Here is a 72,089-nt window from a genome sequence, read left to right on the forward strand (position 1 = left end):
CATATATTATATGCTATATTATGAAAAATATAACATAGTTCTGAGATGAAAATATTTAGGTAAAATGCATGTTATTTTTCTTCAGATAATCAATTTAGTACTCAGTAATAAAAGCAAGTGTTCTACTCTGTTAGAGCATCATTATGTTATTGGGTTAATTTTAGTTTGGGAATCTTGAACACATAAGAGGGAAAAAAGATGCTAAATAGAACTGCAGTGCAATATGCCATGATTTCATAATTAGAATATACAATTGAAATGCTATTTTACCCAAATCAAAATTAATGCCGTAAAACATAATCTCTCTTTGGCAGGTTTTTAATTACTTCCTTGTACGAGAATCCTATTAAATATTACTTTGTAAGAAAAATGGGGTTATTTTTACATCTACAATGAGGCTGCACTACACAAATTTAGTGTTCTGCTATTTTTATTTAAAACTGTGAAATACAAAAGAGATTTCAAAGCTTTTTGGAAGTAATAGTAAGATTTCATTATGTGCAAATTACACATTTATTCTCAATAGAACACCACCAGATAGATACAGAATTACTTATTTAAATAGTTACTTACTCATACATATTTAGTTTGTTTGGAATTTCTGCTTTTAAGGAAAATGCTGTAATAAAATTCATTGCACATGTATAGTTGCATTTATATATGTATACATATACATATATATTTATAAGAAGTATATGGGGAAATTAAGACTGGAACAAACAATAGATGCATTTTTCTTGGTGATTTTGATAGATACTACCAAAAGTAACTTCAGTTGCACCAATTTATTCTGCCATGTACCCAGGCTAAGATTGTCTGTTTCCCCAAAACCTCACCAGTATTCACTGTAGCCTAGCAGCTTAGCCTTGTCATTTAGGTGGAAAATGATATCTATTTGCTTTGATTTGCATTTCTTAATCATGGAACAGGTTGAGCATCTTTTTCAGAACCACAATGATTTGTCATTGTCCAGTGAAGCCCTTCAGTAAAGGGATGGCTGAGATCTAAAATCCAGCTACGTACAGCTTCCCAAGCCATGCACTGTGATGGGTCTGTGTCTTTCTGGTGGAAGGGGAACTTTTTTCATATTCACAACAAATAATAATAGCAAATAGGGGCATGATTTGCTTAAGTAATCTTAGCTATTAGGCTGTTATCGTAGGATTTTATTATACAGAATTGTTCAAATCTATCTTATTGATGTGAAGTTTTTAATTTTTTTGTTAGGCATATTTATCTTTTGTCAGTTTGAACTGCAAGTTTTATAATTTCTTGCTCCCTTACTTGTTCTGCTTTTCTTATTGTACATTTTTAACCATATAAAATTTTTTTAAAAGTTTATGTCAACAAGCATATTAATTTTTTTCACTTTTGGCCATTAAACTTGTAAATATGTTTCCTTCTCTAATATTAGAAAATATTTACAGGTAATTTTCTTTTGTGTGTTTACAGTTATATTTTGTGGTAAAAATTTGACCTTTCAGGAATTCATTTTGGTGTGGTGAATGAGCTACAAAACAGCCTTATTTTTTCTCTAAATATCTAATCATCTTCTCTCCACCCACATTGAGAAGTCACTTTTGTAATTAAGTCCTACACATGCTGAAATATATTTCTGGATTTATTTGTTCAAATACACTAAATTGTTTTATTATTGTAGCTTCATGATATGACTTAAAATACGAAGAATAAATTCTGCCTCATTCTTCTTTTCCAGAATATTTTGTCTGATTTAAATGTTTATATTTTCTGGAGTCTGTATTATCAGGTTTCCAAAATACATTTAGCCGTCATTTAACTGTTATATAATTTGGAGATTTAAAAAAAAAATGTACAAATAGAAATAGTCCAAAAATAAAAGGGAAAGGAGATTCTCATGTGAAAAAACATATATATCCAAGAAATGTGAAATATAGACTCAGAAGTGTTTGGGCAAACTGTGACAGTTATTAAGGAGCCCTGCTACACATCAGTGATATATTGCAGAAGTCTTATTCTTTCTCCAGTTTTGATTCTGTTTAATATTCAGTTTCTGTTAGCTTTTATGCAACTATCCTCAAAGGTCCTGAAAGATCTCACAGTGCTTTACAATAAATATAGTATTCTGATGACATTTGGCTGGGCTGTCGAGATCAGCCTCCTCTTTATTCCCTTGGATTGATCTATTTATAGTAGAATTATTTCACAAATCCATACCCTATAGACTTGCTTCTAAGTATATATGTCATGAGCCTACACTGGTATTTAGACTCCCAGATTTTCCTTATCCTGAAGATACCCTTAGGTCCCAGATTCCATAGTTCCCTATCCATTCCAACTCTCTGCTGCTTGACTGAGCCCCACAATTTATACATTTAAAAATATTTTGAGTCAGACTAAGTCAGATTATGTCCCTTTTTTTGCTCAAAAGTGCTCAATGGCTTGACCAGTCTGTCAGCGTAAAAGCCAAAGTCTTTCCAGTGGCTTAAAAAGTACACGATGGCTGTTGTCCTCACCCTTAGCCCACTCCTTTCCTCATCTCTCATTATGCCTTACCTCATTTGCAAGTATGTAGTCACACTCACCTCCTTTCTCTTCCTGGACTACGCTGGGCGTTCTCTTACCTCAGGATCTTTACCCTTGTTCCGATTTTCTGGAACGTTCTTTCCACAGAATCCCCATGGATCATTCTTCCCTTCTTCAGGTGTTTACCCAACTGCTAAATTAAGTCTTTCCTGACCATTTTAAAATTGAAAAGTGCATCTTCCTTCCCCAGCAATCATTTTCCTCTCCTGTCTTTTATTCTGTTATTCTTATCATTTATTGCCATCTCACCTGTATAGGGTTTACTTAATATCTTGTCCATTTTCTATTTCTGCAATGTAAACTTCAGATATTTTGTCTGTTTTGTTTATTGTAATATCCCAGCCTCTCGAAGTTCTCTAGGTACTCTATGGTAGCGGTTCGATAATATTTCATATAGAAATAAATATCAATTTATCTATTATGGAATTGAATTTCAAAGATAGGTATGTCTTAAATTTTAATGATTTTGGAATAATCTCAGTGTGAAATTGTTAGAATTTTTATTAAAATAAAATTAATATAGTGAAAGTAAGAGTAAATTATGCTTAATGAAAGTGAACTTCCTTTATGTTGTCTGGATCCCATTAGAGCAAAGATTCCATCTCCTCCATAGCAAAATTTTTCTTAAGTTCAATAATGACACCTACTATTTCTGATGTAATGCAATAATTCATAGAACAAAATCATCAGGTGTTGTAGCTGCTGAAGAAACCGTACTGAGCAATATAGATATGGTGAAGCCTGCAGAGAGCTGCAGTCTGGTGAGAGTTGCAATGGAGAATGGAATCTATTTCAAGGTGTCTGCAGTTTCCCACATACAAAATATTTTCCCAAGACCATGGAAATGGAAACACATGCAAGGGGAATTGAGCAAAATTGAGATTTGCATTTGGTTTAGGTTTGGCCGCACAGACTGATCTAAACTTCCATTATTAGCTAATGAAGCCAGGACATAGGAAACTGGGAAAACTTTCCAATTTATGAGAATTTTATGTGAATGCATATGAATGGAGTGGTGAAAGAATATCCTATGGAAAAAGACAAGTAAATGACGCACCATAAAGTTTACCTCCTATCATTCTTATTTTAAAGAAAGTCATGATTTTAATTTCTGCATTTTACAAACTCGATGATTAGCCAAAAAGCTAATTTAATCATTTGGATCTGAATGTCCCCATGGTGACAGCTATTTCAATATTGATGCACGTTTAGTTCTGTGCTCATAATTAATCTTATGCAGACCATGTTTACATAATGTCAATCTACTTCTTGCTTCTAGTAATTGCATATTTAATTTAGTGTGAAAAGAAGTAGTCAATATTGCATCTGCTAAAGTAACTAAAAAGCTAAACATCATCCACCAATGATTTTTATTACTTTGCTTTACTTAGCTTTCGGAAATTTGCAAAATATAATCACTAATAGATTTACATTTACAGTTTTACAAAGAACTTTGAATTATACCTTTAGTTCGGACAAGAAATAATGTCTTGGCATGAATGAATGAATACTCTATTTTAAACATCACAAGTTTCTTATTGATATTTACATAACAAACAAATGAATAGCCAGCACTGATAGAAAAAAATGTATGTACTTAAGTCAGGCTGATTGTTTTTCCCTAGCTGAAGCCTAAAGGAAAAATATGGAGCAGAAAGAAATATATTGAACAGCAGTGTAGTTACAAAATATGTTTGAAGAGATGCTTACTTCATTTTAGTTGTGTTCACCTTTATTTCTAAACCCTCTGCTCCATGCAAACTTAATTATCTTGAGAATAATGCTGACTTCTATTTGAAGATTAAAAAAAAAATGCCAAAAATAAAAGCTTTTAAAAAGACAATTACTGTTAATAAATATCCCTTTCTTTCTGTACTGAATTTCTGGATTTCTGCAGGCTTCCCTGCCAGGCTGCAAAATTAACCACTTGGGGAGGTATGTTCCTATCTGGAGGCAGTGCTAAGGGTTCTCAGCCAGACATCTTCATTAAAGAGAAACAAAATATGGGGGAGGGAATCTTTGTCCCCTCCCCAAACTAAATGATTAGGCCCTTGGTGGCAAAGGCACTCATAACTGATGGGTAGACAATGTAATACCCCGTTTATATTATGAGGGGAGGGGATGGCCAGCCAAATACTATCCCAAAGGATGATCTCTCAATTAGGGACACATGGGAATTTGTGCGACACCTCAAGCTGGTCCTGGGCAAGGGACTGGAAGGCTTTGTAGGCAGCCTGATTGAGGGTGTCAGCACCAAATCCTAACACAGAAACCTATAGTACAACTGTGAAAACTTATCTTGAACAGGTAGAGTTTAAAGAACTGGAACGACCAGGAAAAGAAAAGCAGTCCGGCACTGAGATTCTCCACAAGGAAGTCGGGTCACACCTCCTAAGGGCATATTAAGAAACAGGGTGTCTCTGTTAGCTCTGAAAGCAACTGTTCTCCAAGTGTCTGCATCTGAGGTTTCTCCGAATGTTTCCCCTTATAAAAGAACTCTGTAAACCAATCAAACCAATCTACTTTAAATGGGTGGAGTCACATCTCCATTTAACCAAAAGGCCACACCCACAAATGCTGGTGTCACATCTCCATGGAAACAATCTCATCAGTTTAATCATAAACAATAGGTTCAGCCTCACAGTATTTGATCAGGATTAAAACATGGCTTTTCTGAGGTACGTAATAGTTTCAAAGTAGCACACTGACTTTCAGAGCTGCAGAGCTCCAACTATGAATCTCAGGTGTCGCTCAGATACTCAATGTTCCAGGGAACTACCAGGTCACCTACCAAGAACACAGCATCTCAAAATTTAGAAATAACAATTAAAACTCAGAAACAGATGTTATTGCTGCAAGAACCCACAATCCAGGAACCCTTACAATAAGCCCTACTTGAACATTCTGCACTCCTTAATCACTGACCTCCCAATCTCTACCCACTCTTCATCTCATGACAATGCATGGAGTCAAATTCAATTCTCAGCGTTTGCTCATTATCTCTCAACCATTTTGAGATGATTTTTTTTTTGTATGCAGTTTGAGGTACAGGTCCATCTTCATTCTTCAGTACATGGAGATCGAGCTTTCCAGCATCATTTGTTGAAGACACTATTCTTTCCCAATAGACTGGCCCTTGCCCCTTGTCAAATATCTGTTGGCCATAAATATGAGGATTTATTCCTCAACACTCAATTCAGTTCTGTTGGTCTATATGTCTCTCCTTGTGCCAGTACCATGCTGTTTTGATTATTGTGGCTTTGTAATATATTCTAAGATTGACAAGTATAAATTCTCCAATTTCATTCTTCTTTATCAAGCTAACTTTGCCTATTTGGGGCCCTTTACCCTTACATATAAATATGATGTTTGGTTTTTCCATTTCTACAAAGAAAGTCGGAATTTTAATTGGGATTGTGTTGAATCTGTAAATCACTTTTGGTAGAATTGACATCTTAACAATATTTAATCTTGCAATCCGTGAATGCAGAGTGCCCTTCTATTGATTTAGATGTTCTTTGATTTCTTTTAGTTAGGTTTTGTATTTTTATTTGGTGTGTGTGTGTGCACAAGTCTTTTACAATTTTGGTTAGATTTATTCTAAGACATTTAATTATTTTAGTTGCCAGTGTAAATGGATTTTTTTCTTGATTTTTTCTTCAGAGTGTTTGTTAAATGTATATAGAAATACTACTAATTTGGGGGTACATCCAACCACTTTGCTAAATTCATTCATTAGCACCTAGGAGAGTTTTCGTGGATTTTAAAGGATTTTCTGTATATAGGATCATGTCATCTGAAATAGGGAAAGTTTTACTTATTCCTGTGCAATTTGCATATCCTTTATTTCTTTTTCTTGCTTCATTGCTCTCGCTAGAAATTCTAGTACAGTTTTGAAGAAAAGAGTTAACAGTGGGCATTCTTGTCTTATTCCTCATCTCAGAGGAAATACTTTCAGTCTTTCACCATAAAGTAATATGCGAGCTATGGATTTTTCATATATGCCCTTTATTCTGTTGAGAAAGTTTCTTTCTATTCCTAGTTTTTAATTGTTTTTATCAAGATGCTGTGCTGGCTGTATCAAATGCCTTTCCTGTGAAATTGAGGTGATCATGTTTTTTTCTTTTCCCCTTCATTCTGCTATGTGGTGCATTACTTTAATTGATTGTCTTATGCTAAACCACCTTCGCATACCAGGAAAAAATCCCACTTGATTATGGTGTATAACTTTTACATTGTGCTGTTGGATTTTGTTGATAGTAATTTGATAAGGATTTTTGTGTCCATATTTGCAAGAAATATTGATTTGTATTGTTCTTTCCTTGTGGTATCTTTCAGTGATTTAGTATATAATAATTCTTTCTAATAAGTATAAATCTTGATAATCATTATTGATGGCAATTTTAGGACAAAATCACAATCGTTTTTCCACATATTTTGAGAAATGGGAAGCCATATTTTGTTTTGCTTTTCTCTATATGATCAAGAACATGAGTAGGATTTTTTTTTATTTTTATTTTTCCCCTCTTTGCAACATCTCCCTCCCACTTTATTTCCTGTATTGATTTTTTATTTGGTTACATGATATCCAGTTTTTCCTGTCACTCTGAGATTTTGTCAAAGGTGTTATATTTAATAAGAGATAGCAACTTCCCACACAGAAGATAATTTTCTTTGTTTAAAATTATTTTATAACTGTAATTCATTGCTGGAACGGAGAGTCAATTTCTTAAGTTCTTTGTGTAGCATCAGTGATTCAGATATTAAGTTCCATCAGAGAAGATTTCTGTTCTCTGAAGGTTGATGAATTATGGTTTCCTCATCCCATTGCAATAATTGGCTTTCACTTGTGTAAGGCTATGTCTCCCCATTTTTAAGTCATAGCTATCTATGAATTCTAGACAATGAGCAAGGAATTTCTTTGATCTTTGTACTTACCAGATTTCATATGATGTTCCATGGGTTATCCGGGACTCAGTAAAGATTTTCTATGTATTAAAATTCACAAATATTGCTTACATTTGAGTTTCTGACTCTTTCTACCTTTGCAAATTCTTCTATAACTTTTCTTGACTTTTGTTATTGAGGACAGGTTCCAGGAAAATGTAAACGTCATAGAAAGTGTGAAGTTCTGAATGAATTCCAGGTTGAGATGGGACGTGAAAACTGCCTGTCATTTACTTGATTTTTCAAGCATAAAGTCAAGCCAGTAGATGTCTTTGTTTCTAATTCCTAGTTTCACATGAGAAGATTAGCAGGAGTAGAGGTTAAAATACTGCACCAAATTCATTTTATGTATATATATGAAATGTTTACAAGTAAAATAAAAGGGAACATATTTAATAAATCAATTTAAAAGTATTTGTTTTACTGTTTGAATGTTTTTATTTTGATATTTCATTTCTGTGTATGAAATGAAGCCTGAGTATTTCTTACAAGTTTACACTTATGACTTTGCTAATATAAATTTGGGATTTATCCATGAATTTTATAGATAAATTTCTGAGGTAGAAATCAAAATAATCACTCTGCAGATTAATTATATTCAACTGGCTCATGAATCATTCTTTCAAGTATATTCTATTGATTTTTTTTTCTGTCTCTCTTTTTTTTCATGGACACAGACCGGATATCGAACCCAGGTCTTCAGCATGGCAGGCGAGGACTCTACCTGCTGATCTATTGCTTTTTTATAAACAGGAAATATTATCCTATAACCCAATTATACAAGACTGAAAAATCATGTTTTAGAGTTTTACAATATATTTGTTCTACTGTAGCACTGAATACCCTTGGAAAATATAAATGCAGCATATAAAAGTAAAAATTAATAAATATAAATTAAATAATATAAATATTATGCAAAAAAGTTACCAATTTATACTTTTAAGAAAACTATTTTATTTTTCATATTTTTATTTACAAACTTCCAGTATGCCTACGTGTTCTATGAATTGTAATCCTATTAAAATTCAATCAATTTAAACTTCTTTAAATATGTTTGAATTAATTTTATTCATTTAGATGCCCAAAAAAGCATATGTTCTATTGAACAGAACCTTATGATAGTTTATATTAGAAAATATGTCCGATTTATATATCCATCTTAAATTATAATTATAAAATACCTATCCATTAAAAAATCCCCCAACTATCAAAACAAATAGATATCTCCATTTTTCCAATTTTTTGGTACATAGATTTTATATTTTCAGAATTTGATATGTTTTATCCCTGTTCCTAGAGATATAAGTCTGTTTTTTTTTGTGTGTGTGTGTGTGTGAAATCTTCTATAGGGTCTCTCACACTTAAAGTTCACATGTATTCATGTCTATACTCAGAAAACTGTTGCACACAACTTTACTGATCAAAGTCATAGTGATGTTTCTAACAACCTTTGCTTAACTATTTTTCGATTCAAAGTCCTCCTGATTTATTACAATAATCCGCACCTTCATAAGAGACCATACAATAAATTATTAAGCACTTGGATACCATTCTAACTTTATATTTCTCAGTGCATTTTTGTAATACTTTCACATAATTTTATTAGATCATAACATTCTAAAGTAAATAAATGTATTTAAATTTCTCCATAGAATTGAAAACAGGGTCATAATTAATTTGTTGATATTAATATAAGAACATTAGCCAGGATTTAGATTTTATTCTAAAACTTTTCAAATTGTGGTTCTTATCTGTTGGCATTATAAATAGACTGTAAACAGTTTTTTCCTTTTCTTCATCGAATTTTTTATTATGTGCTGATATATCTTATAACTACCATTTCAGTAAATGTGTATAGATCTTTATAGTACCTTTATTTTCTTTATTAAATTCATTTGATTAATTTCAATGACAATTGCTCCATTATTAATGTTCAGTTTCATTATTTTTTTCTCTTATTTTAGCCATATATTTGACAATTTACCTATCCAATTTTACTAGGCTGGCAATGGATTCTTAAGATTCCTTTCATAGTAGATCATAAATTATTTCATCTTTGCTAAGGGTAAATTTGTGAAAGATTTTTTTGTCACCTACCATACAATTTTTTCTATTCATAAAATTGCAAAAGTATGTTTCTCTGGTATATACCCTATTTTCAGAAACTGGACTAGATCTTAAAATTGTCCTTGAAATTCAAATGTGTCATAATACAACATTAGCCTTATACTTTACTCCAAGATAGTGGCTGGGATGGCTGTGTGCTTAGTAGTAAGTATTTGTAAGTAAATGCTCATACTCCTATTAGTTGCTCTTGGCTCCTCCTTTATTCACCTTCCTTCCACATTTAAATGTCTAGTTTTCTGCTTCTGCACCAACAGAGGCCTCTGCAATTGCCATTTCGTTGAATTCCAATTCTCCTGAAACCTCATAGTGATAACATTAATTTCAAATTCGTTTAGCAGATTTCCTTTTACAATGGCCAACTCCAATCTGTGACACATATTATTCTACCTGTCAACATAGAATGCTCAGTGATAAATCACTGTACATTGCTAGTCTATATACTGTCATATCATATTCCAGTTGGTTGGCTTCAAACCCGCAGAATATTGTATTATTTCACTTCTTAGGTTTATATTATAAGCTTTCTGGGCAGTTCTGCCCTCATCATTCACTGGCTGTTGTCTACTATAACAGTGTGAACTACTGTTTTAATAGTTTGATTGTCACATTAATTTTGTGAGTTGATAACAATTGAGTCCTAGTGGTGACTCCATTTCCTAACCATGAGTTAGATCCTTGGTTAAAGCATTGCTCTCTTTGTTTGTTTCTAGCAATAAATAACTTCAGAACAAGCTGACAACATATTCGCTGGGGACCAGAGTCAGCTGTAGTTACCAGTTCTGTTGGAACATATATGCGTTTACTAAAAAAATGAGTTAAAATTTTACTTTACAGGTTTATTTTTCAGTGTTACTATTATTTGAGCGATAATAAATATAAATTACAGCCTCTACTCAAAATATGACACATACACTATATCTTATTTCCCTTTAGATACCATCCTTGATTTCCTAATGTCATCAGAATGAATACTTTTGTTGTTGTTGTTGTTGTTGTGGGGTGGTGGCAGGCTATCATGTTGTTAATTTTAGAAATTAGTTGTTTACTTAAATTTTTCAAATGAATTCTAATTTGCAACAAAGAAAACCATTATAGATGCATGAGATGATGTGAAGGAATACTTCAAGGGATACTGCATTTACTGTCTGTCAAGATTCACACTGATGCTAACTATTCTCTATTCGGTGTTTGTAATGTTCACACCAGTATTGGTTTATTCATAGTACATAGGGCATGTCATGAAAATTAGTCTTCTGCTTCGCACAGAATGCAGTGCAGTTGTTACTGGCGTCAGTGCTATTAATTCAGTGAAATAATAACTGGAGTTTTTTCTAAACATTTTTAATAAAGATATGCAAAACTATTTAAATACATACATATAATATATATATATATATATATATTCTGAAAGATAGCAGGTGAAAGTTGCTTTTTTTAACTTGTTTTACTATTTCTCTGTCATCAACATTAAAATCAGCAGACACAACTTTCTTTATTGACATATTTTTTTCAAGACAGTCTGCAGGTAGAAAATAAATAAATAGTAGGTCTTTAAGTCTGTTTAGAATTGTTTAAAAGTTAAATATTTGGCAGTTTTCATAAACTATATATATATATATATATATATATAGTACAACTCAATTTTTTTTTCCTAAAAAGGATTCAAATCAATGAAATATCTGATTATCTGACATTGGTGTTTAAAAGTCAGTACTTCCCCATGTTTTTTGCTTTTTTTTTTTTTGGCATTAAGCCAGCTTCAGAATTCGAACCCAGGTCTCCAGCTCAGCAGGTGAGAATTCTTGCCACTGAACCACCATTACACCGCCCTTCCCCATTCTTTTGAACCAGTAAATGGCCTTCCTTAATTGGTGACAGGGTTAATTGTTAAATTCACGATGAAATTGAGAATTGGTTTGTTTCTATTTCTAGCAGCAATACTTGTTCTGAAAGATAGTGGGTAAAAGTTGCTTTCTTAAACTTGTTTTACTATTTCTCTGTCATCAACATTAAAATAAGCAGAAACAACTTTCTTCATTGACTTTTTTTTTCAAGAGAGTCTGCAAGTAGAAAATAAACAGTAGGCTTTTCAGTCTGTTTAGAATTGATTAAAAGTTAAATATTTGGCAGTTTTCATAAATGGTTAATTTAGACAATGAATGGTGCAATTAAATTATTTTCATTTGCAAGATAACTGTGCATATAAAATGAAAAAATATATAAATCAATAAAAGGTAACCAATAGGATATATACAATTTTTTTTAAAAAAGGAATAGGATGACTAAATGTTAACTACCTGCTACGTGCCATGATCTGTACCAAGCACTTCATTTAATCTTACATAGTCACATAAAATCTCATAATTTCTGAAGAAATTGTTTCAGATTTATTACCATTTGTCTTATGGGCAAAATGATTTGTATTAATGACATTTCTGACTTTTAGTGAATTTAACTTTTATTTTTTATTGTGTATAAATCTGTGCTCAGCAAGGATAAAATTAGCAATTAAATAATTCTGTTTTACTTTATCAAATATAGCTGTTTAAAGATTGAAAAGGCATTACTAATAAAGCAATATTTCTCAGGATAGTTCAAATGTAGGTATTTACCTATCAGAATGTTTACAAGAATTAAATTTCAATACAAAGATTACTAAAGCAAATACTTAAAGAATATGTTTGTCTTATAAAAGGCAAAAGTCAAATTGTGCAGAGTAATCAGATGATTATTAAATAATTTGTTTCTCAAATTTCATAAATACCATCATATTCAGACTATTACATGCAACATTACTAAATGTTTTTAGCCTTCTCACAGTTTGAAAATACAATTCGATTCTTTTGCTCATTCTGAAAATACTGTTTGAGAGGGTATTATATGCCAGATGCAATGTTTATTACTGAAAGTAGTTTATGTGGCTAGTGCAAATAAATTCATAAATAAAAAATTAAATGTTCTGGTAATTGTTATGAAGCAAAAGAAAAGAAGGCTGTCTCAGACAATAAACACACATACTTACCTAAAGATTATGTCCATTCTAAAGATTAAGACAGAGCTGCTAGCAATATCTCAAGGTTTATTTGAGGCTCCCTCTTTCAGTAAATTTTGGATTTAGTTTCTGAACTGAGCAATCTGACTGCCAGGACTCAAGTAATTTAGAGTACTGTGGTCTCATAATCCTGGTGGAAGCAGTGAAAGGAATTGAGGTTGAAGTGGATTAAAAAATAATACAAAGATCCAAATAATGTCAGGGCCAAAAGGAAAACGGTGTGTTCACAGTGTTTGAGTCGGGAGAATAGAACTCAGAACTTGTATGTCAATGATAGGTTATTAATGCAAAAATCAGTCAAACCCATGCTGGCAGGTGGAACACTCAAGGCTGTCATTCAGTAGTTGTATTCTCAGCAAAGTCGTGGCACAGAGTGAAACTCTGAATCTATCAGCTAGGAGGAGAAAGGAGAGCAGGCAAAGGGAACTATATGGCCAGAGGAAAAATCATGGAGTGAAGCAGAGCTAGAATGTGTGTCTTCTATGAAATATTGGTTTTAAATGATCAGAATCACAGGTGTTCCTGTTGTCTTCACCAGCACTGATGATGAAATAGCAATTGCATGCGATCCACTTATCTCAGGTGCCTCTGTTCCTTTTAATGAACAGATAAACTGCCCCCGTTGTCATGGTCACCTAATTGAGACTAGTGAAGCTCTCAGCTCCTTGCTAAACAGAAAGATGAACCCTTCAATGGAAAGTTAACAGAAAGTTCTGAAATGCTTCTGCTTTTTGTTTCATATATGAATTAATTCTCAAAATATCTTTTAAGCACTTCAAAATCAAATAGACAAACACAAAAACTTATTTTTCAAAAGTTGATTTTGCTGGTTAGTATGAATTATAGATCTCTTTTGCTTAACTGAAACCATTAATAAATTAAGTTCAAGAATAAAGGAATCAAACCCCAGATTCTTAGAAAGAAAGCACTGGGACGAGAGACTGTGTATACTTTTCCCCCATCATATCCCAAATTTGCAGCATGGCAACAAAGACTGGACATTTTAAAGTATTTATGAAAAAACGCTTACATGGAAAATACCAATAACATAGTACTCAGATCATTTGTTCATATTTAGCAAACATTTTAAAAATAAGATTTCGTTGGGGTGAACATGGTGCTCTCAAAGCAGTGCCATATTGTGGAAGCAATTTCCAAGGGGGATGTTTCAGAATATCTGCTAAACATGACATGTATTGGGTCCCCAATTATCACATTTGCCCATGTTAGAAATGGCTATGATTAATGAGTGAAAAGGATCCAACATCTATATAGGAGGTTTGGGCATAGATGGCTGATCTGTTGGCTACAAACTTAGATGAACTTAAATTCAATCACATGCTCAGAGGAGACATCCCTAAGCAAAACAGCTTCAAGGATCTTGAAGTATTTCCAAAGTTAGTAAGCTATGCCTTTGTTTCTAAATCACCTTATGTATCTTTTATATTGAGGGTTGTTCATGAGAAAGGGGGAAAAAAGCATTTGGGAGTAAGTGGCCTAAAAGGAAAATATTGGCCATTATGTTTAATTCCCTGGAGAAGTATATTATAAAAGTATCTTTGAAAACACTGCTCTGATTGGATTCTGAGCCCAATTGCGTATGAGTGGGCCTTCAAGGAAGAGGAAGTGTAACACACAAGGCAATTGAGGCTAACTTTCTCTTCATGAATTAAAGAAAATGAGGAGGCCATCAAAATTATGAGATTTCAGTTAAGAAAAAGGAAACGAAAAGGAAAAAACAAACAAACAAACAATCCTTCAGAGTTATACACCAAAGATGATAATGATATGAATGAGAATGCTTCCTAATTCCAGAAGCTTGTCATTTTCCCATGATGCTTTCTAATTGATGTTACAAAGTAATGGCCTCTTTTAGTTTCCACAATGTGTTTACAGAAAAGGGTACATATGCTTCTTATGGGAGGAAGCAAATCTGTAGCGTCATAGCACTGTACACAGTTTTCTTTGTCAATGGGTATAGCTTTGAATGACTGGTAAGCCATGCCACAGCTTATAAATGTGTGTGATAAAATAAAAACAGGAGCGCTAGGTGGAAAACTTTCAAGTGACATACATTACCATCTGAATTGGCAGAATCAAGCATGGGAGCCTCAGAGTGAACAGAATATTAATCATGTTTACTGAATTTTTAAAATGTAATAATGCAAGCAAACTGTTAATGGATTGGAAGGGCTATTCACAGGAATGATAGTATTGCCTACAAATTAGAATCAGCAATGTTTTTGATGTTATTTATATGCCAAATATGAAAGTGCTAAGTACTGTGGGACTTGCCAAGAGTTTCAAAATAAAAAGAGGGGGAAAAGGAGAAATGAATGATTTAAATTTGGTATAGAGTAAAAATTTATATACAAGGTTATGAGAGGTTTTGAAATCTGACAAAAAAATAATCATTCACATCCCCAAATCATTAATTGAGATGAATTGTTGAAAACCTGCTTTGCATTTAGGAAACTGAAGGAACCATTTGTTTAACTGAATTGGCTCCCCAGTTTAAAATAGGGAGGTGAATACATAAGTGTAATAATGGAGGAGGCCATGCTAATGAGTTCCTTTAGGCATGGACTCCATTTTATTTGCCTTCATGTGTCTAAAACTGATGAATCAGTGGCTAAGATAAAATATAAGTAAAATTTTAAATAATGAAATTGAACCAAGACCTGATGAGCGTAATCACTGGAGTCAAGCAGTCCTTGTTTAATTCTTAGTGCCTCATTTAACTGCTGGGTTGTCTTGGAAAAAAATTATTTAATCTACCAGTCTTATTTTTCCATTCTTTAAAATAAGAACAGTTGTCTGCATTTTGGAAGTTTGTAAACATTAAATGACGCTACGTATATATTGAACAAATATGACACACAGGGATGCATGGTCAGTACACAGTTAATGACAGTTTTTGTTAGAAATCTCCCCTGGTTCTTACAGCATTCCTGTCACCCAGGACTTCTTTCTAAGCTTCAGCAAAAATGCCACCTGCCCCGGGAGGCCTACTTTTTCTGTTCCCAGCTAGACTGTACCTCTTCTCCAGCCAAGTTCAGTGTGCTCATTTTGCCTCTGTGAATACCTATTACTGCATTTTTGAAATATATCTGCTTTTCATTAGTCTGCTCCAGTGATATATGAGTTTTTTGAGGACAAGAAACATGTCATATGTCTCTGTATCTCCAGGGACCCAAACAGTTCTATTATGTAGTAGATACACCAATTTGATTAATTATTTTATTCACTCACAAAATAGTTTTTTCTTATATTTCTCCTTTAGCTTTTATGTGAAAATCCAAGTTTGAGAAAAAATTGATTTGTGGGCACTGTTGCAGTAACACCATTGAAAAGAAAAATAATATTAATATGATATATTTTTGGCAACCAACTTTGAGTATGGAAACAAAGTTAATTTCTTAAGGATTTCTTGACAGAACTTGGAAAGTCTCAGAGAAGAGCTTCCAAAATAAGAGCCCAGAGTTAGGAAGACTTATTTGATTATATCTATGTATGAGATTTTAATTTTGTTGACCTAAAGTTAGAGAAATTCAATGCCATGTGATCAAAGAATAGGCAAGAATGACCTATGTCCTGATTGCATGAGGTATTAATCAATCTTTCATAAAGACATCTTAGCTCACCTTATTATGACATATTAGAATTAAGGAAGAACATGAAGATTTGGAAAATATCTCTTTAGAGGGAAAAGGAAGAAATATTAATTAACTTTACAAATCGTAAACATCATTACGAGTTAATTATAAAAATAAATTCGAGAAGGAAGTGAAAAACACTATAATAATAATCATACAGTGATTATTTGGCAGGGAATATATTCTCCACCTTTAGCGGTTCTCATAATGGAAAGCCATTTTTAAACTGAGCACAAAAACTTCTGAGGATCACTTTCAAAGAATTTTAGACAATTTCATCTAGAATGGTACTTCCTATATCATGACAATGCAGAAAATTGTGATGCTCCCTATTCTGCTGTGCATTTTAGGGGGAGGGAACTCACATAACTCAAATCTCTGGAATATATGTAGTAGACTTGATAGATTCCTATATGATCAAATTTTCCAAAATATAGGATCTTAGGAAAAAATAAACAAGTTAGAGAGGGTGAGTGAGTAAGTGAGAGAGAGAGAGGGGCAGGAAGGAGAAAGAGAAAGAAAAGATAAGTGTCTGGGAACAACATTGTTAAAGTTTTTTGTATAGATGAGCTATGAAAATTGACACTATATTAAGAATCTTTAGGTAGATTTCAGGGAAATTTCCAGCCAGTGGGGTTGGAAAATCTCAAAGGAATTATGGTTCAACTTTAAGATGTAGGGAATGTTAACGTTGAGGGAAATATTAGAACAGCCTGAAAGATTTGAGCCCTAATTTTTCTTGCCTAACTTGCTCTCCAGCTACATAGGCTCTATAAAAGCATGTTTGCCCGATTGTTGGAAGCCTGATTCTCACACAAATAGACAATGAGAATGTTGAAGTTTTATTTAATTCATAAGTGAGAGTCTCACAGAATGACAACAGCTGGTCAAACCACAAATTTGAAAAACAAATTACACATTAACTAGAGAAAAGTACCAAAATATGATTACTAAGTTAAATACGTAGTGCCTAATATCCTGCAGCGTATTGTACTGCAATTGGTCAGGTTATTTCTCTACAGGAAGTTTTTAAAAATCATCACTTCTCGCAGTGTTTTGCAAAGTTAATTTCTAAGTATATGGGGTTGTAAAACTGAAATATTGCAACCAATTGTGAAATTATTCCAACAAAGTTGCATTACATAAGAGAAAGAGATGTCCATTATAGAGGCTTATTAGGACAGGCTCTAACATGACATTAGAAAGTCTCATAGGGCAGGACATGTGGCTCAGTGGCAGAGTTCTCACCTGCCATGCTAGAGACTGGGGTTCAAGTCCCGGTGCCTGCCCATGCGAAAAAAAAAAAAGTCTCACAAAAATAATTTACTTCATTTCCAAGTTTTAAATAATTTTTGTTCATACCATTGAAATGGCTTAAGAGACAGTTCTAAATTATTTGTTAAAGTCAGATAAGGAGGGAAAAGTAGTTTAAAAAGAACTCTATCCCAATTATTTGGAAGAGAGTGAAATCACATATTGATGCTGATGAGTGGAAAAACAAAGACTTATGGAAGAAAGATATGTCTAAATTATCACCTTTACTTTAAGGTTTATGATAGCGGCAAAGTTAAATTTTAAACGTATTCCTTAAATATGTACATTAAGGAAAGGTAGCAGTTTCCATTTCCCAATGGCAAATTGCAGGGCTTCTCAGGTAATAGCTCATGAAGAATTCCACTGACCTCTCCTAGGTAGGAAACAGAGTGATAATTTACAATTTTTTTTTCCTTAAAATCAGATACAGACCCGGTCAGACAAATCTGGAGGTGTGATGGTGTTTCAGAATATGTAGCAGACTGACAAACAGCCTTGATTTATCCATGGCGTCCTGAGACAAATCACCGAGGGATTTTGCAGAGGCTAAAATTCAACTTCACACCAACTCTGGATTCTGACAAGTTGTTTAGTATCATTAGTGCTTCTTCTGTGTATTTCTTAACACTAAAATTCCCCTTGCATTTTTAAAGCAACAAGAAAGCTGAAATTTCCTCTATTAGTTTACTGTTAATGCATATATGAATATGCATCCTCTTCCTTGTCCCGCAACTTCTATTTCTTAGAAAATTACTTCCTCTTCAGTGAAAACTTTGTGTTTCTTCACCTAAAGTGAATATTGCATTTTACCTGCTACTGCTGAATTCTTTGTACCCCATCAGGGTACACTCTTCCTTACCCCACGTATTTCAGGAACATGTGGTAAGTTTGGCATCCTCTGTTTATCCTTTTGCTATCCCACTCCCATGTTACTTTCCACCATCCTCTTCTCACTCGTTACTTTAATTACATATCTACTTCTACTGTATTCCTAAAGAACTTTGGTACTTCTCTGACAATTTTTTGTTGATAGGGTTTCTGACTTTATCACAAATAATTTATTTAGTAACATTGGGCTACCAAATTGTCAATATGGAATCTTAAAGAGATGAGCTACCATAGGAAAGGTAATCTGTAAATTAATCTCCAATAAAATCATCCAATAGAAATTTAAAGAATCACAGATCTGGAAAATAAAGTGGCACTTGCTAAGAATGATAAGCTAGACATCCTAATTCATCTGATCTGGAGTAGGATAAATAGACTGGGAACTATATGAGAACAAGAATTATGCTATCTTGCTCATCACTGAGACTTCGTACTTAGCAAAATTTCTGTTGAATGAATAAATAAATGAGTCAATCAAAGAGCAATTAGTGAGTGAGTCAAAGTAAATTTTTAAGAATGATTCGCATGGATATATGGCTGACATTTAAACTGTTTCCTAATAAAGTTTTGGGCAACCTAAATGCTGTGAACCAGCTGAAAAATAACTTGCTCATCTGGAGGGACAAATTTAGAAATGCCACCCAAATTGCATGTGTTTTATCATTTTGAATTATTTAACTTGGTTAAAATTTGAGCTAGCTGGATACTAAGATGTTCAGCCAATTTAAGATTCTGATTTTTTCTGAAACTTTGAAACAAATTTTTGATATTAAAATGCTAATTGATAATAGAAACATTTATAAATATGTGGTCATGCAATTTCTTTAACATAAAGAAAAAAAGAGGGCAATTCTTCCTTTAAAGATTCATTGGCAGTAGTGAGGATACCTTATATTTCTTATTTTCTATTAAAAGTACATATAATGTTCATGGGTAAAATATGGTCTGGCAAATTGCTTTTGTTTCGAATCTGCATTTAAAAGCATAAAAGTAGGTATATATAAGTATCTTCAGCATAGTATAAATTCAATATTCTGTTATATAAGATAGGCCATACCTGTGAAAGCAGATTCAGTTGTCTATTTCGGCACAATGTGTTTAAATACTGACAATACCACTTTCCAGCTTTGTGAGCTTGGGTAATTTAAATAAGCTCTCTGTGCATCAAGTTCCTCATTTAAATATGCATATTTATTAAATATATATTAATATAATATATATTAATATAATATATTAATTTATTAAATATATATTTATTTAAATATATATAAATATATATATATATTCCTATGTTGTTACTAGTTTTACCAACCTTATAAGGTTAGGACCAGATTAAATATAATGTTTATAAAACCCTCAGCAGAGGCCCTGGCGTAGAGTGAGTACTCAATATTTTTGATTTGTGGTATATTGTTAGCTATATATATCAATTACAGTACAGACTATATACAATACATATAGTATTTCTTTAAATTAAACTATACTCCCTTTTTAATGAAAACATTCATTTACTTACTTAATCAGGTATTTATTAAATGCTTACTGATTACCTGGAACTCTTCCAGTTGCTAGATACACAGAAATAATTAGAACATAATTCTTTCAGGAGACCTGGGGTATCAGGGAATATAAAGATGAAAACAAATAAAAAGAAAGCATGATAAATGCTAAAATATAGTTATATACAAGGTAGCAAAGGAGTAAAGAGAGCAGTATACTTTATTCTCTTTCTAAAGGGAAGGGCCACCAGAAATCTGTACTGGGTGTTAAAGGATGCCTAAGACAGAGGGAGAAGGGAAAAATTGGCATTTCAGGCACTCATTTCTCAGGAGGAGCATATATAAAAGCAGGGAGAAGTACAACACAGGCACATAAAACAATTTAATTCATGGCTGTGACAGAAGCTCATGTGGCAAAATGGTAAGGATGAGCCAGAACATATCTCTACACTCAGATTGCATTCATCCTCATACAGCTCTCAAATCTCGGATCAAATCTCTATGCCGAATGGTTTTCCAATTGTGTTTCACAGAATCTAATTATTCCACAGAATTATCTTAGGACCTCTGGATTGGGTGAGAAAAAGGATAAACAAGAGCAGTTCACTCCTCAATTTAACCAATTGCTGTATTTATTCCCATTAAAATGTACACACACAACTAGTTATTTGTGAATGATTGCTTTTTTTTTTAGGTGATGTAGGCAAATTCTCTTTTATTCTTTTGTGCGATGCATCTGTAATAGCCTTCTAGGGTAGAAGTGAAATAATAAGATCAGGTCCACAGAATATTTTTTTTTATCAAGATATATTCACACATCATACAATCCATCCAAAGAATATAATAGATGGCTCACAGTATCTTCATATAGTTTATTAACACATTCAACTTTTTATCATCACATAGTTGTGTATGCATCACCATAACTGTTTTTAGAACATTTCTATCGCTTCAGAAAAAGAAATAAAAAGAAATAAAAAAAATACATCCCACAACCCTTACCCCTCCTTCTCACTGGCCACTAGTATTGAAATCTACCCAACTTTTTTTTTTATCCTTTATCCACCCCCTATAGTTAATTATTTTTGTCTTTACTCATCTGTCCATACCCTGGATAAAGCGCTCATCAACCACAAGATTTTCATAATCACACACTCACATTTTAAAAGCTATATGGTTATACAATTGTCTTCAAGAATCAAGCTACTGGAATATAGTTCAACAGTTTTGGGTACTTCCCTGTAGCCACTCCAATACACTATAAACTAAAAAGTGACGCAACATAATGCATAAATCTCCCAGCCACTGAAACTTTGTTTAATTTCTCTGTTCCCCCTTTTGGTCAAGAAGATTTACTCAATCCCATGATGCCAGGTCTCTGCTCATCTGGGGAGTTCTGTCCCTCATTGCCAGGGAGATTTACACCCTGGGAGTCACGTCCCATGTAGTGGGGGAGGGCAGTGAGTTCACCTGCTGAGTTGGCTTAGAGAGAGAGAGAGAGAGCACATCTCAGCAATAAAAGAGGTTCTCTAGGGGTGACTATTAGTCATAATTATAAGTAGGGATAGCTTCTCCCTTTGCAAGAGTCGGTTTCATAGGCTTGAGGTCCAAGATTGAGGACTCAGCCTATTGAATTGGCTGTTCCCAATGCTTATGAGAATATCAAGAATTCCCAAGGTGGGGAAGTTGAATATTTCCTCTTTTCTCCCCCCGTCCACTAAGGAGATGTTGCAAATATTTTTTTTTTATACTTTGCCCAAATTAGTCTGGGATGTATTGTGGCATCATACTAACCTTGTACAAACCAACACGATTTTGCTCCCTTTTCACGATACTATGCAATTATGATGTTCAAATAAACTGACCATACAAGTGAAATTAGATATTGTGCTACCAAAAGTATAAATTTTGCACTAAACAAACATCTCTTCCTTTGGTCTCACACAAAAATTGAGGTTTTAAAATACAGATCATATCACCTTTTACCCTGTATTCTGATTTACCTTAGACCTATCCAGATCAACTTCATTCAGGTCTCTAACTGAAGTCTGATCACTTTTCCAATTTTTTCAATAGTTGCTATAGTGTGTAACGCTGACTTTCATAGCTTCTGATTCTCAGTTGTCACACAAATAACTAAAATCCAGGGAGTGACCAGGTAATACACAAAGAGTTCAGCATGTTCGAATTTAGAAATAATAGTTACAACTCAGGAATAGATGTGACTGCTGTTAGAGCTTTATGTGATGGCCTATGTGCCCAACTTCAATTTTCTGAGCTTGTATGTATTAGTTAGTCCATATGTGCTGGTTTGAAAGGATGCATGTCCCCTAGAAAAACCATGTTTTAATCCTAATCCCATTTTGTAAAGGCAGCCATTTCTTCTAATCCCTGTTCAGCGTTGTATGTTTGAAACTGTAATTAGATCATCTCCCTGGAGACATGATTTAATCAAGAGTGGTTCTTAAACTGGATTAGCTGGAGGTGTGTCTACACCCATTTGGGTGGGTCTTGATTAGTTTCTGAAGTCCTATGAAAGAGGAAGCATTTTGGAGAAAGAGCGATTCAAAGAGAGCCAAGCAGAATGACAGAGCCACGAGAAGCAGAATCCATCAACCAGTGACCTTTGGAGATGAAGAAGGAAAATGCCTCCCGGGGTGCTTTGTGAAAGGAAGCCAGGAGAGAAAGCTCACAGATGATGCTATGTTTGCCACATGCCTTTCCAGATGCGAGAGAAACCCTGATTGTGCTCACCATGTGCCTTTTCAGATGAGAGAGAAACTGTGACTGTGTTGGCCATGTGCCCTTCCACTTGAGAGATAAACCCTGAAGTTCATCAGCCTTCTTGAACCAAGCCATTCTGTTTCCGGTATACTGCATTCCAACAGCTAGCAAACTAGAACGTCGCATGAGTGAGGCATGATACTATTTGTCTTTTTGTTTCTGACATTTTGTCCTCAAGGTTCATTCACCTAATTGCATGTCTGAGAATGTTGTCAAATAAGTAAAAGACTGATCATCAAATGACATGATTCTGTTTTCATATTTTCCATGCAATAGTCTACTTTGGCAAGATTATAAAAGATGTTGATATAACAATCGTGAGAAATGAGATAATGGGGACTGTAATTTAAAGCTCTGAAAATGGAAAAGAGAGGAATGTGGTGGTTACTTTAGCTTGTCAGGGCCACTCTAACGAAGTATCACAGACTATTTGGCTTAATCAACAAAAAATTATTGTCTCATTTCTGGCGACAGAGCATGCCTACTCTCGAAGGGGAGATTCCTTTCCACGCCTCTCTAGGCTTCTGGTGGGTGGCTGGCAATTCACAGGATTCCTTCGTTTGTGGCAGCATAAGTCAATCCCTGTCTCCATTAGATGGGTGTTTCTGTGTCTGTTTGTGTCCAATTTCCTCTACTTGTAAGACACTAGTCATATCTGATTAAGGCCCACTTTGGTTCAGTTTGATTTCATCTTAACTAATAACACCTTCAAAGATCCCATTTTCAAATAGGAACACATTCATAGGTCTGAAGGTTAGGACGTGAACATATCTGTTTGGGGAACATAATTCAATCCATAACAGTGATCGTGAAGTGTAGAAGACAGAGTGAACAGTTTTGAGGAATTATTGCAGAAATTTTCAAAATCTTTGCCCTCGTGCCTCCTAACAATATATTTTTTAAAAATCTGCCTGCATACATCATTATGTTGATTTCCAGTGTTTTTAGAGTTTTATCCTTACAAGGATGGACTATTTGGTATATTTTTAAAAACTGACATGTTAGAAGAAAACCACGATTGTTCTTAAATGTGTCTAGGAAAAACTAAATTCCACACCAAATTGGTACAACCTATTATTCATTTTAAAAATGTGCAACACTTCTTTTTTATTAGTTGTAAATTTTGCATCACTATTTTTACTCACTTAATAATATTCTAATGGAAAATATTACATATTTGAAGGTATTTTATTGGTCACTATATCAAGCTTCTAATACTGAAATTTTTTTAAATCTTCAAATTTTGAAATTATATTTATATTTTTGTGGCTTTAAGGCTCTTGGTGTTAGATTTTGCAGAATGAAATAAACTGTCAAAATTAAGTGGCAGTATATCAGCTATTCGTACAAGTGCAAAATTAACATTTGAACATTTATCTAGAAAGTAAATTTGTTTCTAAACATGTTCTAACAGCATATTATTTTGTTACTAAAGAAATAATAACATTTTATAAGTCTAATATAATAGCAAAACAGTGTAATTTTAGAGGTTTTCTAAACTAAATTCCACTATTTACTTAGTAAATCATGTGTCATGAATTAGATTATTTTGTTATTAAAATAAGGAGACATATATTCAATATATATTTAATTAACATTTGTTTACAAATCTTTATAAAAATCAGGCATGTAATAAAGTGACAGCTGCATGAACATCTAAATATATAACTATGATATGACCTTCTAAATAAAAAAATATATACAACTTACAAATGTTTATGTTTGAGTGCCTTTTTCCCCCAGTTTTGTTCTAAAGGAGTAGAGATGCTTCTACAACTTTCTGGAATAAAGTTGAATTAGTCTAATTCACTAATTAGATTAATCAATTAATTAGACTAAATCTTTACCTAGGTGTCAACTACACAAGATCACAGAGGATCAGATGAAAGATGTAGTTTTTCTGAATATGCACTGTGAGTTGGCCCAATACAGAAAAAAAGAACATTCAAAAGCCATTGCTAGCTGGAAGTATTCAGTGGTTTGACTCCTGAGAAATCCACTGCCTGGGGTGAAAGGAAGAACGGGAAATCTATCTCTATGATAGTTTTTCTTCCAGGCGTGCACAGAAAGTTGTTTAAACTTAAATAAAAAACCACAGAAGCAGTGGTTAAGTTATGTGCGTATAAAACCAAAACTTGGTATAGCTCACTTTTTTTAAAGTGAACTTTTTAAAAAGTGAACTGTGTATGCTTTTTTTTGATGCATGGTCTGGGAATCGAACCCGGGTCTCCCATATGGAAGGCAAGCATCTTACCACTGAACCACCCAGCACCCTGTGTATGCTTTTCAATAATTATTTTATATTGCCATCCTTCCCTAACGAAAAACAAAGATCATGGAAATAAAGGAACATAACTGAAAAATGTTATCTGGACAGTATTAAAGAAATCGTCAATAGGCAGATATAGTCCTTAGGGGTTTTGTCTTATTTCATAAATTTAAATTGAGGTGAGGAAGAATTCTTATTGGTGAAATTGATTTGATATGCACAAATTTAGCTGGTGATGAGAGATAGGTGCATATACCACAGAAGGTAAAACTAGTGATGCAGGAAAGAATGTTTTAATATATACTAATAATTGTGACAATATATTCAAGACACAATGAGAGTTTATAGGATTTTATATACTGTGTTGATCTACAGTTGCAACCACCACTGGCAAAGAGTGTAGACTCTGTGATAATACTGTGTATACTTGTTCACAATGGTTCAATTTCTAAATTCACTTCTGAAATCATCCCAAAATGAAATGGGTTTAATTAATTATATTTAAAGGCACTTTAGCAAAATTATATATATATTTTATATATATATTAATTTTGCATCTATATCTCTTATAAAGATATATTAAACTTATTTGGAAGAGAATTTAATAAAGTATTTTTCCTTCCCAATTAACAGTTCAATTTCATAGTTGTATGTGCTGTATGCTTAAATACAAATGATGCATACATTCTACTTTTGTGGGATTGCCCTTATTTCTAAGGTGACATAATTCACAATGCAGTATATTGAGATAGTGTCAACTGTTTTCAGTCTGAACATTTGCATTTAAACTTCATTGGAATTAACTGAGGCTTCCCACCACATAATATTTCTGACAAAATAAAATTATTATGTGAATATAAGGTTTACTTAGTTTTCAGGGATAACTAAGTAGAAGTATCTTCTATGGTTGAGAGATTCTTTTTATTTTTTGGAAAATATCCTTGAGTTGTGAAATAAAAAGTTTATTTGAAACTGATCTTACCAGGAAAAGGGTTACATAGATGTGATCTAAAAGTAGGAATTTTCAAACAAGGCATACTTTGCTTAATGTGCTATCTCTGAGAATTCATTTGGATTGCAAACGATGAATAAGTACCTGGAAACTAAGAATGAAAGTTTGGAATCAAACTGCCTAGATAACATCTTAATACCTCCAATATTCTCTATTTATCATTAAGCAAAACTGCTTAATATTTCTTAGCCTCATTTACTAATCTTCAAATAAGAGATAAACATGGCAACATTTATTAATATTTGTGTATATTTGGATAATCATTATCAGTTGGAATAATATAGGAGATGATCATAGTACAATGTCTGGCATATGATTAATAAATTCTATCTTATGTAAAAAAACAGAGGTATAACGACATAAAATTAATGCCAATAAGTGTGGCAGTGTAGACTAACTTGGTTTACAGGGAAGAGAAAATGGAATCATACACAGTACAAATGAATGAATGCTTAAATATATTGTATTCACTTAACAAATGTATTGAATGCCTATTCTGCACTAGTCCTATGTCAGACCCTGCTGTAAATTGTGAATTTGTAATAGTGAATACAATAAATATGATCCCGTAGGGAGCTTTCACCTCTCAGGGGAATAGCCATTAAACAAAACCCTCAAATAAACAAATCAGCATGAAAAAATGATAGAATTTAATCAGTGCATAATAAAAAGACATTTTTCACTCAGTAGCTAGCTCAAGATGCTTGGTAATCAACAAAAAACATTTGTAGCTTTCACCTCATTTGTTCATAAAGCTACTAACTGAGTTTATTATCTACATTTTCCTTATTTGTTTTCATATCCAAGTGTTGTTTTTATGTGTTCTCTGGAAATTGAACTTTACATAGATAAACATCAATTAATTCTTAAGAGTGAGGACTAAGGTGTTGGGATATGCCTGGTAATCGTTATCAATAACCTGTTAACTGTCACAATGCCATAGGTGGCAAGGCCATGGACCAAAGCCAACACTTAGAATATTTTAGAATGGAAAGGGTCCTTGATATTGACCTCTGGAATCAACTCTCAGATCACCTAAATACATAATATTACTAAGTAAAAAGCATGAGGTATCCAAATTTAGCCCCAGTTGGATGGTTTGTATCAAACTAAACAGCTCTGCTGAAAATAAATATAAAAGTTGAAAACATGCAAAAAGAGCTTTATGAAGGTATCAGAGCACTAAAGGCCTGAAATCTCAGACAGAAAGAAAGTGCAGTGATCTCAGCTTCCTATTCGCCTCTGCTTTTCCTCCGCAGAATATTTACTGATTAACACCAAGCACAGGGATAAACTATTCTTAAGAGTTAAGGTTTCCCAGAAAGGGAAACTTCAGAGATTTCTTAGGGCACTATAACAGAGAAAAAGATATTCCAGAACTAAAAATAGATAACTGAAAAAATAGATGTTTAAAGGTAGATTGGACAGCAGAAAAGAGGATTCATACTTTGAAATATAAGTCATGTACAATAAACCAAATTGAAATGCATTCAAAAATGGGATGGTAAATATAAGGAGAAAAATAGGAGGCAATACTGATCATTGTAATGCTAACATTATACATCCAGTAGGACACTTGGATAAAAATTATTGCAGTCAAAGAGAATGAGAGAGAAGCAATATTTGAAGAGATCTGCCAAAGAATGTTCCAAAACTACTGATGATAACAACAACAAATTCAATAATGGCTATACATACCAAAGAGGATTTTTACAAAAGCCCTCCAAATATTATGTTCTAACTATTAAATAAAAAAGTAAGGGAAAACATCATCAAATCCACCAAGGGGAAAAAGAAAAACACATTCCATTAAAAGAAGCAACAATAGAGATTACAACTGACTTCTCAACTCAAGTAATGAAAGCCAAATAACAGGGAATGACATCCCTAAAGTAGTGAATAAAAACAACTGTCAACTTAGAAGTCAATACACAGTAAAAATATGCTATTAAAATGAGTAGAAATGAATATTTTTCAGAAATAATAAGCAAAATGTACTAAAAAAGTTAACATTTCTAAATTTTTATGTACTTAATATCATAATACTGTAGGAATAGCTGCATTTATAATTGATGTTGAATATTTTAACACATTTTCTGTGACTGATAGAACAAGACAACAATGGATCTGAAGAGATATGAGAGATTTATATTATACAACTAACAAAATTGCTCTAGTTGACTTCAATAAAACCCTGTGCATAATTGCAGAATATACAATTATTTCAGGCCCCATAGTGGGAGAAGATATTTGGAAAAAGAAAATGTGTGTGTAATAAAGAACTCATATTCATATTATATGATAAGTTTTTTTTTTTTCTTTTTGCATGGGCAGGCACCAGGAATCGAACCCAGGTCTCCGGCATGGGGGGTGAAAACTTTACCTGCTGAGTTACCATGGCCCACCCTATACAAAAGTCTTTTATGATAGATAAGAAAAAGACAACCAACAAAAAATCAGAAAATACTTTACCAGATACTTCACAGAAGGGAGTGACAAAGCCAGTTAACATAAGATACATACTTGATTTTTTGTCACCAGGAAAATACAAATTTAAACCACAATGAAATCCCACTTCACACCCCCTAAGATTGCTAAATTATAAAGACACTAAGAAGATAGACAAATTGAAGATATTAGCTGGAATGTGGAGCAACTGAACAATACACATAACAAACTAATACACATAACAATGCAAAATCACCAAACCACTCAAATTTACAAAACCGACAGAACTGATAACCTATGAGGATTAAAGAGCAAGAGACCTTCCTCAATTCCTTGAATCTTTTAAATCTGAGATCTACTATATGTAACAGAATCAATCAATAGTAATTGAGATAGAAATTTTTGCCACAAATTTTTTTAGAGCAAGAGAGAATATGACTTAGAAAATTAGGGTGATGTTTTTTAGAAACATAATTTTTTAAAATTTTAATCTACTGTGGCATCAAAGAAAGATCTGTAACTTTTATACACATCATTATCTAATACAGAAATACCAAATCTATGCCATGCCATAGTTGAATGTTCTTTCACTAAGCAATTCGAAAGAAACACTATTAAAGTTTGGCATCGCCTTTCTTTAAGATTGGCAAGATGTTGATATTTCAGCCATTCCTAGATCATTAGTTGCCCCCCTTATAAACATCGAATTTCACTTATCACAGCAAAAGGCCATTGATCACTAGCACAAGGTATATATTAAAATAGTAGATTGCCAGGCTTTATAACTGTACATGGGTAAAACTGATTTTAAGCCCAGGACACTAATTGTGGCCTTGGAAACACAGTGAGTGAGGAAGGCACGGAAAAATGCCAGTACCAGATTGAGAAAAGATTGATGTATTCAAAGCCATGGTCTTTAAGCTGTTAACTTGAAAGATCCCTCTGTTAACAACAACAAAAAAGGCATTTAACATTGTTTTCACAGGGATGGGACCTGTTAGGGAAAGCTGGTGAATAAGAGGCACAGATTACAGATGTTCAATATTCTACATTTTTGTAAAACATATGCAAACAAAAAGAGTAAACAGAACATTAGGTATACAATTTATACTTTTAATATGTTTTATTTTAGTTAAACGAGGTTTAATCATAGTGAAGAATCATTGATTCCACAAGAAGGTACCATAGAAGTCTGATATAAAAATATATACTGGGTTGAATCATAAATATATTTATATGGAAGTTCGGAATGTGACCTTATTTGGAATGAGGATCTATGCAAATGTAATTAAGGTTAAGATCTTGAGATAAGGTCATCCTGTATTAGGTGGACCCTAAATTCAATATTCTGCCCTTATAAGAGACGGTAAAGGGAAGACACAGGGGAGAAGGCCATGTGAAGACAAAGGCAAAGAATGGAGCGTAGCTGTCACAAGCCAAGAGCAAGAGAAGTCACCAGAAGCTGGAAGAGGTAATATGTTCCTGCTAACACCTTGACTTAAGATTTCTGCCCTCCAGAATTGTGAGAGATTAGATGTTGTTTCAAGTCACCAAGTTTATAATAATTTACTTATAAAAACCTTAAGAAATAGCACACAATACAAAAGAAAGTATAAAATATTCCATATCGCTATAGTTATTAATTAAGGACAAAGAAATTACATGAGATGCATATCAACAACGGTACTTTAAAATCTAACCAACACCTCACTGTTGACATCTCAAAAACGTAATGCATTGTCTTCCCATACAAACCACCTCTGCCCTCATCTTCTCTTGTCTCAGCAGATGGCAGTCCCATCCTTCCATGCAAAACCTTTGGTCATACTGACTATTCGCCATCCATCAGGGAATTCCATAGGCTCTATTTTCCAAGCATATCTGGAGTTGAATCATGATTTATCATGTCCATCCTGACCAAACAGCTATCATGTCCTACTTGAATTAACATTGTTTCTCCTGAAATTTCTCTCTTTTTTCCCTTAATTCCCTCCCCCATGGTTCAATCAAACAGAGCAACTAGTAAATTTTTAAACCATATGCCATGTCAAGTTATTTAGCTCTCTTCAAATGTTCCATATTATACTTCAAGTAAAATTTCAAAATCCTTACAATTTTATTAAGTCCTTACATTCTATGAACTCAGACCCCCATTAGCTTCTGACTTTAATTCTTGCCTACCTCCCACCACCACTCCTGCTCCTTTCTGTTGTTTGAATATGTTAAGTACATCTAGATCTTAAAGAATTTAAACCACTGCCCCTTCTGCCTGGAATACTCTTCCTCCAATATATCCTTGGTTATCTCCCTCAAATTTCACCTTCTCAGTGAGGAGGACCCTAATTGTCATAATTAATTCTGCAACATTCTCTCTCTTTTTCTGTCTCTCTCCCTCTCTCTCTCGTGATTATTGCTGTTAGCATGCAATATAATTTAATTATTCAGCTTTTTAAAATTTTTTTATCTGTTTCACATGCTAAAATGCAAGCTCCACAAGCATAGGCATCTTTTACTGTCATGTACACTAATGCATAGCAAACAATATAAAATAGTTCTGGTGTAATGTAACTACTCAATAAACATTTTCCAAAAATTTTACAATGTTTATTAGTCAAGCCTTAATTTTAGCTAAGCCAAAGTCAACAGAACATTAAGGAATAACATAGTTAAACTTATTCCTCTCACAAGAAGAAGTAGTTGCAGAAAATAAAGTTACATATAATTGCACACTAGAATTCAGATGCAGGCAGTACTTTTAAACACACATTTTCACAGGAAAATTATGGTGAAACATGGAAGCAGTCCCTGCTAAATATTTCCTACTGGATGGGGAGGGGTAAGAATTCTCCTTTGCAATTCAATAAATATTTTTGAATGAGTAAAAAATAAGTGAATAAATGAATCTTTCCTAATTCCCCAGGAGGCTTAGAATAAAGGCTCATAAGCACAAAATTGAGTAATTTTGCTAGCCTCTCAAACGGCAAAGGTACATAAGTGAATGATATTTTTGCCTCCAAGTTGATAATTATTCAGTATCATCTATATATTTGTAAAATTGAATGGTCTTGTTCATGGGAAAACAAAGTAACTTCTAGCACAATGTAATAGAGCAACAACAGCTTATTTAGGAAAGGGACCAAAAGTATTCCAAGCTAAGCATGTGAGAAGGATGTAGATTCCAAGGTACAAAACATCCCAAATGGCAGGTACATTGCTGAGATCACTAACACATCTAGTAAATGTTTTTGAGAATCTATTCTGAGAGGGAAAATATGCTAGATTCTGGAGGTGCAAAGATGAAGAACACAGGATTAGTGTTCTCAGTGTTTTAGCATCATCTTAATTGGCACCCTAAATATTTATGAATTGTGATGTTGAGAATATTTGATTGACTTCTCTTGAAATTGTATATTTTAAATAGTCTGGAATAACTGAGACTTTCAGCAGGGTTGTAATGTCAAGAATACTTAGAGTTTATTAGCCCAGATCAGACACACTCAAGATGTTATCTTTTAAGACAAAATTCTCACATGTAAATTATCACTACCCAATACGGAGGGATGAAAAAAACAGATTTAGAAAATACATTGTATATCTGAAAAAATGTCTGAATCTCTTTTATCAGGGATCATTGAATTGAGGTGACATGCTCAAAAGGCCCACTAAGGAACTGCCCTCATGGAAATCAGGTCATTTGACACACAGCCTCACCATTCACTCATGACAAAGTTGCTACACAGATTGGTTCTAGTTTGTTCCCTGAAGCGAACACATCATGGATATTATGACTGAAGCATTGGCTTTCTGCAATACAGAGGGAAAAGGAAATAAAGATTGAGTCAACACTCTATCGTATTCAAAATATCTTTGCCCAGATGTTTTATTTATGAACCATATTTCATTTTCTGCCTCTTCCAAGGAAGACTGATAGACACATTATCAAAAATAAGCACATATGCAATGCTTGTCACATAGTAAGTACTCAATAAATATCATTGACTGGATGACTAAAATAAAATATGCAATGTAATTAGTAATGTACAAGTAATATAATTAGTAAATTCTATAAAAATCATAAGAAAGATAAATTAACAAATCAAAATATGGTCTACCTTGCTTATATTTAAAATTTCAGTTAACCTGGGTAAGCAGCAATAGCAATTTGGTATATAAACCTTATTATTAAATAAAAGGAAGCATTCCAGCTTTTGTTGGAATTCCAGGTTTTATGGTTGTTACATGCATTCTCATTTCAGATTTAGTGCTCTTCTGGAAAAGAAATTTGATGTATGCAGACATTTAGAGGGCCCAGTGGATAACAGAAATAGAGAATAGGCTCAGAGTCTGTGGATACCTCTGTTGGAGGATACTAGAAAGCTGGAGTGTTCTTTGGACCCATTCTTATAAATAGGGCAGCTGTTTCTCCACTCCAGCTGACAGACACTTTGTATTGGTTCAATGTGGCCAGATTTTCGTATTTTTTTAAAAAAGAAAAACACCCAGAAAACTAGCTTTTAAATGTGATTTTCCTATATTTAAATATTGACACTATTTCTGTTTGATAAAATTGGGCCAAATACATGACCAGTAGGCCATTAGGTGACAACTTTGGTTTATAAATAATTTTTAAGGCAAATAGATTTCCTGACACATAGAAGCACTAGCAAATGTTCTCTGAATTAATGGAAGTCTAAGTGACAAGCCTGACCCCTCTGCTGCAGTAGCAGCATTAACAGAAGGAACATTTTTATTTTTTTTTTAATCAACATCACCATTAAATTCTCATTCTATATGAGGAAGTTTCAGTTTTTATTCCTCAAATATTATTTAATTATACATAGACAATGACTGAAGGTAATACATGGATCTTATTTTTTTCATGGTTGTACAGAAAAGAAAACGATGGTTGGGGGTTGTGGACATGGAATTACTATCATTGGGGAATCCACTAGAACTAATAAGACAAAGGTAATCAAAATGTGAATAAATTTAGAGTAAAGTAATGCTCAGGATAAATTTACTTTAAGTGAGCTTTGATTCAGCTCATTTAAGTAACAATGTATTATAGATATGAAAGGAACCTCAGCACATAATATATTTCAAGTACCTTAATTAAGTATGAAGAAATTAAAGTCAGGATAGAGTAAATGACTTACCTATTGCCATACAGCTAATTTGCACTGTTACAGATTTGTATAGAAATAAAAAAATCAGAAAACACCAGGATATTAGTAGTGCTGCTGGCTAACAAAATGTCTCATATGGACTATTTTTTTGTAGCACTACATTCTGTGTTCAAATGCGGAAATAAACGGTTACAACAATCTTATCCTCCAGATTATTTTGTAATGAAATTCCTATCAGTTAAAGAGCAAACTAGTGTGTGAAGTTGATGCTTTTATGCCTGAGATTGATAATAATAATGGTGCACAATATTTGTTTCATGGAAATATTTTATAGCTTATTTGGATGGTAAATGTTGAAATCTGGGTTTTGAGAGAAATGCACTACTGAACCCCTTTAACTTTATGCATAGATATTAAATAATTTTGAAAAGATAGCTTCTAGCAAGTCATTTTACTGGTTAAATTGGTATTGCCTTTTATTTTATAACATTTTATAAGTATAAATTCTCAACATTTAAATGAGTACAAATCATATACTCAAAATCCCTAAGTATAGAACAGATGTATTATTGCAACTCAAATAAAAAGGAATAGAAGCAAAATTGTCATCACATATCTTTCAAATCCATTTTGCTTTTAATATGTAGGGAAGATGTTATAATATTTTAAAGATGTCCTTAGATTATTCTTTATGGTCTATATTTAACACTAATGAGGATATTATGTATTTTTATAATTGCTAAAGAAAAATTACCTTTTCTTAGATGGTAGAATGCTTTTACATTTGGAAATGGTTTTATTTCCTCAGTACTGGATCATTCTCAGTTACAGCTCTTGATTTGAATCCTGTGAGATTTGATTTCTGAGGAATTTGCTATTCTCTTTAGTTACTTCAGATGATCAAAGTTGAATAATATTTGTACATACCCATCTTTGGTTTGAATACTTAAATCATCTAAGAATTGTTAGAGGGCTTTGTAAACTCAAAAATGAAATGTCTTTGGGACTCTGTATTTGCTCCCTAAAATGACTGGTGAGTAATATAACAGGGTATCATGAGGCTAATGATTATTCATGTCAACGGAAGTAAAATATACCTTTGGAAAATGCCCTTGGCCTGTCTCCTTAATCCTCTTTCCTACATGTGCTCTGGCTGTATTGGATTTCCTTCAGTTGCTCTAGGAAGAGAATTCTCATTGATGCTTGAGGAATAGAATGCTTTATGTCCTCAACCCCCACCCTGGTTATACACAGCTGACTTTCTCGCCCTCTGTTAATGGCTCCACTTTTCTATCATGTAATCTTTCCCATAGCACTCAAAGCGATATGAAATAATCTTCATCATTTATTGTTTTCATGCTTATTATTCATTTTTCCTTTAAAATGTTTCCTCCCTGAGGACAGAAACATAGGCTGTTTAGTTCACTTAACTACAGTAATTGTTAAGAAATGAGGAACAAGAGTTTTAAGGTTTTCTAGAGCCAATTGTGTGCCTTTCAATGAGTGAAACTTGAGGAATAGCTGTAATAATCCATACGGAGTTCTCCCAAGTCCAGGACTAAACAGTTTTATAGGACATACATGTCTTGTTTGCACATACTTTACTCTTACTCTCCCTTCCTTCCTTCCTTTCAGTACAAAGAGATATCACTACTGCTAGTTTCTTAAAAATTTTACAATCACTACAGTTTATTTTTGAGGTCTTAATTTTTTCCTTGTATTATTTTGTCATTAATATGGAAGACACTATCCTACAATTTTAGCCATCAGACAGCATTCTCCAACACGTTTAAAAGTGTGTTTTATTGTGTAATCTAGCGTAAAAAAAGTGTGACACTTGTTATCAAATTTTTTTGACTTTGATTTATACTTAGCTCAATTTGAGAGAAGGGGAATGAAAAACAAAAGGTTTTGTTCATTCATTTATTTATTCATTCAATAAATACTTAGTGAGCACACACTCTGTACCAGACACTGATACAAACAGTGGGAAACAACAGTGAACAAATTAGACAAAAATTTTGGAATTGTTGAAACAGTCATGTGTGGAGAGCTCCACATTAAACATAAAAGTAGATGATTTGTATGATATGCTAGAATTAAATAAATTATAAGTCGAATAAGCAGAAAACTTGCTATAGACAAAATAGAGTGACATAAGCACATTTGGAAATTCTGGTTAGGGGTGTTATAATGTAATGGGCAATCAGAGTAGATCTGTCTGAAAAGGTGATATTTCAGCAAAGATATGAGTCTACTGAGGGAATAATCCTGGTCACTAGGCAAGGGCATACAAAGCAGTGTAAGCCAAAGCTCTTAGATGCCTGTCATGTTGAACAAAAGCAAACAGGCTAGTGAGGCTGGAAGAGAAAGAGCAAAGAGGAGAGGAGAGATAATGTAGAGAAGTAACCAAGGGCAAAACTGTGTAGGATCTTGAGAAATAAATAAGCCAACAATTACCATTTAATCACCTTTGGACGGAAATACCTATGAGAGGTATATGGAGAGCAGTAGAATTGGAAAAAAGGGAGTGGAATGAATCTTTTAGAAGAGTGATTCTCAACAGGAGTGAGGAGGCATTGCTATACCCAATGGGACATTTGGCAAGATCTGGAGACATTTTTCTCTGTCATACCCTTGTTGGGAGGGTGCTGCCATGTCTAGAGGATAGAGGACGGGGATGTTGCTTAACATCTTACAATACCTCTCCAAGAACAATGAATTATCAGGCCCAAATGCCAACAGTGCTGAGGTTGAGAAACTCTCCTGTAGAGAATGGAAGTACAGCAATATGGTATGCGCTCTCAGCACATTGCTCAATTTTATAAAAAATATTACAAATATTTTGTACTTTGAAATTTGGGGAAGGGGTTAAGAATTGCTGAAATGAATAACTGGATCCTGGGGAGGCCTGTTGTAAGAGTGGAGGATGAGCCCTAGCCTCCAGAGGGTGGAGAGTTTCACTGACCTCTCTTCACTGCAGTTATCCAGTCCCTTCCTTCTGCTCTTCCTTGGATGTTATCCTGTGTTCTTCCAGTCTCTAGAGCTCCTGAACACTTATTTCAGACAGTTTCTTGCTGTTTACATTACCCAGAAAATAAATTGAGTCTTGAGAAGCTCCTTGCTCCACCATCTTACTCAGAAACTCTCAGGAACTATTACTTTCTATCAGCCCTTCTTTTGGCTTTTCTCTAACGTCGCCTGTGTTTATTTCTGTCATTTGCATGATCAGTTTCTGTCCTGGAGTCTTGTTTACTCTGCATTTCTCCACAAGGGTGCAGGTATTCTAGGGTATAAAATGACCTAAAAATAATAATAAGCTGTTATGCATGTGATTAGAAGTTACCATGAGCTTGAGAATAGGTTTTAGACTCACAAATGATACTATAGCCATTTGTCATCGCTTTTCTTTTTGAAAGTAGTTATCTGTAAATTATCCACCTTATCTATAAATGCTATATTTCTGGTCCTACCTAAAAAAATATTTCCCCTGAGGAAAAAAGTGGGTAGTATGGCTCATAGAAGGAAAATAACAGGATGGAAATGTCAGGTCTCAGAGTGGTAATTTGGCTTCCTCTGCTGCCTGGCTGCCACATGACCTTGAGCAATCCCATCGGCTTCTCCAGTCCTTAATTTATCCATTTCTAAGTCAGCAAAACACTACTGCTGAAGCTCATGAGATTGTTGTGAGGAAACTAATAAAAATGCACTTTTCAAAAAATGTGGCATAAGTGCTAACTGGAATACAATATGCCTTACTTTTCTTTCATTTATGGGAGCTTTATGCGTGGATTCTCCCTTAATGAAGAACACCTCACTGAGCTTTAGCAACCTTTTCAAATACCATATAAGAAATCCACTTATTTATGCAAGGAACGGTTAGAGAAGTCTATTATGCACACGGAAAAGCAATTGATCATTCAATAGATATTCGGATTCTGAAATCTATTCATAGCTGTGTTAAAGGTAAAGGGTATAACATTGCATTTTGGAATAGAATAGTCTGCTATGAAATATGAAATGTGAAAATATTTATATGCAAATGGAAGCATAGCAGATTCAAAACAATTTGTTTTAATCCATCAGACATTTTAGGGGGTGTTAGAGCAATATGTGATAAGAAGATGGTATGATTAACTAGGCCCACTTTAATGAATTCCAGAGGAAGTAGGTCTAGAATGTAACAAGATGACATTCATTACATGTCTTCTTATTTTAAGTTTCATATACATAGTTATATGAAATAATGGATTCAAAATAAAGTAAGTAATCTGATAATAAGAATTTTGTTGATTGGATTAGCCTTGACAAATTGGTATAATTGACTACTTTGAATGTGAAATATTTTTAATAAGTTCTTTATTATTGTTTACTTTGAATTAATATCAAATTGATGAAGTAAAATTATAAATGTATAATGCCTTGAGAGTCTAAAAACCCTGTGGCCTTTAAATAGACAGGCATTCCACATACACTGGAGCTCTCAATTTGTAGACTCTAAGTACTATTGAAGAATTGGGTATAAATCAGATTTTATATTAAAATCAGTTTTTTCCATTATAAAAATTAAAGGGAGGGGTGGGCCATGGTCGCTCAGTAGGCAAAGTTCTTGCCTACCATGCCGGAGATTCGAGTTCAATTCCTGGTGCCAACCCATGCAAAATAAATACATACATACATACATACATACATAAAATAAAATAAAGGATAGTTCAGTATTCTCGCTTGCCATATGGGAGACCCGAGTTCGATTCCCACTCCATACATTTCCCCCAAAACAAAACAAACCAAAGAAAAACAAAAAAACTCAAGAAATGGTGCTGCAATAATGGGATACTCACATGGAAAAATAATGAAATGTGACCTGCCATGCAGCATACAAAAATATGTTAAAGGGAAAATATTGTGACCTGAAAGAATCCAAAGCTTGTGAAGTAGGTAATTTTGACACTAAACCATATTCCAGTCTTGTTCTTTTATTTCTAGCACATTCAAAAATTTCTAAAATTTTAAAAATAGGAAGGAGAGTAGGATTACCTAATTTTGTGGTTCCAAATTATATTTGAAATAATAAAAATGATGATGATGACGATGATGATGATGATGGTGATGATAATAATACAGCTTACTGGCCCTACCTGATTATATAGATCTGAGTTTGAGAATCAAATATAAAAAGTCAGTTCTTCAGTAAAACTGATGCATAATCAGTGATAGAATTCATTAATCCAATCAACGTATTATTCAATAATGTTATTTGTTAAAATGTTGAGTTATTCAGCAAGAGCAGGTAGTTTATTGACAACAAGCCAAAGCTAGAAACCAAGTTTCTAGGGACAGAGGCTCCATTATAACATTCTTCCCTGAGAAGCAAAGCCCATTTTAGACTGCAACTTCTATAAATTTCTGTTCTATAAAATTAACTAGTGTTCAGCCTTTTTCAGTTCTTTCCATTCATGTGTGTGTGTGTGTGTGTGTGTGTGTGTGGGCACATGTTGGCTTTTACCCTTATTTGCATCATGTTCTTTTTCCCTAATTTGAAAAAGCCATTGTTCCTTTTAATAAAGTGAGTGAATGTAAGTTTAGGCCTAGGTTGTGTATAGTTGATATTGTTATTCCAATAATTTAAAAAATCAATTAAATAAAATTGTGTCTCCTGATCATTCCAAAGGGATCTCATAGCAGGTAAACACCAGACTGATTGGCCAAGATGCATGATCTATGCAGTGCAAGTGAAAGCAGAATAGTGAGAGGGAAAAAAATATATAAGTTCTTATAGAAAGGGGTCCAGCAAGACACAGTGATATCAGAAATGGCTCAAGGCAAGAAATTGTGGGCTTTGCATTGGATTTTTGTAAATAGGATATCAATTATATCATTAACTACTTATTCTTACTTACAGGAGAAGTGTGACTGTTCATAGTCATATGAACACCTAGTATATATCCAGTAGGTGGATATATATTAATCACCAAGTATATATCCCATAAGTCAGAAATACTGTACAATTAAAGGGGTGAAGATAAATGCTATTGGGGCTATTATGTACCTCAGAAAAACCATGTTCTTTTAATCCATTGTTGTGGGTGCAGACTTATTGTGGGTGTGACTTTTGATTAGGTTGTTTCCATGGAGATGTGACCCATGCAAGCCAAGGTCGGTCTTAATTCTTTTTACTGGAGTCTTTTGTGAAGAGGAGAAAAGACAGTAAAATCCCAGAAAGTTTACAGAGAAACATCCTGAGAGAAACAGACAAAGGCCCACAGGAGCTGAGGGAGAAAGCCATTGAACCAAATACCCAAGAAAGAAAGATCAGCAGAAATCACCATGTGCCTTCCCATGTGACAGAGGAGCCCTGGATGCCAGCAAGCTTTCCCCAGAGGAAAGGAATCTTCCTCTTGATGCCTTAATTTGGAGATTTGCATGACCTTAGAACAGTACATTTGTAAGTTAATAAACCCCCATTGTAAAAGCCAGCCCATTTCTGATATATCGCATTTCCACAGCTTTAGCAAACCAAAACAATCACCCTCAAAGATTATTTTAGAACACTCTGAACATTGATCAGATATTCCAATTTTAAATTAATCTTGTTAAACTTGAATGCTACAATACTTGATATATTCCTTATCATGAAGTCAACAGTTATAGATGAAGAGATTTTTTTTAAATGTCCTGAAAACAATCATGAATTAAATTTAGGTAACTTCAGCCTCAATACAAATGTCTATATTCAGCTCAAAGTTATTCTGTCTCTATATTGTTATATTTAAATACTTATTTTACATGTTGTCATGGTCAGGTTCGTGTGTCAACTTGGTCAGGTGTTGGTACCTATTTGTCTGTTTGGGCAAGTGCTGACCTGTCTTTTGCTATGAGGACATTTCACAGAATTAAATCATGATCATGTCATCTACATCCACAGCTGATTCCATTTGTAATCAGCCAAAGGGAGTGTCTTCTTTAATGAATAATGCTTAATCTAATCACTTGAAGACCTTCAAGGAGGATTCAGAAGAGACAGATTCTCTTCCTGCTTCGGCCAGCGATCCTCTCCTGTGGAGTTAATTCAGAATCTCCATCAGAATCATCAGCTTCACAGCCTACCCTTCAGATTTTAGACTGTACATTTCCATGGTTACATGAGACATTTTATAAATTTTGTATTTACAAATATTTCCATTGATTCTGTTTCTCTAGAGAACTCTATAACTAATAAACTTGGTACCAAGAGTGGGGTCTTTGGCTCGCTGGCTGAAGTAGGAAGAGAACCTGTCTCTTCTGAATCCTCCTTAAAAAGGTTTCCAGTGATTCGATTAAGCATCACCCATTAAAGAAGACACTCCCCTTGGCCAATTAAAAATGGAATCAGCTGTGGATATAGATGACATGATCATGATTTAATTCTATGAAATGTCCTCATAGCAAAAGACAGGCCAGCACTTGCCCAAACAGACAAACAGTTACCACCACCTGGCCAAGTTGACACATGAACCTGACCATGACATATGTTCATTCAGTTGTCTCAAAGGAATCTCAAGTTAGTAGGCACATTTAAATTTTGAGATATTAATATATGTTTCTTTTTCTTTTCACCAGGAATACTCTTACTTCCTTTCTCCTTTATATTCATCAGAGTTCTGCAGAAAAACAAAAACAAAACAACTGCTGAGAGAGAGAAAGAGAGAGAGAGAGAATAAGAAATTGACCAACGCTATTTTAGGGACTGGCAAGTCCAAATTCCACGTGACAGACCAGAGGTTGGAAGTTCCAGAAGGAATTATATTGAAGTCTTTAGTCTTAATATTTAGGGGAGGCCAGAGAGGAATGAAGGATTTAATCTGGAGGCAGAATATCTTTTTATTTTGAAACTCTCAGTTCTAGCTTTTAAGACAGCCAACTGATTATCTGAGACCCCACAGTATTGCTCAGGGTAAAGTCCTTTACTTGATGTTAACTGTAGGTAAGTGCTAGCCACATTTATTATCTCTACAGTAACAACTAGGCCAGAATTTGACCAAACAGCTGAACTTTAAAATCTGGCCAGGTTGACACACAACATTGACCATTAATTACATCACATTTCAAGCAAAAATATATATATTGTTTCAGGTGAGGGATCAGAAAAGGCAGAGAAAAAGATAAAGAATTCTCTTTGACTTTCGAGTTCATTAAAAAAAAAAAAACATAGAAATGCCAGGGTATACATAAAAATATATGCGAAAATAAGGATCAAATAATGGGACTTACCTCAGGGAATACTACATCTAAAAATCATTCCCTTAGGCTGAGAGAAAGTGATCTGAAAGCAAAGTAGATCCTAGAGAGAAGGAACTGTAAGTTCATTCATACTGAAAGGAAGCCAAGTAAAGTGGCAAAGCACCAGGAAGGAAATGGTGGGATTTGATCCTGAGCACAGAGGCCACTAGCCTGGTAAAGATTCCTGGGGTGCTAGTGTAAGACCAGAGGGAGATAATTCTATGTCCTTAAGAGCAGTGTTTAAGTAGTGGTGTGGAGTGGGATGCACACTAAAGAACTCATCTCTACAATGAACCAATGTCAGAAGAATAAACAGTGAATATCAATTGGAGCTGTGCACGGGCTAATGACTTCCGAGTCCATGGGAACAAGATAAGCTACTCACAGTCCTATGGGAGAGGGTATCTCAATTAATGCATAGAAAGAGGTCACTTAAATTAAAAATTAGTTTGAGTTGAACATTTGAATAGTAAACATCTGATACAATTGAGATTGCTAACTGAGCTACTAACAAATCAAACAAAAAGTGCAACACTTATCTGAATTTTTTCTCTTCAGCCATCCTAACCCATCTTGGACTCTTCCAGTGCTTCCAATCTTGGTGAATCATTCATCCATTTGCACAATCTTGAAACCGAGGAATCATTTTCCTATCTCCCATATACAATATATTATTAATTATTTTTGATTTTCCAACTAAGAATCTTTCATATTTATACTTTTCTAACCAAGGTCTTTTTATCTGTGACCTCAACTACTGCAATTTCCTTCCACATGATCCCTGCTGTCACAATAGAAGTCTGTGGAAGGAGAAATAGATGTGTTATTCCATGGATCTTTCTAGTACACCAGAGAAGCTAGGTAGATAGGAATTGTGAAAATGCATGAGTTATTTTGGATACAACAGAATGATTGGCAAAGAAATACTGGGCATCAACCAGTCCAACAATGCAATGATTAGCATGCCCACTTTCATACCCCAAGTACATATAATTAACATACACACACTCAGAAACCTCTTTAATAACTTCTTGCTCTTAGAATAAAGAACATATACTTTAGTATGACCTACATGTTTCTCTGTGGTCTTAACTTAAACATCCTTCTTCATCCTTACTGTTCTCTAATGCTTGAATGCACCATATTTTTTACTGCCACAGATTTGCATGTGCAAATCTCTTTGGACTTCTCTCTCATGCCTCTCACGTAATTACTCCTACTCATTTTCAGAACTCAGGTGAGCTGTTATATCTTAAATGCCCTCTGTTATTAGCTCTAATGCATCTTGACTCCCTAGCATTTGCCACATTTAACGTTTGACATTTATTAACATGATTTTATGATTACTGTCTATCACCTCCTATATTGAGAAGACTCTTAGAGCTGCAGGAACCATATTTGTTGTCTACTCAGAGCCTAAAGTCTAGTAGTTGATCAATAGATAATTATTCAAAGAACAAATAAATGGATGAAATTAGCATTGTTAGCATCAAATTCACATTTTTATAATGCTTAAGAATTGCATTCTGGTTCGACTAAAGGAGCTTTAAAACATACTCACCCATCTCGGAAAATATATCTCTGTATATTCATCAATCTGCAAGGCAAAATATTTGCAGCTGCTTGAAGGTTTTATCCCTGCTTCATTCTGGGATGTATTTGTAGAACAATGCAAATTTCATAGGCATGTATGACTATGTGAAATGACAGTTTTGCCATCTGGATTTAAGTTCCTGTAAAACATTTTTAAGAAAAGAAAATAATGTTTATAACCTAATTATAAAAGCTAAGTTTATAATGCCTATGAAATATTTGGGACAAATACATATTATAACCTGAGTCCTTTTTATCATCACTTAGTAAAAATCATGAAGTATCAACCCAGTAAGTTGGAAATATTGATAAAATATCAAAACTGTCCTCATTTACTGCAAAATTTTGTTTTCCAACCTTTCTTTGACAACATATGTCATCTTGACAAGCCAGTTAGCATAAATGAGTTACAACTCCCTGAACCCTTGTATTTAATATAGTCAGGACCCTGCACTTCAAATTGTCATGCACTACTACCATGTTTCAAGATGTCACTCTCTCATCTGAAGGATATTACCTCCCCAAAGTGTAAATTCTTCTGATATTTGTCTTTTGGTGTCAGTATCGAAATATTTTTCTAATATAATCCTTTATGGAACTGTAAGCAGAAAATAACAAAGCAAAAATTTTGTTTTGGGCAATAAATTATTATTTTGCAAACTTCAGTGATTGTTCATGTTTAATATTCTTTATTATTAATCCAGACCTTTGTTTTGGCATAATTTAAATGTAAATATTTTAATTGTTCAGCTCTTCGAGGCATTTGGCATATTTTAAATTTATTTTCCAGAGCAGTTAGTCTCTAAAGACAGACTAATTAATAAAATTCTAGTCTTTCATAACTCTCCCGTATAATAAATAGTATAATTTCACTGGTGATGTGCATATAAAGCATGGTTAAATGACATTATAGAAAATCTCTAAAAATTTCTACAATTTTTTCATCTATATGGATAAACAAATTGATGTGTATATGAAAAAAGTGGACACTTTATTGTGCTAACCACCTAAATATTTTCCAATAATATTAACCAACTACCTATAGCAATCCAATATCCTTAAGCACTTATGTACACATATGGTGATCAAAAACACTATTTGTCAAAGCAAAATAATAGGAAATAAACTACATGCTAAACAGTGGGGAGAAATGTAATGGGTCATAATATATCTATAACATGGGATACTATGTATGGTTTCATGTATTTTTGGTGCTATTGAAGAGTTTGACATTTACTTCATTAGCCAACATGGCTAAGACAATGAGAAACCTATTTATGCAGAAAGTATTCAGACATTTAACACATAAATTTAAACATGAAGAAAGAAAAGAAAATGGATGAAATTCAAAGTTCCAATAATAAATATCTCTTCCTCAACCTCAAATGGTTTTAAGATAGACAAAATGAAGGTATATAAATCATTCAGCATTCTGCAAAAGATGACTAGTAACCAGACCTAAATATACCTGATCCATTACTCAGCAAATGTATGGAGCATTAAATGCATGCAAACACTCTGCTAGGAATTGGATATACAAAGATGAGATCTATGTCATAAAATTCCTCATTTGTGGAAAACACAGGTAGGTAATCACATTAGAATAGAATACACAAAATATCTCCAGAATTTGTAGGAGACAACCATTCCCAGTTTTCACAGAGCTAAAAAGTAGCTATGGGACCTGTAGTCATCATTGCAGATTCTCTAAAATTTTCCAGTGTCAAGAATTTGGAAGGACAAGTCTCTCATTTATATTTCATATAGAAGGATCAGAGCATTATATAGAGAGAAACTTAATCTGAATTTTAGTGGAGATGAATGAAATTCTTAGCTGAGTGAAGTAGTGTGTGAAAAAAAAATTTGGCACATCAAGTGAAACTCAAGGACGCAGTTTGATGTTAATATTTTTTATGATTTTTGAAACCTTGGTGTTCATTCCAGCTGCATGGGGTGACCAAGCAGAGGGTTCTAAAAATCTGAGTTATAAAAACAAATATATTAATTTTGTTTGGTCACTTTGGTCATAGAGAAAGATATCTTGCAAAAAGCAGGTGCAAAAAGAATGAGAAAAGGTTCTAAATTATCATGACAATACATATTTCTTTGTCAGCTTCTAGTACAGTCCATATATATTTTACTGAAATAAATCACACTATATCTGCTTTAATCAATTGTTATACATTTGGCTGAATCTTTATAAAAAAACAAACAACAAAATACCAGGGCAGGTGATGGCAAGCTAAATTTTTCTAATAAATCTTATTGCAGTCCAAATTTACATTCCACTGCTGTATGTGTAAGAGATAATTTGGACAGATGTTTAACTGACTTCGCTTATTAAAATTCACCATAAATGAACTGTCAAATCTAAACTGCTTTAAGCACAAAAGCCAACAAAGTCAAACTAAAGTAACTAATGGTAAATAGATTACTGCTTCTTCAAAAGTGAAAAGATTTTTTGAAAAATAAATGATGGGTAGCCTTGTGTGTGACAAACAAGATGAAATAATAACTTGAATTTGACCTCTCAAGTACTCCTATTAACTAGGTCTTTTTTAGATGAAGAAAGAGAAAGAAAAAGTGAATAATTTAACATTTTTGAGTCATCCAAATTTTCTCACTCCATCAAAGGGGTAACAGACGTCTTTTCCCCATGTTTGCACATTAGGAAGGGATTTTTCTGTGTTTCAGGAAGGAATAGTATGAGAAGTACATTCCAGTACATCTTATCCATCTCAATTTTTCTCAAGAGGGAAGAATGATGCTGCTTACTGGTTCATTTGGGAGAAGGAGATTTCTCTTGTGGATCTGCCTACTTGTCAATGGGGTATAGAGTATCTACAGATGGGGTATGCAGTATCTACAGGCTTAAGCTGTCCAGCTCTTTCTGTGATGTAGCAGGCTTCTCATCTGGAGTACAGTAAGATCTTCAAAGTGAGATGTCTGCCATCTATTAAATGTGGCCATTTAGCCCCAGCCTGACCCATTTCAGACAATGAGAACTTGGCAGAGGATCCATATAAAGCTAGCAGTAGTCCCTGAAACTGGTTCTCTCTCTCTACCTAAGGAGCAATTTGAAATCCCGGTACATGTTAGGAGTTCTGTAAATATTTGTGGAATGAATAAAAAAGACTGAGTGAATCTTCTTAACCGCTCTCTTCTTCCCTTCTCCCAACCTTCTTCTTCTAGTTACTTCCTATATCATTTCAAATGTTCTCATTGCCATCCAATGTCAAAATGACCCTCAAAGACATTCTCCTTTTCATCCTTCCTGCTACTGCAGTTAAGATTTCAATTCCACAGTGTCTGTTGCTCTTCTACATATCCCTGTGCCTTCCATTTTTCCTAATTCATATCTCATTAGTCCACAATCCATTCATAATATTAATTTCCTTACTTGTTTTTATTTCTTCAACTATTCCTTCTGCCAATTTTTATTGATCCTAGTAAAATAGTTATTTAGCAAAGAATAACCAGATCACTTTATATAAGTGCTCAATAGCTCCTCATCCTTTACAGAAAAAATGTTCAATATCCTTGATGGGACATTCAAGGCCATCTACTAAATGCATGCAAGCCCCTTGTCTGAGATTATCCCATTCTGTGTTGCAACTCACACCCTGTCTTCAACTATGTTGAAACTGCTAAATCTCTGCATTTGCATCTTCATAACGTCCTGACTCCATTGAAACTTTATCCCTTCTATATGACTTGCCCTTGTCTCTTTTTTTCTGCACATTGAACTATTGTTTGTGTGTGTGTGTTTTAATTCTCAATGTTTAGGTAAATTGTCACAATGCTTAGGAAACATTCCTTTTGTTCTGATGTTGAAATTTAATGTCTTCTTATTCAATGTTACTAGAGTAAGCTATATATATATATATATTAACCTCTATTTGACATTTTTTTATTTTAACTCATTATTCCAGTTATTTAGAGACATATCTATCTTCTCCATCATCCCCTCTCTAGTATATTCAGATGCTCTTGAATGCAAGACCACATTTTTTCCTTAAATTTCTCCTTCAAAAATAACCGCTGAGGCATGAAATTTACTGAAATTCAAACTTTATGATGAAAGCAGAATCAATAGATTTAAAAACAACAATGTACGCTAAATACACTCTGTTTTCTCTTTTACTATTCTTATAATATTAAAGATAAATGGAAACCAGAAAACTTTCAGTTTGAAAAAATTCACAACCTGTAATGAGCATATGGGTTAACATTGGAACTAGTTCAGGTTTTGCAGTTTTCTGGGTAAAAAACAAATACATACAACTATGAATATGTTTATATATGTGAATATATAACTATGAATTTGTTTATTTCTATGCATTTTATGGGAAACTGCATGATGAAAAATAACATCAAAAATAGCCACATTATCTGCCTGGAGTAGCTAAAAGACGTAAGTGCAAAATTTCTCAGGAAAGAGAAATCCTTACAGGAGGCCATGGTTAAAACACAGCTGAATACAAACTTGCATTCTACAAATACTGATTGCAGAAGGAAAAATAATCCAACATGACTGATTGTCAACAAATTCAATAAAGCATGAATATATGTCCCCAAACTTCAGGTATCAGAAATATTGGATAATTATCTTATTGAATAATAAGCATGTTGAAAATTAGTAATTGCATAAAATAATAAATTAAAAAAGGAGGAAAAATAATATCTTATTCTCAAAAATCGCCAGACAGATATAAATGGGACCCAAAATGCCTTCTAGAGATTTAAAAAATATATATATGGTCATGAATTCCAGAAAAATTTTGTAAATGTCTGAAGGCATTTTTTCTCCCTTGGGAAATGCTTTAATTAGGACATCAAAAGCTAGTTTTCATTTAAAAATAAGTTAATTTTTTCATATATTTACTAGAAATTAGATTTCTATATTAATTTTTGGAAATTATAAATTATTATGTGTATGTGATTATTCTGGCCATATTTCCAATTGGTCCAATGTGTAAATTTTAACTTTTAAACACAGTCCTAAAGATGGTCGTTTATGCAAACTATTCAAGGGTTTATCAATTTTCTAAAAAAGAAGGTAAACAGAATTTATTGAAAAAAAATTAATAATAATGGCATCTAAAATTACTTTTGATCTCCACAAAATCTCTTAGAAAAAAACACAAGACTACATTATTTTCATTTAGTTTCTAGAAGAAGAAACTAAGGCTTAGAAATTCTCAAGGTCACAGAATTAATGAAACCTGTAAAATATACTCAGTTCTTTGACTTCATCATCCACTTATTTATTATTCTATAATACAAGAATCAACATGGGAATAATACAATATAATCATCAACATAGAGATTGTTTTCAATTAAGGAAAAAAAGATGTTTCATTTATATAAATGAGAGGTCCTGAAGTTAAAACAGCCTCAACTAAAAATTGTAAGAATATGATATCTTCACACTAAGTGTATTAGTACTGGTGTCTTTGTAACGTGAGAATTATTTTTGTGTGATTAAAATTTTTACTTTATAAGGTTTGACATATTCTTTCTGATGGAGATCTTCTATGTTGTACTATAATAGTTTCAAAACCATTTTGAAGTTTGTTATCAGTAGTTCTGACCAGTAAAAATTGTTTAACCCAGTTATATGAAGTCAATATATTGTTAAAATAGTAAATTATATTGTTTAGTAACTGTTTAGTTACTGGAATTCAACCAGAAAAAAATATATAACTGATTATGCCTATTAAATGTCACAGAGCCAGGATATTTATGCCATGGTCTATGAAGAGTGACAGGGAGTCAATATTTAAGGGACAATTCCACCTTGTGTGTGGATTAGGAAAAATGCTCTCTATATATCTATTTAAACAGCAAGTCAAGGTGATACATGACACACATGTGATACCAATTTCCATGCAGATGTGGAAAAATAAAAAAAAAAAAGTAAGTATCTTTAGAAGTACTTAGTGCTTAATGTGGTGTACTTAAATAAAAATAAAATGTCCCTAACCTGTCAAAGGTTTTTTAGTTGAATATCTGTTGGATCTGTCTCTTATTAACATTACAAAGGACAAAGCATAATTATAAAGAAAGCAAATTGTCCTTGATGGCTTTCAACATCCATGATATTTTTGTAAAAGGTGTTGCTTAAAACATAAGGTGCCACTTGACAACTGCACTGTCAATCACTACTCCCTAATGCAGCTCACAAGATGCTTTATATGTTGTCAAGTACCTCTTATCAAACTAAATTTGAGATAACGTATGTGTGCAGGTTCTGAGAATTGGGGCAGTTGGAGGAAATTGAGGGAATGGCGACACATACACCATACACCATACTTTTTAAAAAAGTCTCAAGAAAATGAGGCTTTAATTCTATAGTAAGCCAAGTGATGGATTTGTGACAGCTATCTCATCCCAAGGACTGATGGTCTAACGATCTTAGAATTGTATTAAGTTTTCCAGAAACAGCTTATTGATTCCAGAATGAGGCTATCTTGTAAAATAAAATGTATTTTTTACTTTTTTGTTTTTAAGCCCAGACTTTCCGGACATGTATATGACAAAAGTAATTCTCAAAATCCCATATAAACAATAGAATAATATCTTTTGGGGACTTAACAAAGACAATAGACTCCACGCTGCAAATCTGAGAAGTGAAAATGAAGAAAGGTCATTATGAAGAAAGAGAAAAATAAATAGATTTTATATATTTATACATAAAACTTAAAATTGTCACCTGAATTCTTGTGTAAAATTAACAGAGTTATCCAGGACTTCTTTAGGGAAACATTAATTTAAACATTAATCTAATTACTTTAAATGAATTTTAAACAGTAATTTATATTATAAAAATATAAATACGTTGATGTAAAAAATTACTAAGGACATAAATAATATCAGAAATTAATCAGTTCAGTGTTTTATTTATTTCAGTATTGGCAATGCCACCAACACCCATTGTGTGACAAAAATATAGTATCAGAGGTAAATTTTAAATTGCTTTGTTGAAATAGTATTTCTGGAAATGGCAGATTAGATAGTTCTGACAAGTCCTTCTACTGCTACCAGTTAAAAGACCTGGAAATATATTTTTAAAAATTATTTAACAACATTAGTAAGCTAATACGTGTTATAGAAGCAAGACTGAGAGAAGACTGAAACCCAGCTACTTGTCCCAAGCCAACTCCTAAAGAGTTAGACAAGAATTTAAGATGCTGGCTTGCTGTTTCCACAATTTCTGTTAGATTGTCTTCTTGGAAAAGTGGACTAGGAAGCAAGTTAGCATGTAGAACTTCGTGGGTTGACAACTTTGGAAAGGAAAGGAAGGAAGTAGAATTGGGAAGAAGGAAGGGTTGAAATACATTATATTCCCAGCCAAAGTCTCAATCAATCCCACTAGAACATTCAGATGGGATGACCTAACATCCTTGTCCTGAATTTAGGTAGAAGAGGCTTTATACTCCAAGTTGATTAGTCATATATTGCAAGCTGCTCTAGACTCAAACTCTCATGTAGTTTTCTCATCAGGAATGCTAACAAGCACTCACAAAGCAGATTGGAAATAAGCCTGAAAAAGTATCCCCCAGAATGCTGGCTTGGTGAGGAGAACAACAGCCAGTGTCCCATCCTTATCCATCTATCCTGTTTCCTCTAAGTAAGAAATGTTGGTATCTTTCTACCTTATAGTTTGGAGCTTTACCTCATATTTTGTTCCCCAGAAAATCAGGTTCTTAAATTAAATCCATGTCTGTGGGTGTGAGCCCATTTTAAGTAGGATCTTTTGGTGAGTAGGATCTTAGGATATGACCCACCTCACTCAGGGTGGGTCTTATTCCTGTTACTGGAGCACGTTATTAAAAGATGAAATTCAGACAGAAACCATGGAAGCTATGAGAGAAAGCCACAGAAGCAGAGAGGAAACCACTGAAGCCAGAAGCTGGAAGCAACGAAACCTGGAGGAGAACAGAGAGACTAGCAGATGCCACAATGTGCCTTGTCCCTCCCTGCCTCCCTTCCTTCCTTCCTCTGCTTTATTTGCTCACTTCATTTAAAAAGGATGGGAGTAACATTTTCCAGCTCTTTACACATTTAAGAAAAGCTCATAATCTTTGGTTGTGTCTTAAATTTTAAAAGAAGTAAAAGTCAAATATAATTTATAAAGTCTTTGTGGAGAAGAGGAAGGAGGAATATATGAAAGAAGAGGGGTCTTTTGTGGTGGTGTTGCTTATTATCTTTTTCTCGATTAAATTTCTGAGCAAATGGATATTGACTTTGCATTAATTATTGAATCATGGTTTTATGTTTTCTGTACTTTTCTGTATGTGTGTTGATTTCAAATTTAAAAGCTACAAAGTAAATTCTAAGTAAATTAAGTCCGTAGTACACACATACACAAGTGCAATGTTTTAAAATTGAAATAATTCTAATGAATGTTTTCCTTGGCATTATTCATCAACATTTGTAATATTCACCATTAGGTACAAGATAATATTTTTCTTCAATTAAATTAATGTTCTCTTGCAGGAAATGAATTAAGTCTTCTAAAGTGAAGTCCTAAATAACTACAGTAATCTTTAGAAATTTCACCTCTAGTAATTAATACCACCTTCAAATATTTACATAGTCATCTTTATTTATAGCCAGAGTTTATTTTAAGAAATGAAGACACTTCAGCACCTAAATTCCGCAAGTTCTCTGTATCTGGAGAGCTATTTGAACTCCAACCTCTGTGAATTTGGTAAAGTATGAATGATTTAGAACCTCTTATTCTTTTAAATTTCTCCAAATTCATTAAAAATTTTATCTTACAAAATTATGTATAAATTCCTGTATCTGTTTCTACAAACACTTTTCATTACTGAGTGCATGTTTAAAATATATACAATGAAACAAAATTGCAGTCATGTTTTCTAATGCTCCAGACTTCTAATCTCCATATATATATATTAAAATTCTGAGGCAAAATGAGAAGACTGTTTTAACACTGAAATTGGAATACCATATAATTTTATTTTCTTGAGCAACCATTTTATGTCAATTTCATTTACTAACACGAGCAATGTCATCTCTGTTAGCATAGGCATTTGAACTGTCAGAGTCTGAATGATTATACTGGACATAAATAATTATGTGTCAAAAAGCTGTTCCACTCAGCATATCACCAACTGTTACACACTCTACTGAGAAATAGGGTTAAGACTTTCTGGTGCATAGATTGATACCCCATGTCATCACATAAATGATAGCTCTTTAAATCTTGATGGGTGGAAGTTTATAGCTTCTTCTACTTCATTCAGTGAGGAACATTAGAAAATACTTATAAGATACTTTCATATGTTATATATATGCTTATATATAGTTATATGCATCATACATATGTCATGTGTGTTTATACATTTTTTCTTCATCCTTATCCCAGCTTCTAGCTGGCTTAGATTATATCATAGGGAAAAAATAAGGAAACAAATTCTACACGTATTATTTTGATGGAAAAAGTTATCAAACATATATATATATATATATATATATATATAATTCACTTAGAGTTTCTTATATACAAAGGTTCGTTCTACATTTTAAATTTGAGGTAAGAATGTTGACTATATAATTTCAGATCACCGATTTAAGATACACATAAAAATGTAATGGCAACAAACCAATAAAACATAATTCCTTTGTAAATGATTTAATCTACAAAGGAAAGAAATTAGTTCTTAGAACAATAATCTGATCACATAGAAATACAGTGCATGTGTGTGTATGTGTGTGTGTCTCTCTCTGTGTAGGTGTTTTTCCCTAAAGAAAAACAAATAGAAAGTATTAGATGGTATTAGAAGACAAGTTTAAGAGATTGGTCAACAACAGAATAATAATACTGCTAATTAAGTATTCATCAAGGAAGAGAGGCAAATATCCAGAACCAAAGAAAATAGATCAATTATGTTTTATTTGTCATATACATATCTGAAAGCTCTCTAGAAAAAACTTTTATGCTGACTATGTTAATATATTTCACTAACCTGATTTCATTTTAACCCTTTTACGTGGCCCTTTTGGGAGTTAACATCAGTAAGCAATTTATAGTGCTGTAATATGCAGAATCTGTTATCAAAACAGATAATCATTCAGAATGAAATAAAATGAAGCAAAATCACAGGGATGTAGGAGAATTGATCAAAATGATATAGATAGATTGCTCTGAATAAAAGAGACCCAGATCCTTTGTCATATAGATCTGTTGCATAATGGACAGCTCTATCATTTATTATTTTGGTAGTTTTATTCGGTATTGAAAAGAGGAAGAATGGAAGGCATGGGTTGAATGGAATAGAATGTACTTGCTAGAAGACTACATTTAATTGTTGTATACAATTTCTTTGACAAAGCTGAGCTTTTCTGGCATGGAACCCGTCAGCTATCTTTCCCCTGCACCCCTGAGGAAGCCCTTCACCTTTAGATCTCCGCTGCATCTACCCAGTCTGCGAAGTGTTTAAATGATAGCTTCTGCTTCCTTTGGCTGTGGTGAGTTGAAACAATAACTACCCTCAGAGCCAGGACTCAGGGTTTTGTATTTGCTCATCCAAAGCCATGTTCAGTGATTGGCCATGCACACTCAAGGAAGAGGATTTTTATGTCCCTTTCTTTTAGTACCAGCTAACCAGGGACTATTCCCCATGGTGGCCTCCTGTGAGAGCAGATGATGGGCACCACTAGCCATCATGTAGAGTGAATAATTTATAGTTCTTTACTGAAATTTATCAACCTCTTCCTCCTACTCTTCCCTGAATGATGTAGTGTTAATCTGGCCCCTGGAGTTTCAAAATAGTTGTTTCAGATAGTTCCTGTTTAATAATTTTTTTGGGGGGTGGGGCATTGAGCCCTGGAGCTCCCTACTCTGCCATCTTCCCTATAAATCATAGAGATAAAATTTCAAGGAGATATGCATGCATGCCTTGTTGACAAGGGATGGACAATGATAATTAAATTCATGTGTCAATTTGGCTAAGTTACCGCGTTCAGATCTTTGGTCATCAAAGCATTGTTACTTTGATAATATTTCATAGATGTATATCATTAGCCAGTTGATTGCATCTATGGCTGATTAGAATGACAACCAACAAAGGAATTGCCTTCAGCAATGAGAAAAATTTCATCCAACCAGAAAAAAGCCTTATGAAGAGAACTGATGATTTAAGAAGTCAGAAAGAAAATTTATATTTCTACTACATCCATCCAAACTCTACTGTGAAATTCGTTGAAACCTTCATTGGAGGTCCTATCTTATGTCCTGCCCTACTGAAGTAGAGCTTGCCAATCTTCATGGTTTTGGTTGCCAATTCATATAATAACTCTCTTAAAATTTAAATATATATATACATATATATATATATATATACAAATACATATATATTTACTTTTGTTCATTCTGTTTCTCTGGAGAATGTTGGCTAATACAGCAGAATTGAGAGTGCATGCTCAAGACAAGATGGAATTGAAGAGGAAATGATCAAGATTTGAAATAAAGTTCTGTAGTCATGGTTGGGAGAAATAAACAAGATCATCACTTCTTTGGGAAATTTGGCTATCAGTGATGTCAAAGTAGAAAGATGGGAATGAATTCATATCATTATTCAGTGAATCCTAAGAATGATCAAGTCCTTATGTTGTATCAAACTTTTCCCAAAACACAAGTTATTGTCACTGAAGATTAGGATCAAGAAAGTAAAAGCAAGACTGGAATTCATGAGGCCCAAGGGCTATTATTTTGGCTGAATTTGCAGTGGAGGAATAGAGTGTGGGTTTTTAAATAGCTGCATCAGAGGTTTCTAAAGATAGTACATATCAAGCCAAAATGCAAATATTACTAGCTCTTCTATTCATATATGTACTCTATGTTTGGTATCAGGGAAAAGGTTCAGGTAGATAGCTTTTTTTTTTCTCTTTTCTGCCATGAGTAAGGTACCTGTTTTGATCATCAGTATACCTGGTTTGGTAATCAGTATAGTCAAGTCATCTACAAGTCTTCTATCTGCAATGTATCCACTTTTTTAAGCACCTGGAAATCCTTGTGTGCTGATTTGAAAGGATATATGTCCTCTAGAAAAGCCATGCTTTCATCTAAATCCCATTTCACAAAGGCAGAATAATCCTTATTCAATACTGAATGTTTAAAGCTGTAATCAGATCATCTCCCTGGAGACATGATTTAATCATGAGTGGTTGTTAAACTGGATTAGGTGAGATATGTCTCCACTCATTTGGGTGGGTCTTGATAAGTTTCTGGAGTCCTTTAAAAGAGGAAACATTTTGGAGAATGAAAGAGGTGTGGAGAGAGCAGAGAATGCTGCAGCCCCATGAAGCAGAGTCCACCAGCCAGCAACCTTTGGAGATGAAGAAGAGAAACGCCTCCCGGGGAGCTTCATGAAACAGGAAGTTAGAAGCGAAAGCTAGCAGATGACACTGTGCTTGACATATGCCCTTCCAGATGAGAGAGAAACCCTGACTGTGTTTGCCATGAACCTTCTCACTTGAGAGAGAGAAAGGCCTTCTTGAACCTCATTGGCCTTCTTAAACCAAGGTATCTTTCCCTGGATGCCTTAGATTGGACCTTTCTATAGATTTGCTTTAACTGGGACATTTTCTTGGCCTCAGAATTATACACTAGAATTCCCCTTTCTAAAAGCCATTCCATTTCTGCTATACTGTCTTCTGGCAGCTAGCAAACTAGAATACCTTGTGTTCTAGTTATAGAATGGATGCATGATTATTTTCCATGGATATGGATTGAAAAATGACTTTCAAAGCATGATGAGAAGAAGTAGAGCCAGAATTCTTCAGGGAAATAATTTCCATATTCCCCACATAGTCCATCTGACAAGGGGTATAGTTTAGGCAGTGACACTTCAGGGTTACTATGTAAATAAGTAAAATCAATGTGACATTGATTTTGGAAATCAAAGTCTCAAGAAGTTAAAAGATAGATTACTATATCATCAAACCAAAAGGAGCAGAGAACAAAACATTAAGATATACATTAGAATCAAGACCTAAAGCCAGACAAATATGAGCAGGCATATGAAAATTAATATCAAGGTCCCTCAGGTTCAGGGCTCTTTCTATTTATGAACTGACATGAAGTTCTGGGTGGGTGGACTGTCTGGACCTAAATAACAAACATCAGAAAAAATACTAATGACTGTATTGTACTTCTAAAACTAATGGCTACCTAAAGACTGCAGCCACGTAGTTTATTTATGTCTTAGGTGTAATGCATGTTCTTTCAACAATCCCTCCCAAAGCATTTGCTGTGTATCAGATTTTGTTGCAGGCAGTGGACATGCAATGATGGATAAGGCATAATCTCCCATCTAACATGGGAGATTGCATGTGTTTCCTTGCAATGTGGCAAATTACCACAAATTTAGCAGTTTAAACAGCATACATTTATTATTTCAGTTTCGGTGAGTTAAGAGTCTGGCACAGTTTAGAAAATTCTTCTTCACAAAATCATGTAAAATCAAGACCAAGGTGTCAGTCAAGCTCTTTTCATGTGCAGGGCTGTCTGGTGAAGAATCTACCTCCAAGCTTACTTAGGTGGCTGTCAGAACTCCTTTTTGGAGGGCTATAGGGCTGAAGCTTCTGATTTATTGCTGTCAGCTATAGGATGCCTCTCAGCATCTAGTGGACTACCTCCATTCCTAGAGGTAACTGGCAGTTCCTACAGGCCTTTTGCAGTTTCTTGCCATATCAGTGGCTTCCTGAGGATGTCCACTTATTTCATTAAGCCAGCAAAGAACTTCACCAAAGTCTTATATACCAGGTCTGTTATATACATGTAACAAGATGGAGACATACATAATATAAAGGGATCACAAGAGTAAAATTTAATTAGCTTTGCCATATTCTACTATTAAAAGCAAGTCAAATATTCTCCTCATTCTCAAGAGAAGGGGATTACCTAAGGGCATCAACAACAGGCAGTGGGTATAACAGAGACCACCTTAGAATCTGCCAAACACAGACACAGATATCCAAGTAGAAAGACAGATTCAACATGATAAGAATCAAGATAAACATAAGCCTAAAATGAACGTTATAGACAGAAGACCCTAGTTTACCCTATGGGGAGCTGATGGGAAGAGAGATCATGAGTATCAGCTTAGGGAGCTTGCATATGAAGGAACAACCCAAGACCATTCTTAGAAAACAAACATTATGAACAACAATGCCAAATTTAGACATAATAACATATCTGAGGCCTGATATTTTGAAATTGCTGCTTTGTATAATATCTGAGAAGGAGGAATAGGAAATGAAACCAGAAATAATGTTCAGATAATGGAAGAACTATTTTATTTCTGAGAAATTTAGACTTCATTCTAAAATTTATGAAGCTATTATACAAGCATTCTCAAACAGGTTCTCAGGATTCAAGACTAGTTTCTCAAATTTTACCATTGTAAACTCTGATAATAGAGGTAGCAACTTAAGAAAAAAAATTGAATAATCCAATAATTGAATTGGATTTATTTTGAATATCAAGCTACTTTTGAACGGAATTCCAAAGTGGCTGACAGACAGAATTCAAAGAATAACTCCCAGTGACCTCACTCATTACCCTTTCCCTTTGAGTGCTGTTAGAACTTGTGGATATAATGAGTTATAATATCTGTGATTATAACTATTATTACACTATATGGAAAAAGGAAAGTTCTTAGTTGGGTTGGCCTAATCTAATCACACAAGTCCTTTCAAAGAAAAAAGCCAGCTGATGGCAGAAGGAAAAATCAAAGAGATCAGAAGTTCAAGAAGGATTTGCTGCGAGATTGAAGATGAAGAAGGCTACATGCCCAGGAATGTGGGCATTTCTAGACACCTCTAGAATTTGATCTGACTAACAGCAAACCAGTAAATGAGGAGTTAACTCTTACTACCACAAGAAAGTGAATTCTGCCACCAACCTGAATGAGCTTGGAAGAGACTTTTCCCCAAAACTGACAGATAAAATCCAAGCCTGGGCAACACTTTGATTGTTACTATGTGAGAACATAAACAGACCATCCAGTGGAACTGGCACATACTTCTGACATACAAAGCTGTGAGATAACAAATTGAAACTGATAAATTTGTGGTAATTTATGTATTGATGGAAAACTAAAAGTGGGCCTGTTTTAGTTTGCTAAATCTGCCAGAATGCAACATACCCAAAATAGAACAACTTTTAAAGGGGGAATTTATTTAGTTATAAGTTTATGGTTCTAAGGCTAGAAAAATGTCCAAACTAAGGCACACAGAGAAAGATATCTTGACTCAAGAAAGCCCAATGGGTTCAGAACACCTCTGTCAACTGAAAAGGCACATGGCTGGCATCAGCTGGGGTCTTTGGCTTCTCGATCAAACTGTATCCCCGGGGGTGTTTTCTTTCTGCACCTCCAAAGGTCTGGATCTCACGTTGGCTCTGTCTGATCTTTCCAGAATGGTTCCCTCTTAAAAGACTCCAGTAAGCAACCCCAACTTGAATGGGTGGAGAAGCATCGCCATGGAAACCACCTAATCAGAAGGTCCTACCCACAACTGGGTGGGTTGCATCTCCATGGAAACAACTTAATAAAAATATCCTACCCAGCAATATTGAATGAGGATTAAAGAATGTGATTTTTCTGGGGTACATAACAGTTTCACACTGATGCATTCCAGCCTCTGGACTACCAAAAGTCATTCCATTGCAGTTTCACAAAGCCTTGAACTATTTCCATAACACTATAAATACAATACAAAGTAAAAAATGGTACAAAATCTGATAAAAGTCAATTACATGCATGGTCTGTTCTAAAAAACTTTCCTCTGGCTATGGACATGTAAAACTCAGAACAAGTTATCTGCTGCCAACATACAAAGGAGGGATAGTCACAGGATATATATTTCCATTGTCACAGGGAGAAATTGAAATGTAAATAGAACTCACCAGACCCAAAGAGTTCCAAAAATCTTCAGGGCAAATGCCATTGGGTTTCAAAGTCTGAGAAGTCATTCATCTTTGGGCTTTGGAAAGTGGCAGTCCCACCCTTTCCAAGGGCCTATGCAATATCCTTGCTCTTTACAAATGCTGAGGTGAGGATTGTAAAATTGGTGTTTATTGGAGGGACCACTCTTTTCTTGGCTCCATCATCTTTAAAGAAGCACCCAGGATCTCTGTTATCTCTGGGACACATGGCCAACCCCTCCAGAACAATGAAGTGGCAGCCAGCATCCCACCAATCCCAAGTTTATGTGCTTCACCCTCTCTGAGGCCTGGAGCAGTATAACTCTCTTAAATATTGAAGTAGAAAGCCTGTCCTCAGCTTCCAGGGCAAACTCACCCTCTTCAAGTGCTTGGGTGGGAGTTCACTCTCCTGACCCGAGATATCCTGGCTCTAGACCTTAGCTTCCATGGTTCTGCCTCTGAAGTCATTTTTCCTTCAGTTAGTACTTTTTCTGTATCTTCTAGTCCAGATTAGAAGTGGTTCCATTTACATAGATCTTATAATATTCATATTGGTTTTCCATGCAGTATACTGAGATCATACCCATCAAACAAAAGGACTTTCCACAAATCCTTTAGGGGTAACTCCATCTCCAATCTTCTCTTGTCCTGTAATGGCTGACTCCTTCCATGTTTGGTTAAATCCTCACATAAGGCCTTATTCACTGGGATCTCACTTTCTGGAAGTCCAATATCTGTTTTCTTTTTCCCAAGAGGTCAGTTCTCAATCTCTCTCTTTCCTGCCACATTTTACCATTATCTGCAAGGAGCAGCCAGGCTGCATTTTCCACATTTAGTTTGGTAATTTCTTCAGTTAAGTACCCCAGCTCACCAGTTTTATATTCTAGCTTCCATTCAATGACAGCACTCAATTTGGTCAGATTATCTGCCATTTTAAAACAAGGGCTGGCTTCCTTCCAGTTTGCAAGGACACATTCCTCATTTTTGTCTAAAGCCTCATCAGACATATCTTTCGAGTCCACATCTCTACCAACAGTCTCTTCAAAGCATTCTAGGCCTTCTCTATCAAGATCCTCACAACTCTGCCAGAATCTTTTCCTCATAAAGGAAAAACCTGTTCCAACATGTTTGGTACTTGCAAACTACAGCAGCACCCCAATTCCATGGTACCAATATCTGTATTAGTTTGCTAAAGCTGCTGGGATGCAGTATACCAGAAATGGAATGGCTTTTAAATGTAAATTAAGTTGCAAGTTTACAATTCTAAGGCTATGAAAATGTTCAAATTAAAGCATCCAGGGAAACAATTCCTTGACACAAAACACACTGATGGGTTCAGAACACCTCTAGAAGACACCTGTTTGACACCTGCTCAGACCTTTGGCTTCTTGTTACAAACAGTTTCCCTGGGATGTTTTCTTTCTGCACCTCCAAAGGTTTGGGTCTTCTGTTGGCTCTAAAGTACTTTCTAAAATGGTCCTCTTAGAGAACTCCAGTAAGCGACCCCACCTTGAATGCATGGAGACTCATATCCATGGAAACCACCAAATCGAAAGTCTCACCTACAATTGGGCAGGTCATATGTCCATGGAAACAACATAATTCTGAAAGACCCCACCCAGCAGTATTGAATGAGGATTAAAGAACTTGGATTTTCTGGGGTACACAACCATTTCAAACTGGCATAGGGCCTAAAGGACATTAAGATGAAGCTGTAGAGCTGGAGTTAGGCATGCAATGCTGTATCTAAAGTAAAGAAGTTGTAGATGGTGATAGAGATTTAAACATCATTAAGGTGTGAGTCACATAGATTGAGCCAAATGAAATTACTGATATACAGTTGTTTTTAACCTATAAAAATGGAAGTTTCATATGATTCAACCTAATACAAAAACTTAAAATCTCAAGGATGCATTAAATTGTATAGTATTTTTCTTTCAGATACAGCTGTATGTGCAGTGATAATGATCGACATTCTGAAATCCACTTTTTATATTGCACACTTTCATTGATGTCATTTGTTGTTACAAGTGCAATATCAGTGGAAATTTGCAATCAAGTGTATATTATTGATGAATGAAGATCTTTTGCCCCTTTGATTATGAGTCAATTTTCTTACTCAAATCTTTAGTGTTTTGAAGTTACTAAGCAGCAGTCTAGGAGGAATGTAGGAGAGAATGTGACTGTAATAATGTGGGAGGGGACAGAGGGAGTACAGGTGCAATTTGTTTTGTGCAATATTTGGGCATATCCAATGATTTTCAAAATGATTCTTGTGGTGGGGTGTAGTCTACTAGTATGGCCTGCCACCTTTCCCACATTCAGGACTAAGTTTGGCAAGATTAAACACAATTCTCTAGTAGATAAAGGGACTGATGGCACCTTCCTTCCCCTATTGTCCTGAGCATATTTAAACATTTATTGAAGGCATTCTGATTATGGTGGGCATGTTTTAGGACATCCAGCTCCCACTCAGGTGCTATATCTATCTCTAGCTGGGAAGGAGCAAGTTTCTTCCACAATGACAGAAAAACACAAGTGAGGGGTGCTGCATGTAGGTTATCTTCCTATGTCCACAAAAGATTGAGACATGTTGGAGAACTGATGCCCACTAGTGTAGCTGACCTTGCTCTGTGTCCTCTCTGAGAAAATAAAATGGTTTTCCATCAGAATCTGTGTGAGTTGCCCTTTTCCGGTTGACCCGGATATCTGTATTGGAGTGAGTTGACATATCTTTACGTGCCTCTCCTTTTGACTGACAATTCCCAAGTATGACTATTTTTCAGTACAAAATAAAAAATGGGTATACAAGGAACTCTTCTAGTCAACAGACATTTGTACCTATTCTACAAAGTGGAATTGTCAAAAGTTCATTGAGTTACAAAATTGGAGGAAAAATTCTGAGTTATCAAATCAGAATCAAACCATGACCCCTCTATCAGGAAAACAATATTGTCAAGCACATAGTTGAAACAAATAAATGGAAGGACTTGGCCTTTTTAAAGGTCAAAAAATAACAAGCAGTTCTAGACTAATTGATATTGGTATGTTCATTGTAAATGGCGGGAGTTAAGGGAAAGAATCAATGATGAGCAGTCTGGGAGAAACTTCCAAAACAGGCATGTCAAGCAAGATGACAAGATAGACAGTGAACACTGGAAGAAGTACAATGGTGGAATAAGAGTAGGAAAATTTTGGCTGTTTGTTTAGTACTTGGATGTTCAGTGCAAAAGGACAGGGTGGGAGAAAGATGTAGTGATTTGCATATAAAGGATATGGAAAAGGCTTTATTTAATTTTATGTGAATTTACTGCAAACCACCTCTCAATAAGACTGGATGCAAACTGCAGTACCAAAATATATGAGGACTAGTAAAGAACATAAATATAGATAATGAGTCAGTAACTCACTGAAAATGGGAAAATCAAAGGGGTTTAGATTCTAATCCCGGGTAAGTATATTAATTTGTTAATCCTTCTGGAATGCAATTACCAGAAATGGGTTGGTTTTTATAAAGAAAATTTGCTAAGTTACAAATTTACAGTTCTAAGGCCATAAAAATGTCCAAACTAAGGCATGCAGAGAAAGTTACCTTCACGCAAGAAAGGCTGATGTCTGTCATATAGGAAGGCACATTGCTAGCATCTGCTGGTCCTTGTTCTCTGTTCTCTTACTTCCAGTTTCTGATGCCTGTGGTTTCTTCTCTAAGCATCTGTGGGCCTTCACTTATCTGCTCTGGGACACAACTCTGGGTTCTGGTTGCGCAGCATCTTATGGGAAGGCATCTTATGGTGACATCTGCTGGGATTTGGTTCCTGTCTATTTTCTGTTGGCTCTCTTATCTCCTGGTGTCTCCTGGGGCTTCTGCAATTCCAAACTCCATAGGCCCTGAAGCAGCTGAATTTTCTCCAAAATGTCTCTCCTTTTAAAGGACTTCGGTAAACTAATCAATACCCATCATGAATGGGTAGACTCACATCTCCATCTAATCAAAAGGTCACACCCACAATTGAGTGAGTCAATTCTCCACAGAAACAATCTAATCAAAAGTTTTCACTCTACAGTAGTGAATCAAGATTAAAAGACATGGCTTTTCTGGGGTACACAACACTTTCAAACCAGCACAGTAAGCATCACAGGCACTTAGCAGTTTTTGTGAAAATCAGTAGTAACATAAAATGCATATGCTTTCATTTCTCCTGGTATGCATGATTTTCAATTCTGTGCTATTGTTAAAGGAGAAGAAAGTAACTGATTCAATAACAAAGAGTAAGTATTCAATAATATTACTTTAATTTTTTTGAATGATCAGAAGGATAACAGAAGGAAATTTCTATTGAATACCTAGGAAGGGGGTGTGGCTGCACTTCACTTATCATGACTGTTTAATACAACTATATTGACAGGAGCTGGTTGTTAACAATTTAAGGGCTTATGCAAGCTCAAATTTCATGATCTTTTATTTCACATTTCTTACTCCACAGTGATGTTTGCATTAATAAGGAAAATAGATAGATAGTTTCATAGTTAGAGAGATAGATAATAGATAAATTTAGATAAGTAATAAATACATCTTAAGTAGAATATGAACATGAGTGACAAATGTCTGAATTTGAAAAGAAATCGACCTGAAAATTACAGCCTATTGTTTTTATTTAGAAATTTGGATCTTTGATTGAAAGGATTCTCTATTCTGTTTATTAAAGAATGAACTGATTGAGTTCACTGATATATATCAAAATGCAGTCACATTAATGCCAACACAACCAGAGTTACTGTCCTGTCAGCTTAAAGGAAAAATGCCTTATGCATAGAGCAACTTTTTTGTACATTTAAAGAAATCAGATGAAGAGATTTTCTGAGAAGTAAGAGAAATCATTTTCACCAATTATCCTTAGCTGGAAGTTGTAGGAATTTTATGTGGAAAATATTTTCCTCTGAAATAAGAAAATGAAGCATAGTCTAGCTTGACCTGTGAGAGTGAATATGAGTAATTTTTACACTGATCATTAAAAATTCAGACCCTCAGAGGGAGTTTTCATAAAACCATTTATCAAATTCTAAAAATCATGTTCCAATTTCTTTCTATTCATTTTCAGGAGCGAGTAATAATGAAAATCAAGACAAACTGTTTTCTAGTTTTAAATTATAGACCTGTAAATAAAATTTCTAGGAATCACTAACTTTTCTAATTACAATATAAATGCATCATTTTGTAGATAGTCTCCATTTCTGACTGGGGTCATCTATCAAGGACTTAAATTAAGTTAGGAAAACTAAAAATAATGTATTTTTCATTAAGAGGCATTACTGGTCTTGAAATACTATATTATTTACTATAATGTGAAACATACTGCAAATAGGTAAATATATGGTTCTGAAATTTTAAGAGTGCACAAAAATTAATAATAATAATAATAGTAAAAATTATTATAGCTAACACACTGAGCATTTAGGGACAGGATATTTATTTGAATTACCTACTTAATCTATAAAATAATGACATTAGAAAACTCTATTTTCTTTATTTTTGATTATAGATTCAGAAGTTGGCAGAGGCTGGGATTCTCTCATTTGGGACAGATACCCTGTTAACTTGTGTTTTCCATAAGATGCCCAGATAGTTTTGGTGGAAATCAAATTTTGGGAAGTAACCTGTTTTAGTTTACTAAATCTGACAAACTGTAATATATGGAAATGGGTTGTTTTTTTTTTACAATGGGGATTTATTAACTTACAGGTTTGCAGTTCTGAAGCCATGAGAACTCCAAAATCAAGGCATTGTCAGATGTTATCCGGACTCCCCATCACCCAGCAATGCACATGGCCGTGTCTGCTGGTCCTTCTCTCCCAGGTTTCCTTGATCAGCTTCTGGTTTCTCCATCTGTAGCTCTTCTCTCTGAGCTTCTGTGTGGCTTTCTTCCTCTCAGCTTCTCCCTGTCTTTTTATCCTCTTATAAGACCCATGTTAAATGAGATGGGTCACATCTCAACTGAAATAACTAACTCCAAAGGTGTATAACCCCAGGAATGGCTTAAAAGAACCTGAATTTCTTTGCTAAAGCTTCAAATCATCTCATGGCCTTAGTCATATTGTGCTAAAATTAAAGATATATTGTCATTAAAGCTTTACTGCAAAACATTTATGTGAATTTTCTGCCTGCATTCATGAGGCATCTTGCATTTTCTTGGGCTATGCGTTCATTCAGTTAACTCATGTTCTAAATATTCCCCAAATCATTGAGCATTGTAAGGCTCTGAATTTATTTTCCAGGTTTTCTAGAAATAAGCTGAATTAATTTTAGAGAGTAAAATACTCTAATCAGGAAAGTCCTGGAATCTTCTTGCCTCCAATTGTTTGATTTTCCAGTGATCTGAGCACAATTTTATATGCTGCACATATTTGGATCTGAAATAGTATACATAATGCATCTTTCCTTTACAGTTAGTATGTGAAATGTTTAACTTCCACTCTGATTAAATCAAGCCAATATATCAATGTAAATAAATGTCCACCTACACAAATACTTGATACTTAACAGTTGATTAAATTTTGATCAAAGCAAGAGTAGTTAAATGACATATATTAAAATAGCCAAAATTCTGTTCCACCAAAATTCATGAAATTGAAAAAGAAATGACAGTCATATTCTTTGACCTGAAATTTAGCAGGTCTAGTTCTTTGGAATCTCTGTACTTCAGAATGTTCATTATTCAAACCCCTTAAATATGCAATATTTACTCCTGCCCCCTGCCTCACACTCTGTCTGAAAGCTCAACCTAGCAATTAAAATAAGAAAAATATGAAAAAATATACAGTTTCAATTTCCTTTTTCAAATCCAGTAACTCTCTCTCTCTTTACCCCCCTCTCACTCAGAGATACACAAAACCACAAGGCCAACTTGAAGGATGTTTCAATAAGTATTTGAGCACTTTAGAATAAATGCAAAATGTAAACAAGTAAATATAACATAAATTGTTTTCATTTCTTTACATCTATATTGTTAGTATATTACACTGTGATGGCAAATAAAGATGCACCCGTTTTGACTCAAATTTTTAGAGACAATCAGAATAATAAAAAATATATTCTGATCAGACCATCCATTCTTGGCTGGTCATTCAACTGTGTTTTTTATCCCACCCTCAATCCCCAGGAAGCACCACAGCATGCCAGGGAGAGTTCTTTATTCTCAAGATATTTTCTTTGATTATCGTTTTAAAGAATGATATGGGAGTAAAACATAGTATCATAGAAAGCTAAAACCCAGAGGAACATTCAAGAACATTCTGATGGAAATCCTCAATTTATAGATTAAAGGACTTGAAGTGATTTTAAAACTGCCGAGCTGCAGTGGGGACTAATACTCTTAACATTTAGGTCTCCTGACACAACTCTATTGATTTATCCTATACAAAATGCATTTTTGTGTGTGTTTGCTCCCTTTATCTAAAGTTGAGAACAGCAATAAAATATACCTAGTCTATTGTCTGGACAGCAGCAGTTGGTTTGTTGGTTGTTTTTGTTTGTCTGTTTGTTTGTTTATCCCCATTAGGGACTCAGAACTTTTTAGAAAGCAGTTTCTAAGAGAATGTATGTCAAAAATAGTCTTCATCTAAGTAGAGAAAATTATTTGATTAATGCATTGACAGTAGTGCAAAGAGGACTAAATATTTCAAACGAGAGAGGTGGAGTTTAGAATCCATCTTAAACACTCCTGGGCGAGGAGGGTGTAACAATGTGTAAATGTACTAATTTGCCCCTATCACTGGGACACTGTATTAAAAGGTCAATGAGTGACCAGGTTATTCTCCTTTATGAAAATGTAGTCTCTATGTTTTGCTAGATATCATCACTTTAGCACATAGGATTTTGGTGGAGATGGTTCTACTGTTAACATGTAATATAGTAAGATGTAATTTATTGATATACAGTGTAATATAATTATAATATAACATATAAATACATTTTTACCTATAATAAATATCATCATGTTGAAGCTCCAGTTTAAAGTGGATTCAAAATATAAAAAATATAAAGTTTATATTTTTCTATTGTGGGAACACTATGACAGGTAGGTCAAATCCCAATAGACTAATAAAAGATTGGGAGGTAGCTGACTCCGTTACTCAAGTAGATGGAAAACACATGATAATACAAACTGAATACAGGGATTTCATTTTGCATGCATTGTACCCATTACAACTACCCAGGCAGAGTGCAAAGAACTGCATGTCACTTAGAAGAGAGAATAATTTTCAGATATCTCCAAATTCCAAATAGTACCTCTATATTATAGATATTATTTCTAAACTCATTTTTGTGACCTAGATACATTTTGAATAAGGCAAAACAAGGTATTCTTTAATGTGGATTTAGCATTGGCGACTAGTAAAAATATGTGAGCTTAAAATATGCATTCATACAGTTATTTCTATTTAAACATATTTTAACATTTTTTAAATGATTCCAAAATTTGTTTTCATTATGCTGTCAGATAATGTATATAAAAGTAGAAAGGCCCATTTCTGTGTTTTCTAATCAATTGATTACTTTCAAAATTACGTGTGTGGGTTTATTTCTAAGATATCACTTAATTATTGTCATTTTAGCAATAATTGATCTTTTATCAATAATTGTCATTTTACCAGTAATTTATGAATTTTTTTTTCTCATTAGGTTTCAGTTGCAACTAACCTGACATTGGTAATCTTGAGTTATTAATTTGATCGGAAAGTTTGACTTTTTAAAGCCTTGGTATAGTTTGATAGTGCAATCAGTATTTGGTGTTAAAGAAAATCAGTATTTAAAAGCAATTTATGGATTTTTGCCCAATTTTTGTTTAACTTTGACAAATTTCCCAGACCTTAGATTAATTTAACATAAACAAAATTTTTAAAAATTATAAAATTAACCTAGTTGTGGCATTGAGTGAAGAACTAGGGAAGGAGGTAGCAGACAGGGAGATGAGCCTTGAATTGGCCATCTTAAAACTTCTGTTTTTTGTTTGCAAAAGGGTTGTCCATTTGCTGTGTGATCTGAAGAAAGCGTTTTATCTTCTCCGATCAGTTTCTTTGTTGATATAATGAAACTTTTACACTAAATATGACCTGGATTACTTCCAGCTTCATAATCTTTTCTTGCAGAAAAAATGAACCTTATGGCAAAATATAATACATCTGAAATTTTTTACACTTTTTATTTGGGATTTCTCTTGATATTTTTCAGGAATAATTATGCAGCTGACATGAGGCCAAATCTCCATCTTTTAAATGATTTTTTGGGAAAAAATGTGCAGAAATTCAACACTAGTAATTAATGTGAAGTGGTGCATTAACAGTATTTTTAAGTGGCACAATTTCCAACTCCTGTCCCTTTCATGATGAGTCAATAAAGGAGAATATTTTTATGGGAGGGATAGATGGAGAGAGAGGAGGCAAAAATTGTGAACCTCTAAAAAAGCATTGTAATTAACAAAATGATGCTCTCTCAGATCTATTAGAAATATCCAGGTGGAAAAATGGACAATTTAAAATGTGTACATGCAAATTGTTTCATGGATTCTGTTTCAGTTTTTATTTGTGGACAATATAAAATTGAATTCTTAGTTTGAGTCTCTCACTTTCAAAAGACATGCAAAACCACAAAGTCAATTTGAAGGATGTTAAGCAGCTACTTAACATCAGTATTTAAGAACAAATGCAAATGTAAGCAAGTATAACATAAGACAATAAAAAATTGCTTTCATTTATTTATTTTGTATTTTAAAATATTAACGCACATAAGCAAGTTGGTAAGACTTACCATCCACATGGTAAGTCTGTAACGACTTATGAACTTGATAAAAAGTACTGCTTCTATTTTTAGAACCTTTTGCTGGAAGTATGAAGTAATTGAAAGGAAGTGTATTTGTACAGTTACTTCATTAAATAAAGAAAACACAGGAAAGGAACTTCTTGAGTGATGGAACATCAGATATAAAGTAAAAAATAAATGGCTCTTCTACAATCCTTAAAGGAAAATCAGAGCAGTGAAATTATGCTCTGAGCTAGTGTGCTTTATTAATATTTTGACAGTTTCCTGAATTTGCAACTTTTGATGAAGATGTCTGTTAATTTTATAAACTGGAAGACACCTGAGGCTGGCTGCTCTTGCCTCTGTTTTTTGCAGAGATTAAAAAAAGCAAAGGCAGAAAAGTGAGTTTAAACCAAGAAATTTCCCAAGGAGCTATATTGGTTATTCTTTCTTCTTGTTCAGTTCGTAATCCATATTGTGTAAAATATTCTACAGAGAAGCCGGTAGATAACAGTTTGGGGATGGAAATTTTTTTTTTAATGTTCTTAAAATATGAATGAGAGTTGATTTCAGCAACAATATGACTTACTGCACTTACTTTGAGAGCCATATACTTTGGTGAGGAGAATAAAGTGGACCATCTCTCTAAAGCAACAATGAATAGTTTTCTTTTTTGCATATTATTTTGCTTAAAATGGAAATACACACATATATAAATGATTCTCAGGGTGATTACTTTGATACATTAGTAATTCAAAAATAGAACATTCAATTTACTCAAAATCTACTTAAGTACATATTTTTCACTTTTAATTGCCCATATTTTCCCTTCTCTAAATAATAGTACATTTTATTAATTAGACTCTAATGTCACAAACATTTCGACATGATTATTAAGCTAGGCATTTCAAAAATTGCTATTAAAATTCAGATTTTGTTAAATTTAACTTAAGTAGCCAATAAAGTTGACATGTTTACCATAGTTTTTTTGTGTGTGTTTTAACTTTTTTTATTAATTAAAAAAATTAACAAACAAAACATTAAGAGATCATTCCATTCTACATATACAATCGGTAATTCTTAATATCATCACATAGTTGCATATTCATCATTTCTTAGAACATTTGCATCAATTTAGAAAAAGAAAGAAAAAGACAACAGAAAAAGAAATAAAACGATAACAGAGAAAAAAAAGATTATACATACCATACCCCTTACCCCTCGCTTTCATTTACCACTAGCATTTCAAACTAAATTTATTTTAACATTTGTTCCCCCTATTATTTATTTTTATTCCATATGTTCTACTCTTCTGCTGATATAGTAGCTAAGAGGAGCATCAGACACAAGGTTTTCACATTCGCAGAGTCTCATTGTGAAAGCTATAACATTGTTCAGTCATCATCAAGAAACATGGCTACTGGAACACAGCTCTACATTTTCAGGCAGTTCCCTCCAGCCTCTCCACTACATCTTGAACAACAAGGTGATATCTACTTAATGCATAAGAATAACCTCCAGGATAACCTCTCAACTATGTTTGGAATCTCTCAGCCATTGACACTTTGTCTCATTTTACTCTTCCCCCTTTGGTCGAGAAAGTTCTCTCAATCCCCTGATGTTAATTCTCAGCTCATTCTAGGGTTTTTCTCAGTCCCTTGATGCTGAGTCTCAGCTCATTCCAAGGATCCCTGTCCCATATTGCCAGGAAGGTCCACACCCCTGGGAGTCATGTCCCACGCAGAGTGGGGGAGGGTGGTGAGACTGCTCCTTGTGTTGGCTGGAGAGAGAGGCCACATCTGAGCAACAAAAGAGGCTCTCCTGGGGGTGACTCTTAGGCCTAAATTTTAAGTAGAGTTGACCTATCCTTTGTGGGGTTAAGTTTCATGTGAACAAACCCCAAGCCTGGGAGCTCAGCCTATAGCTTTGGTTGTCCACACTGCTTGTGAGAATATCAAGAATTCAACTTGGGGAAGTTGAATTTCTCCCCACTCTCACCATTCCCCGAAGGGGGCTTGCAAATACTTTTCCAGTCACTGATCAAATCACTCTGGGATTCATCGGGGCATTGCTCTGGACAAACCAACAAAATCTCATGTGCTACCTGAGATTCCAAGTACTTATGACATTCAATCAAACTATCTACATGAGTTATATTAGGAAATGCTCTAGTCAAAATATAAATTTTGTAACAAATAAACATTTTTTGCTTTAGTCTCACACATAAGGTGACATTTTAAAATGTTAATTATCATCTATTTTCAACACCCTGCAATAATGACATTCCTTTGTTCTTCCTCAGGCAAAAACATTTCTTAAATTTGTACATTGTACATTTCACTATTATTATACACTCTAGGCATTCCTAGATTATACCATCTCATCTCGATCTTTGCCATCTATCTTTCTTTCTGATTTCATTTATGTCCCCAGTCCTCCTCCCTCTATGATTCCCACATGCATGTTCATTCAGTGTTTTAACATAAGTACATTACTGTTAGGTAGTATTGTGCTGTCCATATCTGAGATTTTATATTCAGTCCTGTTGCACAATCTATATCCATTCAGCTCCAATTACCCAATATCTCACCCTATTTCTATCTCCTGATGGTCTCTGTTACCAAGGAAATATTCCAAGTTTATTCACTAATGTCAGTTCATATCAGTGAGACCATACAGTATTTGTCCTTTTGTTTCTGGCTAATCACACTCAGCATAATGTCCTTAAGGTCCATTCATGTTGTTACATACTTCATAACTTTATTCTGTCTTACAGCTGCATAATATTCCATC

This window comes from Tamandua tetradactyla, chromosome 5 (genome assembly GCF_023851605.1).
Source record: "Tamandua tetradactyla isolate mTamTet1 chromosome 5, mTamTet1.pri, whole genome shotgun sequence".
Classification (NCBI taxonomy): Eukaryota; Metazoa; Chordata; class Mammalia; order Pilosa; family Myrmecophagidae; genus Tamandua; species Tamandua tetradactyla.